This window comes from Coregonus lavaretus (assembly GCF_964263955.1).
Source record: "Coregonus lavaretus genome assembly, chromosome: 7".
Classification (NCBI taxonomy): Eukaryota; Metazoa; Chordata; class Actinopteri; order Salmoniformes; family Salmonidae; genus Coregonus; species Coregonus lavaretus.
The window spans coordinates 25,597,311-25,669,399 of NC_139994.1; the positions used below are offsets into that span (position 1 = coordinate 25,597,311).

The 72,089-nt window shown below is 44.3% G+C and overlaps 1 protein-coding gene across 1 annotated transcript; it reads left to right on the forward strand.

The window, feature by feature from the left end:
• Positions 1 to 4,083: 4,083 nt before the first annotated feature.
• LOC311132469 (phosphatidylinositol 4-kinase beta-like) lies at positions 4,084 to 24,920 on the forward strand (the record flags this gene model as incomplete). Its single annotated transcript, XM_084165756.1, has 11 exons — positions 4,084 to 4,536; positions 19,988 to 20,215; positions 20,481 to 20,714; positions 20,849 to 20,958; positions 21,079 to 21,183; positions 23,039 to 23,162; positions 23,276 to 23,389; positions 23,635 to 23,786; positions 24,074 to 24,206; positions 24,466 to 24,586; positions 24,739 to 24,920. The coding sequence occupies 11 exons, from the start codon at positions 4,084 to 4,086 to the stop codon at positions 24,918 to 24,920; spliced, it is 1,956 nt and encodes a 651-aa protein (XP_084021882.1).
• Positions 24,921 to 72,089: the final 47,169 nt, after the last annotated feature.

Consider the following 72,089-nt stretch of genomic DNA (forward strand, 5'->3'; position numbering starts at 1 on the left):
CTGAGCACGCCCCCATTCTCATCGACGGGGCTGTAGTGGAACAGGTTGAGAGCTTCAAGTTCCTTGGTGTCCACATCACCAACGAACTATCATGGTCCAAACACACCAAGACAGTCGTGAAGAGGGCACGACAAAGCCTATTCCCCCTCAGGAGACTAAAAAGATTTGGCATGGGTCCTCAGATCCTCAAAAAATTCTACAGCTGCACCATCGAGAGCATCCTGACTGGTTGCATCACCGCCTGGTATGGCAACTGCTTGGCCTCTGACCGCAAGGCACTACAGAGGGTAGTGCGTACGGCCCAGTACATCACTGGGGCAAAGCTCCCTGCCATCCAGGACCTCTATACCAGGCGGTGTCAGAGGAAGGCCCTCAAAATTGTCAAAGACTCCAGCCACCCTAGTCATAGACTGTTCTCTCTGCTACCGCACGGCAAGCGGTACCGGAGTGCCAAGTCTAGGTCCAAAAGACTTCTCAACAGCTTCTACCCCCAAGCCATAAGACTCCTGAACAGCTAATCATGGCTACCCGGAGTATTTGCACTGCCCCCCCCACCCCATCCTTTTTACGCTGCTGCTACTCTGTTAAGTATTTATGCATAGTCACTTTAACTCTACCCACATGTACATATTACCTCAACTACCTCAACTAGCCGGTGCCCCCGCACATTGACTCTGCAACGGTACCCCCCTGTATATATAGCCTCCCTACTGTCACTTTATTTTACTGTATATATAGCCTCCCTACTGTCACTTTATTTTACTTCTGCTCTTTTTTTCTCAACATTTTTTTGTTGTTGTTTTATTTTACTTTTTTGTTTAAAATAAATGCACTGTTGGTTAAGGGCTGTAAGTAAGCATTTCACTGTAATGTCTGCACCTGTTGTATTCGGCGCATGTGACCAATGAAATTTGATTTGATTTGATTTGATTTGATTTTTTTTTACAAACCTTGGCGATACTTTCTTTGTTCTCGATTCGGAAGAAACTTGTCTCTTATGAACATCTGTGTGCAGTTGCAGGTGGAACTCCAAAAAACAGAATATTCAGAAAAATATTAAATCCACTTTTTGTATTGAGCGATAAATACCCCTTGCATATGTGTAGATCTTTCTTTTGGTCGCACTGTGGGAAGTGCTGTCATTAAGGCTACTTCTACAAGCGGCCGCAGCCGCTTCGCATAGAAACGACTAGTTACTGCAACGGTGTTGGGAAATGTGAGATGTGCACAGCTAAAATGCCGAGGACTTTGCAAAAGGTGGATTTAATATATTTTTTGTCGAATTTTCTCTAGTTTTTGGAGTATGCTACCTGTAACTGCACACAGACGTTTATAAGAGACACATTTCTTCCTAGGTTAGGGGTCTATAATTGTAAAATAAATGTGTTTGATTGAATAACTAGCCTAATCTAACTATCGTGGTCATACATCTGGACTCTTCATCATCATCATCAACACTTTGAATTACTAAGGAATATTCCTATAGCAACTGGTTGCTAGGGGAAACGAGACACTAACATTATCCTCTTGTTGTGAGACTGAGAGGGAGGATTGGAGAAGTGCACGAGGAGGGGTGGGAAGCAGAGAAGACGGAGCATGGTTGAAATTCCACCAAATGGATAAGAAGAGGCAGACAAAGTTTGACACATTTATGTTTTCAGTGGTTGACCGACACGAATGAACGAGTAAACCTTGTTTTAGCCTAGTGAAGTATCACAAATTAATACCTCAGTATTAATTATCCACTGCACGGAATCTCCATGAGGGCACAAGTCTGCATGACGATTTTCGCGTAAAGAGAGGCAGCGCGGGAGAGCTGACTTGTCGCCTGGCAGGTATGTTCTGCTATTTTGAATAAAGCTAGCCATACAGCTAATATACGTTTTAGGCTATTATTAATTTCGTATAGCTAACTAAATAAATGAAGCTATCTAACAGCAATGCTGTTGTGGGCTTACACATGTAATAATTACAACCAGGAGCCTATAATGGAGGAAGTCAGCTTTTCAGTCAGTCCTATCATTTAAATTGAAAATAGGTTATTATAACACAAGGTAAACACACATTTACAATAATTGTTAGGTCTATGTTATTAGCCAAAAATGTACTGATACAAGTACAGAAACATTCATAGCCAGAGGCAACCTAGGCTACACTGCAATTAACACTATACTTATTATACACGCTATGTTCTACAGTGCTGATTCTAAGAACAGGGTTAATTCCCATAAAGTATTAGTATCTCTGTCTCTATCACATACATGCATGGCCAAGGAAGATAGGTTGCATAAACAGATACAAATATAGAGCGATAAGGCGCAAGGGGAAGATAATAAACAGTGAGAGGGAAAGAATTGGTGAGTACGCTCTGTCCTGGAAATGCCAGAGCACATCAGCGCCGGAGCTACATCTAGTTTGATGTAAGGAAGTAGCCTACTCGATTACCTATCCAGGGGCCTTGTATGTGATCAGACCTGTTGAAGGTGGGGTTCATGTGTGAATGTGAGTATGAAAGTGTGAGTATGTATAGCTGTAAGTATGAGAACGTATCAGTGTACCATACCCCGTTCAAAGGCACTTAAATATTTTGTCTTGCCCATTGACCCTCTGAATGGCACACATACACAATCCATGTCTCCAGGCTTTAACCTCTCCTCCCCTTCATCTACGCTGATTTGAAGTGGATTTAACAAGTGACATCAATAGGATAATAGCTTTCCCCTGGTCTGTCATGGAAAGAGCCATCAAAGATGGAGCAGAAAAAGATGGAAAATGAGAGACAGAAGTAGGAGAAGAACAAGAAGTTGGGACAAAAGAGGCATCACAAAGATATGAAGTTTAAGAAGGCCCAGAAGGATTTCATAAAGGAGAAATGGGTCAAGGTAGTCAGAAACAAGTATCTGGCTGCTTTTAAGAGTGAGAACGAGTGGGACAAACTTACACAGAAACGGATTAAAGCTGACTAGAAGAAACAGGAGGACCTCAAGACAAAGGAAGATATGAGAAAGGTGGAAACCAAAGAACACAAAGGCAGCCAGAAGAGAAGAGGCTGCAAGGGAAGAAAAACCTATGATTGGTTTTGGAAAAACTGCAATGGTCCTGCAACAAGTGGAAAATAAATATGTGTGTTTGTATGCGTGAGTAACTTCCATTTTAGTGTCCGGTTCCACTGTAACCCTTTAAGAACATTCAAAAACGTTTCCACAAGAATTAGAAAATGGAGCTTGGCAGGTAAAAACAACAGATATAAAACCAGCTGTGTACAGTATCATTACATATTGGTTGAATGAGTCAATTGTGAAATAATGAATGACATTCACCAGACAAATTAGTCATTGGACACCATGAGTTTGTTTAGATTTTCCTTTACTGACATGACAAATTAAATACAAAGCAAGAAGTGGCGACGATTAAGACTTCAAGGTGTGGTCTAGTACTGTAGTGTGTTGCTGAAATTCCCTCCCCCTGAAGCTACTTCAAAAGGGCCTGTATATCCGACCTTCGCAAAACTGCAGTAACCGCCTGAACTGACCTTTGTTCGTAAGTACTGTAAATCAAATGCCGACTTCTCATAGTTGGTTCAAGTCCCAGGTTTGCTTAAAAACCTTAGTGTAGTCAACATGATTTTCCTGTGTTTTATATATATTCCACACTGAGGTTGGAATAACAGTGAAATTCTGAAAGATTACAATGCCGTTTTTAGTGTAAGAGCCATTTTAAAAGACGCCTGAAATGTCATTCTATGGTGGTGAGACGAAATGTTGGCCTGCCTGGTGACATCACACCTCCAAACCGCTGTCAATAACAGCTAGTTTTCCCCTCCCCACTCACACCACTCCCAGACAGTCCTATCAAAATTCTTGCTTGAGAAATGTCTCTTTGCTAAGAAGCTATTAGTTTCTTTTTGACCATTTTAATTTAAAATAAATCACAGTAAGGTACTTAATTGTTACCCAGAAACTATTTTAAATTGAGATAAAACAGCTGCATTGGACCTTTAAATGGGACTCTTCTTCTCTTACTCCCATATAGTCATCTTTAACTTTAGCTCAAATTTTAACCAAACTTTTTTGCATCTCCTATATGGACGAGGATATGGGCGACGCCATCCGGCCCTACGTGGTGCACCGCTGCCGCCAGAGCATTGCCTTCTCCCTGCAGACGGCATGGCTGCTCGGCGCCTACTCCTCCGACATGCACATCTCTACCCAGCGCCACTCGCGCGGCACCAAGCTGCGCAAGCTAATCCTCTCAGACGAACTAAAGCCCCACTCAGCTTCTAAAGGTGTGGGTCCCGCCGGTGCTGCGGACGCCAGCCCTGGGCTGCGGGACGTTGCCCACATTCGACACCACCAGCGGCACACCGTGGAGCCGCCCCCGGCCCCCGACAGCCAAATCATCCCTGCCGATGCCTACCTCTCGCCTTCCAAGCGGACACATCAGCGATCCAAGTCGGACGCCACGCATTGCACAAGCCTGGGGAGTAGCCTCAGGAGAACAGCCAGCAACCCCAAGGTGGAAAGCGGCTACGATGAGGTGAGTACCTTTTTTAACATATTTTGTCATACAAAAAGAGGGAAGGGAGAGTGGGATCAGAGTTGTAGAGTATAGAATGTCTTTGTACGTTTTTAATCTTTAATAGTAGGCCTGTTGCATACATGTTCTCTTTTATAGTCCCTATGGATGATAAAGCACAGGAAACCCTGAGTAACCTGAATACCAAGTTTTTCTCCATCTGTGTGTCAGTAGTAAATGGTTGTCCTACATAACACTGTGGGATTCAGCAAGGGAAACTTGGATCAGCCATGCTGGAGTGTGCTGAGTCAGCAATACTTTTTATTATTCGCAGGTGCAGCATTTGCTTGCGACTTGCAGGCTCATCTTCCATGTCTCACAATAATATTACTTGTGCAAAAACTGTTCTGTCAAAATTGAACATTCTTTGGGAGCCCAGGAGTACGAGTTTTGGACATTGAAGAGCGTTATTCCAGCTCTTTCTATGGTCTAGCCAGACTACCCTCAGTCTAACTAATAAAGAAGGGGGTGGGGTTAGGTAGCATCTGTCCCACATCTCCAGAGTTCCCTCCCTATTGTTTTGGGCGTGCAGTGTCCTCCCTCTCCTTTTTGGCTGGACTTCTCAGCCAGTTCTATATCGTGGAGCTCCGCCCCATAGGGGAGCTCTGCTCCTAGTGGTTTACCCTCTGCCCTACGGCAGAAACAGCCTGAAGCAAAATTATGCACACACCTGCAGCCAATGGGAGCACAGGTGCCCCCTATAAGAAGGGACCCGTTCCCTCAATCTGCCTCCCATTTATCTTCAGCGACTGGACTAGAACTGAAGAAGCCAAGAAGTATTGAAGACTCAGGAAGAACTCGCCGTCGATATCCAGCCATCGACGTCTTCCAGCATGAGCACACCGGGAAATTTTCCACCCCCAAAAGCCCTTTTCAGGGCTCTATGTCGATGTACTGACATGGCGCCTACGGACCCCCACGACCTTTGCTTCGTGTGTTTGGGACCGCAGCACGCCAAGGAAGGTCTCAACGACCCCCCTAACTGCGCCTCCTGCGCCCTCCTTCCTATGAAGGGGAGGAAGCAGCGTTGGGCGTTTTTTAGGGAGGACATCCCCCTAGAGGATGTATTGTCCATTCTCGCCTCTGCTTCAGAGGCGTCTTCGGACAGTGCTGGTTCAGGGGACGACAAGGAGGAGGGCACAGAGATGGATATCCCAGTGGGACAATCCGGAGCTCTGGCGCCAACGTTCAAGACCCCCTTTCCTTTGGAGAGCGCGAGGTCTGAGGGCTCCTTGGGCGATGACGACACGGGCTCTGTTAGGTCAGAAGCCCTGTCCTTCGCGGCGGCCTCTCTGCGTTCGGACTTTCCCGAACTCATTGAGAAGGCTGCCAATCGACTGGAGATAGCGCTGCCCCCAGTTCCCCTCCCTGTGGAAGTGGATCTGATGGAGGGCGGCCCCTACTCCAAGCCAAGGAAGGCGGCTGAGCCGATGGCTCCAGCCATGCCTTCCCTTGGCAAATATGTCGAGGGCTCATGGGACTCACCTCTGGCGGCGCGTTCGCCGGCCAGAGCGTACACCCCATTCACCAGAGTGGCCGGTCATGAGTGGGCAGCGAAGGGAATCCCCAGGCTCGAAGGCGCCATGACGGCGTATCTAGTGCCGGGTTCGAGTCCCTGGGCAGCCTCCAAGAAGGCCACCCTACCGGCGCAAAAGGACAGGCTTACAGCACAGCTGGCCGAGAAGTCCTTCACGCTAGGAGCCCAGAGCGTGTCAGCGGCGAACAATATCGCCCTCCTCGCGGCCTCCCTATCCCGTCTCACAACGGGTAGGTCAGAGTTGACCGGCGAGGAAATTGAGGAGGCGTCCAGGATTTCCGGAGCCATCCTTCACCTGACACAGGCCGTGGCAATATGCGCAGGCAGAACCATGGCCACCTCGGTGGTCACAGAGCGTCACCTATGGCTATCCATGACGGCCATGAAGGAGACTGACAGGGCCTCGCTACTCAACGCTCCTGTCTCCAGCGAGGGCCTATTTGGGGTCGCTGTTAAATGGACGAGGAGAGGAAGCACCTAGCCAAGCATCTGCCGTTGGCGATGAAGGCTAGCAGAGCCCCAACTATTCCGTCCACCTCCAACGCCCCCAGTAGATCTACAGGGAGGCGACGGGCCAGGCGACAGGCGTCCACCACAGGCGGCAAGCGAGCGGGCTCGGCCCCTCCGGCGGCGACAGTGGTAGCGACGGCTCCGCCGGCGAGGGAGGTCACCGTCAAGCCGACCTGGCAGCACCAGAAGGTCTCCCAGAAGAGGCGGCACCAATGACGAGGCGAGGGGGAGAGGACGGATGACGGCTCGGCGCAAGACGCAATTGAGCCTACTCTTCCCCCCCACCCCACTGTTCAGGGCGTGGAGGGAGTGTTTTGTGATTATGTGAATAAAGAGCTGGTTCTCACTGACATTGTCAAAGAAGGACATTTCTTCCATAACACACTACAGAACACTTCACGTTCTATAATTTTCTCTCACCATCCTGAGTGTAGCTCAACCCACCAAGAGTGCGTAGTTGAGCACACTCAGGAGAGGAAAGGGAAAAAGGTAGCAAGGCGCAGCCTTAGCTCACCTGATAAGGACCTTTTACTACAGACTCCTAGGAGCTCTGTAGTAAAGGTCTCACACAGCAGGCAGCAGTCTCTGTCCCAATGTGACATGAAGACGCAGCCGCTAGCTGGGAATGACGCCTTGCTGCAGGCTAATGCCTCAGCCAGCGCAGATCAGACCCATGCGACGTTCAAGGAGGGCGGGAATACTAGAGTTACAAGTGTAACCAATGTATGGACGCCCCCAGTGTATTCAGAACGTAACAATGCCCATGGCTCTGAGTGCAGCTCACCACACATAGAGTGTGCTGCTGAGCAGCCGCATGAGACCAGTGAAGAGGTATTGTGGCACCACCTTGTGGTACCAGTCAGAGATCACACCTTTCAGACTCTGTTGAGTACTGCAGTGGATGGGTCTCATGGCAAGCAGCAGTCTCAGTCAGACAATGACATGATGACGCAATTGCTATCCGGGGAGGGCGCTCTGTCTCAGGTTAATGCCTCAGCCAGTGCAGTTCAGAACCGTGCTGCGTTCACGGAGGGCCGGATTACTGGAGTTACGGTCGTAACTAACGTATCAAGGCCCCCGATTCACTCAGAACGAGCTGATGTTTCCTCTCCCTTTCGAGGGGGGCCCGCCTTGGGCTATTCCACCAACCCAGTGTTGGGGAATAGCGGCGGCGAGGGCCATAGAGGAATACAGGTCCTTCCTACTGGACGCACCACAGCTTCGTGCGCGCCCGCTTTCTCTGCATTGCTGGCAGTGGCAACGAAGCTGTACCCTCTCACGCTGGCTAGAACAGACGTTGCAGAAGGGTTATGCCCTCCAATTCCATCGGACCCCACCCCCGTTCAGGGGAGTGGTGGAGACGGTGATGAAAACGCCGGACAAAGTAGCCGCTCTGATGTCAGAGATTACGGAACTTTTGGCGAAGGAGGCGGTCACAGTAGTTCCCCGAGAGCAAAGGAACAAAGGGCTGTATTCGCCTTATTTCCTAGTGCCCAAAAAGACGGGGGGAGTGAGGCCGATTTTGGATTTACGCATTCTCAACGAGAGCATAACCAAACGGCCCTTCCGAATGCTGACGACAAAACGTCTACTGGAATGTGTCCAGAAAGGGGACTTTTGTACAAGCATAGACCTAAAGGACGCGTACTTCCATGTGCCGATACAATCGCGTCACAGGAAGTTTCTGCGGTTCGCCTTTCAAGGGGTGGCGTACGAGTTCACGAGGATGCCATTCGGGTACGCCCTGGCACCTCGAACGTTTTCCAAATGTGTGGAGGCGGCATTGGAGCCGCTGCGTCGTCAAGGGATAAGGCTATTAGCCTACCTAGACGACCTGCTGGTTCTCGCCCCGTCAGCAGAGCTGGCGTTCACTCACACGACACAGACAGTGATTCATCTCATGCGTCTGGGGTTCGCTGTGAATTGGAAAAAGAGCGCACCCTGGCCCAGTCATCAGATTGTCTACCTGGGACTACAGCTAGACACTGTATTGATGAGGGCTCGAATATCGGACCCTCGAAGGGCAGCATTGTTGCTAGCCCTGAGGAGGTGTCGTCCGAATCACACAGTAACGGCGCTATCGATCATGTCACTTTTGGGTCTCATGTCATCAGCCCACTCTGTGGTCCCGCTGGGACTTCTGCACATGCGCAGAATACAGCGGTGGTTCGCCCAACTAAGACTAGACCCAGTGCGTCAACGTCATCGGTTGGTGGTGGTTCCTCTCTCGCTAAGAGCAGACCTGGACTATTGGAGAAACTCGAGCGTTCTCACGCACGGAGTTCCGATGGGCAAGGTGTCATCCTACATTCCAGTGTTCACAGATGCCTCTCTGACTGGATGGGGAGGGACATGTCAGTCTCAAGCGATAGGAGGTGCATGGCCTCAATCAGGTCGTCACATCAACCTCCTGGAGTTGGAAACGGTTCGACTGGTTCTGACCCACTTCGCGTCTACCCTTCGGGGTCGCGATGTGTTGGTCTGGTCAGACAACCGGACCACAGTGGCTCACATAAATCGCCAGGGAGGGGTCAGGTCTCCTGCCCTCCATCGGGCGGCAGAGGAATTGTGGCTGTGGGCTCACAAGCACCTTCGCTCGTTGAGAGCAGCACACATTCCGGCCTACTTGAACGTAGGGGCAGACCTCATGTCAAGAGGGGGTCCTCGAGACGACGAGTGGTGTCTGCACCCGAACATTGTTCTACGAATTTGGGAACAATTCGGGAGAGCCGAGGTGGATCTGTTCGCGTCACGCGTGAACGCGCAGTGTCCCCTATGGTTCTCTCTGAGGGAACAGGACGAGCCACCACTGGGAAGAGACGCATTCGCGCACTACCCGTGGCCGAAAGTTCTCCTGTATGCATTCCCTCCACTGTCTTGCATTCTCCCACTGCTAGCCAGGGTGAGGTCAGAGGAGCTGTCAGTGATACTGATAGCGCCCGATCGCCCGGGGGCTCCGTGGTTTGCGGAGATGAGTCAGATGTTGATTGCGCCACCTTGGCCAATTCCACATCGACGAGACGCGTTGACCCAGGCGGGAGGCTCGATAGGGCAGTGGCCCATAATCGGCCAACCACTGAAGGCTTGGTTCCTGAATTGGACAGGTTGAGGCGCCGTGGGTTATCTGATGCAGTGATCAGAACCATACAAGGCGCACGAGCCAGTTCCACTTCTAGGATGTATACCAGCAGATGGAACGTTTTCTCACGATGGTGTGACACACAGGATGTAGACCCCATGAACTGTCAGGTGGAGAGTGTGCTCTCATTCCTGCAGTTTATGTTTGATAAGCAGAAATCGCCCTCCACCATTCGGGTGTTTGCAGCGGCAATTTCAGCTGGTCATGAAGGGTTTAATGGAAAAAACGTGTTCAGTCACCCATTAGTGAAACGTTTCTTATTGGGGACAAAGCGGCTTAGGCCAATGCCTAGAGCTACGCTGCCCCAGTGGGATTTGGCTTTGGTTCTCGAAGCGTTATGTAAGTCGCCGTTCGAGCCACTGAATCAAATACCCCTCAAGATGCTGTCTATCAAGACGGCGCTGTTGCTCGCCTTGACTACCGCTAAGCGAGTCAGTGATTTGTGTGCACTGTCGACGAGACCCGACTGCCTTGCCATCAATGGCGATCTGAGCAGAGCGGTGTTACGTCCTAACCCGGCATTTGTGCCGAAGGTTATTAACAGTGCATATAGATCACAGATCGTGGAATTGTGGGCTTTTTATCCCCCTCCCCATGGGGAGAGGAGTGAGGAAAAGCTTCATTGTCTGTGCCCAGTACGCGCTTTGGCGTGTTACGTTGAGCGCACAGCAGCGGTTAGGTCATCGCCTCAGCTGTTTGTGTGTCACGGTGCGGCTGCATTAGGTAGACCACTTTCAAAACAGCGATTGTCTCATTGGCTTTGTGAAGGTATTGAGACAGCGTACGAGGTGGCGGGGCGACAACCACCTCAGGGTATCAGAGCTCATTCCACTCGTGGAGTAGCAGCTTCTACTGCCCTCTTCAGAGGAACAGAGGTAGAGGATATTTGTAGAGCAGCGTCATGGTCGACGCCGTCTCCTTTTATCCGTTTCTATCTGTTAGATATGTCTTCTAACTCTTTGGCTCGATCTGTACTCAGTGTGGCTGAGGGAAGATCTTGAGCAAAATAGAGAGGAAAAAGCAGGATTGTGACCATGTTCATAGGGGCCGCTTTTGTTAGAAGGACATATTATGGACAGACATGTTTTTTAACTCTTTGGCTCGGTCGGCTTTCAGCAGAGCTGAAAGGCGATTTTGAGCTAGGAAGAGAGGACAAAGCAGGACCATGGACTGGTTCCAATCAGGTCCGCTTTGGTTAGGAAAACATGGTTGTTGAGGATAGGCTTTTTAACTCTCAAGGCTCGATTGCACTCAGCATAGCTGAAGGAGAATCTTGAGCGGGAGGAGAGAGAAGCAGGACGATGGACAGGTCTCTATCAGGTCCGCTTTGGATGGAAAGCATATCTTGTGGCATGTCTCCTGACTGACAGGGTCAGTATGGTAGAGACATGTATTGAATTGACAGAATGTGAGGTCATCTATCTGAGGTTCAGTTTAGTATGACTGGTATATTTTGTTCCTGCCTACTAATCTCTGGGTTCCATTGAGTGAGTAAGGCGGTTTATTGGACACATAATGTAGAATGACATTTTATGTCATTCCATTAGTGGACGATAGTGTTGTCACAGAATATTGAGGCACGGCTATCTGCTAGTACAGATTAGCATGGCTTCTATTCTGATGATCTGCCCACTAGTCATTGGCATTGCCATTGAGCTAGATGGGGCGGGTCTATAACCGATGACGCGGTATATTGTGACGCCCGGATGGGTTTTTAGTTGCAGTACTGCGGGAATTGGTTGCAGCCATTGCTAGGCTTGACCTTTTTTCATTTTTTTATGGGAAGTGTCAGGCTCGGCAGGGAGTACATTTTGGAGCGTTTCGCTCCGCCTTAAACCACTAGGAGCAGAGCTCCCCTATGGGGCGGAGCTCCACGATATAGAACGATTAGTTACCGGAGTGTAACTCCAGTTCTATGAGTGGAGCGGAGCCCCATAGGACTTAAGGCCCTGCCGACCCTCTCTAGTCTCGCTGAAGATAAATATCTCGGAAGGCAGATTGAGGGAACGGGTCCCTTCTTATAGGGGGCACCTGTGCTCCCATTGGCTGCAGGTGTGTGCATAATTTTGCTTCAGGCTGTTTCTGCCGTAGGGCAGAGGGTAAACCACTAGGAGCAGAGCTCCCCTATGGGGCTCCGCTCCACTCATAGAACTGGAGTTACACTCCGGTAACTAATCGATTGCTCTGCAGCTGGTGTCAGAGTGAGGTTGAGGGTGGGTCCCTCTCGAATGGAGAGCTTGGTGAAAAAATTGGTCACTTTCTATCATTGCAGACATTAGATTGTTTAGCAGATGCTATTGTGAGCATGTTTGTGTTGGGGCAGGATTTGTGTCAGTGTTGACGAGCGATATGGTTCTGGTGGAAGTTTTCTGCTTCCTCTTGTCTGGCCTTTCTCTCGGTCTCACTGATTGTCTGGCTTGCAACCTTCTGTCAGCCCTCTCTCTCTCTCATCAGGGGATCAGTTATTTTATGAGAAATCAAATTGGGTAGTTTTAGATGGGACAAGGTCCTGAACTATAGCAGAAAGATGGTCCCTCTCCCCTCGTTCAGCGCTTTCTTGGACTCTCCCAGGCATCTTGCTGTGTTATGCATTTTCTCCCTACTACCAATGTTTCCTCTCACCTCTAGTCTCTCTCTCACCTCTCTCTATTCTGTTTTTTTGTGCCTGTTTTTGTCATCCTTTTTAAAAATCCTCTACCCATCCCTCTCTCAGCTAATCTCCTCTCCTTCTCTTTCGCTCTCCCTCACTCTGTTTTCCTCCCCTCCCTTCCCCACGTATGCCTGCATCAAACCTCCCTGCTGATGTTGTTGTGGCCAGTGATCCCTGTTTAATCTGTGTCTGTGCTGCAAAGAATCCTGTAGGGCAGGTGGAGCACATTAACAATCCACAGAATGCAACCAACAGCCCAAAGGAGTTCAAGGGCACTTTGCTTTATTGACTTTGCTCTTTAGGATGTATTAGCAAAGATGGGCAGAAACTGCTTCTCCAATAGAAATCCCCGATCACGCTTGTAGGTGATGTTTTGGCAACGTTAGCTAGCTAAGCTCATGTGCAGAAACACATCGTCGGGTTTAACGGTCGTGCAGGCCGTCAAATCAAAGGCACATAGATTCAAGCTAGGCTTAAGTAGCGGAAACTGTCATTACTACAACCTCATGAAAGTGACAGGTTTTTATTTTCAACAAAAACAACTTTATATCAACGTTTTTGTCAAATAAAAACCTGTCACTTTCATGAGGTTGTAGTAATGACAGTTTCCGCTACTTTAGCCTAGCTTGAATCTGTGTTGCATTTAGATTTCGAGAAACTTAACAACTAAGAATACATTTTTCACTTCTCCCATTAACTTACCAAACCCTGGTCTGGTCTGCTGAGTCTGCTTCGCAAGCATTATGGGAAGTCTCGCGTGTTGCGCCTCTGGGTTTAGAAACTCTGTGGTATTAGTACACAGTGATCACTAGTTGGATGCCAAGCAGTCCATTTTGCTTTGATAATAAATACTGTACTGATAGTCCTTATTGATAAGGCTTCACACGCCATCTTGTTAGTCCTGGTTATTGGCCTAAGGACTGACCTGACTAATTTTGTTTTGATCTTTTTACTTGGCCTCTGGCTGGATTGCAACAGTGAGGAAAAACCAAGAGGCACCAATCACAGTGAAGAGGAAGAAGAATGCTGTGAAATATGTCCACAATTTTGAGCCGCGCTGTAATGTGAGTGGGACCACCCCCGCAGTGCAGATTGGGTGGGTGTTGCATTACAGCCCTTTTTTGTTTACAGTCTGGGCTCAGCTGTCAGTGCCCAGGTATGCCCTCTCCGCCACAATACTTCCCTCTTCCTGCCCACCTCGCGTCGTCTTGGCAACATAGCCGCCGGGCTGGGGCACTGTGGTGGATTCAGATAGTACCATTTCCCCCCCAGAGTGGGATTCAATGTAAACATACATGAGGGGTTTAACTACAGATGCAGCTGTCGCTTTACACAAATTATTTCTGTTTCTATATACACTACCGTTCAAAAGTTTGGGGTCACTTAGAAATGTCCTTGTTTTTGAAAGAAAAGCATTTTCTTTGTCCATTTTTAAAATAACATCAAATTGATCAGAAATACAGTGTAGACATTGTTAATGTTGTAGCTGGAAATGGCAGATTTTTAATGGAATATCTACATAGGCGTACAGAGGCCAATTATCAGCAACCATCTGTCCTGTGTTCCAATGGCACGTTGTGTTTGCTAATCCAAGTTTATCATTTTAAAAGGCTAATTGATCATTAGAAAACCCTTTTGCAATTATGTTAGCACAGCTGAAAACTGTTGTGCTGATTTTAAAGGAGCAATAAAACTGGCCTTCTTGAGACTAGTTGAGTATCTGGAGCATCAGCAATTGTGGGTTCGATTACAGGCTCAAAATGGCCAGAAACAAACAACTTTCTTCTGAAACTCGTCAGTCTATTCTTGTTCTGAGAACTGAAGGCTATTCCATGCGAGAAATGCCAAGAAACTGAAGATCTTGTACAACGCTGTGTACTACTCCCTTCACAGAACAGCGCTCTAACCAGAATAGAAAGCGCGTATTACACTGTATTTCTGATCAATTTGATGTTATTTTAATGGACGAAAAATTGCTTTTCTTTTGAAAACAAGGACATTTCTAAGTGACCCCAAACTTTTGAACAGTAGTGTGTGTGTGTGTGTATATATATGTGTGTGTATATATATGTCAGAATTACATGGCCAGTATTGAATAGAGGAGAATCCTAGCAAATTCTGAGCGTTTGAGAGACTGTTTTACAACCGGAGTATGCAATATTGGTTTCATCAACACACCTGTATCAACTGCATGTCGGCCATTTGCGGTTATACGTGAGTGCCGGTGGAAAGTTTATCTGGATATAGGACATCTGACATGACAATGACATTAATACATGCTAATAGTTAACTAGCGAGAACCAGCCACTCACTATGTTTTGAAATGGCTATCTAGTTAGTCTATAGGCGATATCATTATTTTACCTGCTGCGCAATGTCTCTCAACCCCTCTCTCCTCTGGCAACTACCCACTTGAACACATGCAGGTGATGGACACACCATGACTTTTCCAAGATTTTCATTGCTGACCAAAAATTGGCTATAACTGGGTAAATAGCTCACTAACTAGCAATCAATATCAACATGTTCACGTGGAGCTAGTCTCGCTTTGATCTCAAAAACACATATTGCGACTGCATGATTGAAAGACCACTCGTGCCTGTAGGCCTACAATAACAGAGGACACTTTGATCAAATTCTGATTGGGGTAGCATAATTGTTTGATTTTTAGCGTGATTTATTATTTTTTACTTATCCGTTCGGTCAAGCATCAATGTCGGGCCCAGCATTATTCACTTGAACATAAAGACGTTCGGTGGCAGGCAAATGCCTCAACATTGATTTGACTGCTGTAAAATCAGTTGTAGGTCTTTAGACTGACTTCCTCATCAGATAGGCTAGTACAGAGGAGCTATGCGTTGTCACCCGATTTTAGCTCCGCCCTTACAAAATGGTATTCTAACACGTCGCCCTGTGTTCAACAATCACCTGGACAACAAGTGCAAAGGACGTCTGCTCTACTGCTGACGTACATGCACACAGAGAAAATGCATTTCTGCCACACCTTGTTGTGTTCTGCAGGTAACCCAAGCCTCAGGCTCGGTCTCCCTGTCGACTCTATCCCCAAGGCAGTTGTCATCAGCAACGTGTACTTTGGTTACATGTCTATTGGGTGAGCAGTTACTGTCTATACAGGTACATTCCGGAAAGTATCCTACAGCTAATTGCTCATTTTAGGCTAGACTCCTGAAATGCATTACATATTTGAAAATCTAATCAGCATGAGAATTACATTTTCAGTTATTTGGATCCAGTTGCGGTCAAATACACAATATAGACAAAAGTATGTGGACACCCCTTCAAATTAGTGGATTTGGCTATTTCAGCCACACCTGTTGCTGACAGGTGTATAAAATCGAGCACAGCCATGTGATCTCCATAGACAAACCATGGCAGTAGAATGACCTTACTGAAGAGCTCAGTGACTTTCAACGTGGCACCGTCATAGGATGCCACCTTTCCAACAAGTCAGTTTGTCAAATTCCTGCCCTGCTAGAGCTTCCCCGGTAAACTGTAAGTACTGTTATTGTGAAGTGGAAACGTCTAGGAGCAACAACGGCTCAGCCGCAAAGTGGTAGGCCACACAAGCTCACTGAACGAGACCGGCGAGTGCTGAAGCGCATGGCGCATAAAAATAGTCTGTCTTCGGGTTCCAAACTGCCTCTGGAAGCAACGTGAAGTGGGTTCCCATGGCCGAGCAGCTGCACACAAGCCTAAGATCACCATCCGCAATGCCAAGTGTCGGCTGGAGTGGTGTAAAGCTCACCGCCATTGGACTCTGGAGCAGTGGAAACGCGTTCTCTGGAGTGATGAATCATGCTTCACCATTTGGCAGTCCGACGGACTAATCTAGGTTTGGCGGATGCCAGGAGAACGCTACCTGCCCAAATGCATAGTGCCAACTGTAAAGTTTGGTGGAGGATGAATAATGGTCTGGGGCTGTTTTTCAATGTTCGGGCTAAGCCCTTAAGTTCCAGTGAAGGGAAATCTTAACGCTACAGCATACAATGACATTCTAGACGATTCTGTGCTTCCAACTTTGTGGCAACAGTTTGGGGAAGGCCCTTTCCTGTTTCAGCATGACAATGCCCCTGTGCACAAAGCGAGGTCTGTACAGAAATGGTTTGTTGAGATCGGTGTGGAAGAACTTGACTGGCCTGCACAGAGCCCTGTCCTCAACCCCATCGAACACCTTTGGGATGAATTGGAACGCTGACTGCGAGCCAGGCCTAATCGCCCAACATCAGTGCCCGACCTCACGAATGCTCTTGTGGTTGAGTAGAAGCAAGTACCCGCAGCAATGTTCCAACATCTTCCAACATGCCCACGATTTTGTAATGAGATATTTGACAAGCAGGTGTCTACATACTTTTGGTAATGTAGTGTATATTGTCACCCTTGCACTTTACAATGGAGTGCAATAGAGCAGAAGACTCGTTTGCTACAACACCTTGCTTGTTTCAGCAAGGAGCAAAGTTTCATCATGTTGTTGAGTCCATGAACAGTTGTTCCACAAAAAAAAAGATGGGTTATTTTATTCTTGTGCCGGCTTCATCCATAACCGAGTGGCGCAGTGGTCTAAGGCACTGCATCTCAGTGCTTGAGGCGTCACTACAGACCCCCTGGTTCGATTCCAGGCTGTATCACAACTTGCTGTGATTGGGAGTCCCATAGGGCGGCGCAGAATTGGCCCAGCGTCATCTGGGTTTGGCTGGTGTAGGCTGTCCATTGTAAATAAGAATATGTTCTTAACTGACTTGCCTAGTTAAATAAAGGTAAAAAAAATGTGTATACGGTAAATGTGCCAGCCCTAACAGGACTCGACTCTATATGATAGAGCAGATATCCACTCTACCTTTTCAAATCTATGAATTACATTTTGGGAAGTGTTACCCAGCCACTTTATTTGATTGGAACACCAATTATTTTGCCTCGTTAAGCATGGGTCCAGAATCAGTTGTTTTGAATAGGGAAATCCAATCCCAGTAACACTCGGGGACCCTTCCTCAACAGAACGTCCTGTCCACTCTGGAAGTAATGTCAGGAAGTCATGACGTTTGGTCATGATCCAGAAAATACACTTCTTCACAGGAAAGGCATTTTGACATTTGACTACAAAAGTAGAATGCTAAGGAAGCTGCTTGGTTTGCCTGTCAACACAAAAAGACCAAGGAAATGCTATGAAATACAGGTTCCTCGTCCTGGAAAATCTGTGGTTTTGAATAGGCCTAACTAGGGCTGTGGCGGTCATGAAATTTTGGCAGGCGGTAATTGTCATGCAAATGACTGCCGGTCTCACGGTAATTGACCGTTAATTATACATAAACATGTTTAGCGCGCTTTTGGAACATCTACATTTTAAAAAGTCAAAGTACATTTTTAATATAGCCATCACAATAAAATCCATTATTGATTTAGTTGTGATAGGCTTATAAACCAGGGAATGTCTTAGAAATCAAAACATAAAGGGCTGCATGATGCAACTCTATATATTGATGATTTGGAGAGGGGGAGATCTAATCAATGGAAGATGGAATTAAAAGTGAAATGAGAGGCTACAACGACCAAAAGCCAACGGGTATGCTGCTATTTACGCTATAGTCTGAGTGGAGTTATGTGTAGGCTAACGGTAGGACGGTGAAAAGCGCAGTAATGTTATGGCTAGGCTCAATTAGCCGAGTTAGCTAGCTTCTCTCAGTTTGATACAGTCAAGACAGGTACTGAATAATCGGATTGGATGATAAATAACTAGCAAGAAGTTAACAGTGGTTGCGGTCTCTCTCTCAGGCTCATGGTGCTTACTCATACATTCACACACACACCGAACGGCCTCCACTCCCTAACAGCCTCGCTCTCGCTCTCTCCCCTCCCATGGGTCCGGTTGAATAAAGTAGCAAAACAATTGGCTTTTCTGCTGCTTCCCTCACTCGGATCAGACCAGTTGTCCTTTCGGGAGAGGTTTTAAAAATGTATGCATATTGGGTCCGGGGCTTTCCCGTGTCCATTTCGGAACAGGAACTGTAACTCCCATAATTATTTGTCCTCATCATTCAGATTATTCAAATTAAATCATGATGTGATTAGAGGGACAATAGAGCACTGAGTTCCAGGCCATTAGCAAGTTTGGTAGGCTATCCATCAGCACCGTTCATTTGCGCAGTTTTGGATTGGGAGTACCTTTACCAACGGGAATTTAACTGCGGTCACGACTCGTGACTGGCGGTAATAAGGTCACCGCAACAGCCCTAGCCCTAATCTGTGTGTCAACGCCACCTCTAGGCTCTGTTTCAATGTCCACACCAACTAGCACATGTATGCATTGGGCATGATTTCTTTGTGGTATAAAAGTATGGACATTGGCATGTAGTGCAATGGTCTCAACCCCTTGGGTTGTTTTTCTCTCTGTAATCGGATAACTTGCTTCATGTTTTTGAAAAATGCTTCTGGGAGTTTTGGAATGGGGAGACTCAGCTAAATGTAAAGACACCTGGAGTAACCTTTACTGAAGGAGAGTCAGTCAAAGTCAGTCATAATTACACACGTTTACACATTTTACATGGTAGTCCTAAGCAACATACGCCACTGGCAGTAGTTCATGTGGCAAAAATTGGCCTACCTGGTATTAAAGGTAGACTCAGTGGGATGACGTAGATGCAGAAAGTAAACAGCATAGTGGGTCAATTTCCACAACAACTAAGAGCGTTGAAGTGCGAGGCTCAACTTCTCCGCTGTTTTGGTCCCTTGGCTACCATGCTGTAACAGTGCGACTGTGTGAGCAAAGTATTTTATCTCGCTCATCTCAATATCTGCGGTGCTGCTCGTGGCAACATACATTTCACTGAGTCTACCTTTAACTAAGAACTAACAAATTAACCTTTTTTTCTTTTTTAAGTATTTTAACAAAAATGTTAACTGTCCCATATGTTAGCCTACTTAATTGGAACTTGTTTCCATAACAAAACAAAATGTAAGTACTTTTTTTATATAGTAACCTTATGATTGAGATGTTATCTAATTTCAAAGTAGCCTTAATGGTGGACTGTAGAACAAAGGACTTCCTAGATTTGTACTTTGACCTACTATAATGGTATTGAATATTGCTCATACTTTAAATATGAAGATATTGGACACCATAAGTTGACTAAACATCTCCAAGGCCCAAGAGCTTGTCTGGTATCTGGGTTTCGCTCAAGTCTCTCATTTTAACCATTGTGGTACTGATCTCTGGTGCTGGAATGTGGTACTGCAATGGGTTGACAGAATTTAATTTATTTGCTTCTTTCTCCCTGTGCCCATGCATTCTTAGTCTTATACCTCCCCTTGGTTTTCTCTTCAGATTCCGCTCCTAAAACATCCTTCTTTCAATTCCCATCATACCCATCTTCCTCCCTCCTTTCTCAGCCTCTTTTTTTTTTGTGTGTGTGTAGTCATTCATGGAAGGACCCTAAAAAAAAGATGTGCCACTTGTTATTTGCTGTAGCTTGTTGTAAATGTCTTCAGAACACAAAAATACATCTGTCTTGATCTAGATTCTAACCAGCTCTCCTCCTCCTAACCTCGCTCCTCCTCTCTGTAGCCGTTGCGCCTGACGCTGCAGAGGGAGTTCATCAAGTCTCTGATGGGCATCGGAAAGCGGCTGGCCACGCTGCCCACCAAGGAGCAGAAGACCTGGCAGCTCATCTCAGAGCTGTCACAGCTCAACCACAAGCTGCCAGCCCGCGTCTGGCTGCCCACTGCAGCCTTCGACCACCACGTGGTGCGCGTGCCCCACACACAGGCCGTGGTGCTCAACTCCAAAGATAAGGTGAGGCAACTTGTTGTAATACACATGTATAAGGAGGTACACACACACACACAACAGGCTCCAAAAACAAGGTGACCAGAATGCCTAGTAGTTTGACACGATTAATTAGTTAACTCATTTGTTAGTTTATTCATTTCCTGAGGAGCCTGGAGTTTAGATGGAGTGGGCCCCAATGCTCTTTGTCAATGGGACTTCCTGCATAAATGTACCTTACAAAAATAGGTCTAGAACTCCAGTGACCTCTTCATTCTCCCCTTCCTCTCAGGCCCCGTACATCATCTACGTGGAGGTGCTGGAGTGCGAGAGGTTCGAGACGTCCGGCATTCCCCTGCGCATCCCGGAGACATGCATCCGCAGCGCCCGCTCTGTGGACAACCTCCTCCCGGAGTGCGTTGGCATCACAGCCGAGCAGCGCGCCGACAGTTTCTCCACCGTGCCCAACTACGACAACGACGACGAGGCCTGGGCCGTGGATGACATCGGCAAGTTGGAAGTGGAGGTGGGTACCCATGGCAACCACATGGTGGCACCGTCTGACTTTAAGTCACATTTTGATGACTAGGTTGTTGGGGAAGGAGGAGGTGAATCAGATTTGAATGTACTTTTAACTCTGGGGTCCTTCTATGGTTCCAGCTCCCAGAAGGCCACACCAGTAGCAGTGACAACATCTCCCAGTTCTCTGTGGACAGCATCACCAGCACGGAGAGCAAGGAGCCTGTCTTCATCGCCGCTGGCGACATCAGGTACAGGGTCACTGCCTGACAGAATTGCCCTGCTAGCTTGTAGTTTGTCTTTAAGACTTTCTTGTTATAGAGTTTTGGTCTGGATAGCTGTTTTACAACCGCATGTTTCTTTTGTCTTAGGCGACGTCTATCAGAGAACCTGGCCCACACCCCCACAACGTTCCGGAAAGATCCGGAGGACCCGTCCACTGTGGCGCTCAAGGAGCCCTGGCAGGAGAAAGTCAGGTGGGTGATTGGTACATAGAAATATACACTGCTCAAAAAAATTAAAATAACACATCCTAGATCTGAATGAATGAAATAATCTTATTCAATACTTTTTTCTTTACATAGTTGAATGTGCTGACATCAAAATCACACAAAAATTATCAATGGAAATCAAATGTATCAACCCATGGAGGTCTGGATTTTGAGTCACCACACTAAAATAACACATCCTAGATCTGAATGAATGAAATAATCTTATTAAATACTTTTTTCTTTACATAGTTGAATGTGCTGACAACAAAATCACACAAAAATGATCAATGGAAATCAAATGTATCAACCCATGGAGGTCTGGATTTGGAGTCAAAATTAAAGTGGAAAACCACACTACAGGCTGATCCATCTTTGATGTCATGTCCTTAAAACAAGTCAAAATGAGGCTCAGTAGTGTGTGTGTGTGGCCTCCACGTGCCTGTATGTCCTCCCTACAACGCCTGGGCATGCTCCTGATGAGGTGGCGGATGGTCTCCTGAGGGATCTCCTCCCAGACCTGGACTAAAGCATCCGCCAACTCCTGGACAGTCTGTGGTACAACGTGGTGTTGGTGGATGGAGCGAGACATGATGTCCCAGATGTGCTCAATTGGATTCAGGTCTGGGGAACGGGCGGGCCAGTCCATAGCATCAATGCCTTCCTCTTGCAGGAACTGCTGACACACTCCAGCCACATGAGGTCCTAGCATTGTCTTGCATTAGGAGGAACCCAGGGCCAGCATTTGGTCTCACAAGGGGTCTGAGGATCTCATCTCGGTACCTAATGGCAGTCAGGCTACCTCTGGCGAGCACATGGAGGGCTGTGCGGCCCCCCAAAGAAATGCCACCCCACACCATGACTGACCCACCGCCAAACCGGTCATGCTGGAGGATGTTGCAGACAGCAGAACGTTCTCCACGGCGTCTCCAGACTCTGTCACGTGCTCAGTGTGAACCTGCTTTCATCTGTGAAGAGCACAGGGCGCCAGTGGCGAATTTGCCAATCTTGGTGTTCTCTGGCAAATGCCAAACGTCCTGCACGGTGTTGGGCTGTAAGCACAACCCCCACCTGTGGACGTCGGGCCCTCATACCACCCTCATGGAGTCTGTTTCTGACCGTTTGAGCAGAGACATGCACATTTGTGGCTTGCTGGAGGTCATTTTGCAGGGCTCTGGCAGTGCTCCTCCTGCTCCTCCTTGCACAAAGGCAAAGGTAGCGGTCCTGCTGCTGGGTTGTTGCCCTCCTACAGCCTCCTCCACGTCTCCTGATGTACTGGCCTGTCTCCTGGTAGCGCCTCCATGCTCTGGACACTACGTTGACAGACACAGCAAACCTTCTTGCCACAGCTCGCATTGATGTGCCATCCTGGATGAGCTGCACTACCTGAGCCACTTGTGTGGGTTGTAGACTCCGTCTCATGCTACCACTACCAAAACATCAGCCAGGAAGCATAGGAACTGAGAAGTGGTCTGTGGTCACCACCTGCAGAACCACTCCTTTATTGGGGGTGTCTTGCTAATTGCCTATAATTTCCACCTGTTGTCTATTCCATTTGCACAACAGCATGTGAAATATATTGTCAATCAGTGTTGCTTCCTAAGTGGACAGTTTGATTTCACAGAAGTGTGATTGACTTGGAGTTACATTGTGTTGTTTAAGTGTTCCCTTTTATTTTTTTGAGCAGTGTAATTACTAGAAGAGACAAAATGGATGGGCATACACAATCCCCCACCCGAGGATACATGTCTGTCCCACTTAGTGCAGCGAAGACAACACATTGTGGCATTGTAAAGTCATTTGCTGTGTCTCACTATTTCTTTCCGCTCTCTCCATCCCTCAGGCGGATAAGGGAGGGCTCCCCTTACGGTCACCTGCCAAACTGGCGGCTGCTGTCGGTCATCGTGAAGTGTGGGGACGACCTGAGGCAAGAGCTACTGGCCTTCCAGGTGCTCAGCCAGCTACAGGTACTTGACTCTCCACAGTAGAGTCCCATTCCACAGAAATGCTCTGAATTATTTATTCTTATTAGCATTCATTCAATCACTAATTCGCTCCACTACTCCCCATTCCTCTCCAGTCCATCTGGGAGCAGGAGCACGTCCCCCTGTGGATCAAGCCCTATAAGATCCTGGTGATGTCATCGGACAGCGGGATGATCGAGCCCGTGCTGAACGCTGTCTCTCTGCACCAGGTGAGCAGAGAAAATGAGATGGACCCAATTGTGCACTTGAAATCTCATTACAAAGTTGCCTAACAATAACTTCAAGCCGAGTTGTTTAGCTATGTAATCCAGTAACTCTTGGGATGAAAGATTTTGATAATCTAAGTAATTTCGTGTCAGTTGCTAATTCTAATGGAATGCCGTGTCGGTAGCTTTTTCTAATGGAATACTGTGTCTGTTGCTATTTCATACAAAATGCTGTTTCTGTGCTCCAGGTGAGGAAGCAGAGCCAGCTGTCTCTGCTGGACTACTTCCTGCAGGAGCACGGCAGCTACACCACCGAGGCCTTCCTCACCGCCCAGTGCAACTTTGTGGAGAGCTGCGCCGGCTACAGTCTCATCTGCTACCTGCTGCAGGTTAAAGACAGGTGGGCAGCCCTCCCTTTTCACCCCTCTTCAGTGTCACTCGTTACATTACTCACATGTTCCATTTCCCCTCTTAGCTTCCTTTGTCTTTGAGCCTGTTTGGCTACATTTACACAGGCTGCACAATTCTGATCTTTTGCCAATAATTGGGCAGAAGGTCAGAATTGGCCTGCCTGTGTAAACACAGTTTTTGTGGTCTGATATCAACTACCACATCCCACCCTCTCCTCTATTCCTATACCCTTTACTCAGTTCCCCTATCCCTCATCTCCTTTCTGTCTTTCTCCAGACACAATGGAAACATCCTCCTGGACTCAGAGGGCCACATAATCCACATTGACTTTGGCTTCATCCTGTCCAGCTCGCCCAGGAACCTGGGCTTTGAGACCTCCGCTTTTAAGCTCTCCAGCGAATTTGTGGATGTGAGTCAAATGAATTATACTGCATGCGAATTTGCATTGTCATATAAGTGTAAACTGGAGAACACTGTGGAATTGATCATACAACTAGCTGCCTAACAATCTAGCTAGAAACCTCACAAAATGTTCACTGCATAAATGCATACATTTGTTAGTGTTCAAAGATGCTATTAGCGAGTTTGCTGGTTAGCTGCAGTAGCCTGCATAACCTGTTGGTTTTTTATGTGTAAAGACTAACCTCTGTTGTCTGTGGTTCTCTCAGGTGATGGGAGGCCTGGATGGAGACATGTTCAACTACTACAAGATGCTGATGCTCCAGGGCCTGATAGCTGCTCGCAAACACATGGAGAAGGTGGTCCAAATAGTGGAGATCATGCAGCAAGGTACTGTTAGCTAAAACGGTATATTAGCATGACCAGTGTGTTGTGGTGTTTTTCCATAAACATTATCTATCTGCCCAGTTTCTCTGTTGTCTTGGGATTGCAACTCCTCTGACTCCCTCTCCCTGGGTCTCCCCTCTCTCCTCCCCCACCAGGCTCTCACCTACCCTGCTTCCATGGCTCCAGCACCATCCGCTACCTGAAGGAACGTTTCCACATGAGCCTGACGGAGGAGCAGCTACAGGTGCTGGTGGAGCAGATGGTGGATGGCTCCATGCGCTCCATCACCACCAAGCTTTACGACGGCTTCCAGTACTTCACCAACGGCATCATGTGAACAGTTCGACACCAAACTCTACTACATGGGACAACCACATGGGAGAGCAAGCAAACATACATATAAAGATGGTGGTGAACATGTGCATATGGACTCACGCATGTGTGCTTGCCATAGCAGCACATTTAGGAAAATGGACTTGTGTATAGACTAGTGCTACAGGACCTGTTTGCAAACTCGGTATGTTCTTTGTCTTAGACGGACCACTGTTTACCCCCTCCTTGTTTTGGCCTTGTGGAGGGGGAGTCCGCACCTCCTCTCCCTCTTGTCCTCCTATCCATAGGACATTTACCGCATTGACTGTTCTAAAACGAGGCATAACGCACAGTTCAAATCACACACGAAAAGGATAAGTATCAATATCGGAGAAGGTACTTCATTGAAAAGGGGGAGGGGCAATGTGGGAGTGGTCTATATTCAGAGGAGCCAAGAAGACTTTTCTCAGAATGGATGAAAAATGAATAACTGTAGATCAATTGTGCAAGAGCATCACAAAGCAGTACATATAGAATATATGTACTTATTTTTGTTCTTAGAGCAAAATTGACTTTGAGAAGTTGAGAAACCACTATGTAACGACAACGAAAGCACAAGACATATCAATTGCTGAGGTTTTCTAATGGACATTTTCTTTGTTCTCTGAAAGTTCTGTGGTTATCAAGAATGAGCCAACCCGAAGAGAGGGGAAAAAGGACTATAACAACCATTGGTGTATGAGTGTTATCTGTCTGGAAAACAACTCCTTAATCCAAGGTTTTTATGTGTTTTGAACGATGTTTAAACTTGAACTGGAAAATTTAACTAGGACCAACTAATCTCTTATTAGGGGTCCAAGCATGCAGCAAAGCTGCTGGTTGTATGTGTTTTTGTTCCCATCCTTAATAGCAGGTGCAGTTTCATTTCAATCTGGGTTTTGGACAACTGGGGCTCATTCAGTAGAGCACATCTGTAACGCACTTAGTGTTATAGATAGAAAACGCAATGAATAGAAAAGAGACTGTTCTCTATCGTCACAGTTCAATTCTCTAGGGACTCTTGTCCTTACTGAATAAGCACCATGCAACAGTCTGTCTAGTATGTGAAACCATCAGGAAAGGGCAGGACATTTTACCATTTGAATATGCCGACTGTGTCATACCAACATGCATCATGTAGATATTTTCTAGTTTCACTCTGTAAACCACCATACTTGAAGGAACATTAATGTAGTAATGAGCCTCATGCACTTGATGACAGTTATGTTGAACCAAAATGGCTACCTGTGGTTAAATTTACAAAACCATTACAATGGATTTATGCAAAAACTCAACATTGCTGTTCCACTAATGTTAGTCTTTAATCTCTAACAAAATGTGTATATTAACACATTATTATTGTATGTTATGTTAACTTAGGTTGCATATTTAAAGAATTCTCAAACGTTCCTCTGGTTGGCTCTCGGATGCATTCCTGTGAATAACTCGGGCCAATCCAGAGAGAGGGTTGTCCTTGAGCAGATTATGTAAATAATGGGAGTGTTTCTCTCATTCCTCTGTCTGTTGGACTGTTTTATTTCTCCTTGTTTTGAACAGTATGAGCTCGCTATCACAAGTCAACTTCCTTGATTTATGTGAATTTTTTAAATATTACTTCTTTTTTTTTTCAGTCTCAAACACAAGCATGTATTCAGTATTGAAGAGAGCGGTTTCAAGAGCTACATGCTTGGATAACTTATTATCTGCTCATGTCTTATGTTTGAAAGCTAAGTCGTTGGTGGGGGGCTTTTGTGTGTAGAAAAACGGACAACTTGTCTCTCCAAAATGCAGTCATTCCTGTGAGCAAACAGATGCCTTGATGTACGGGAGGTACAACTTTTATCAATGCAACAGTTGGGACAAGGGTGTACAGGTCATGTACCCAGGAAGTGCTTTTATCAGTTTAACACTCCTGCTTACTTTTCTCTAAATACTACTTCATTGCCTTTCCCTTCATTCATTCCAACCCAAACATTATTCTGTAAGATTATATAAATAACCAAAGTGCATTTATCTTTGCTGGAGCGGGTTCTGTCAGTCAAACCTGGGTGTTGATTTTGATGCCTCCCCATTCAGAACCATGGAGAAGCAGAATTTTTGTCTTCGTCCAGTGTCACACCAGATAAATGCTTGTCCATTCAGATGGCCCTGAGGCCAAGGGGTATATTCAGTGCAGAACAATGTTCAGACTGCTCCAGATAGAAATGTATTGTATAGATCACACTTGTTTCAAATCGAAAGTGATGTCTGCTCTATATGTATGATTTTTGCCTTCAAAGTTCTGAACATTGTGCCTTCCTGAAAGAGACATGGTTTTAGACGGAATTGGTTCACACCAAGCAAAGCATTTATTCCAGTAAATTAACTATGGTTGATATGGAGTGCCTTGACCTTGATACTAAAGACATTTAGAATGTACAGGGGAAGAAATATTGTCCACTTTACATTGTATCAAAACACTAACACTTAAGAAGCGTTCTAATTCTGTTTCACTTTTCATTCACGTGGTACAGAGACTGACCTTTTATCATGTCGAGACTAAATGCATGACTCATTCAATAAATCGGAAATTGTTTAGTTTTTAACTTTTCTTGGTTTTTAACATTTTGATAAATATGACATATATAGACATTCATTCAGACTAGTAGTTTGTGTTGCAGTAGATTTATACAGTTTCCCATAAAGGATAGACTAGCCTCGACTATTGTTAGTTCAGCAGTTTAATATGGAATGACGCTCAACGTGCTATGGTAGGCTATTGTAATCAACTGGCGATTTTAAATAAATATTATGAATACTAATAATTTGCAGCGCTGATGCCACTATGGCTGTGTTGAGACGGGCAGCCCAATTCTAGTATTTTCACTAGTTGGTCTTTTGACTGATCAGCTCTGATGTGATTGGTCAAAAGACCAATTAGTGAAAAAATATCAGAATTGGGCTGCCTGTGTGAATGCAGCCAATAACTTCTAATGCTAGGGTTATAGCTACTTTGTCTGGGCATGGACTCTACAAGGTGTCGAAAGCGTTCCACAGGGATGCTGGCCCATGTTGACTCCAATGCGTCCCACAGTTGTCTCAAGTTGGCTGGATGTCCTTGGGCCATTCTTGATACACACGGGAAACAGTTGAGGGTGAACAACCCAGCAGCGTTGCAGTCCTTGACACACTCAAACCGCATGTGCCTGGCACCTACTACTAGGGGTGTAACGATTCGTTTTAACAACGATTCGATTTTATCACGATTCGTGGTTGTCGATACGATTCAAGGACGATATTGGTTCATTTACACCGATCACTGCACCTGTACACAGCCCATCTGAAATTAGCCCGCCCAACTACCTCATCCCTATATTGTTATCTATTTTGCTCATTTGTACCCCAGTATCTCTATTTGCACATCATCTCTTGCACATCTATCATTCCAGTGTTAATACTAATTGTAATTATTTTGCACTATAGCCTATTTTATTGCCTACCTCCATAACTTGCTAAATTTGCACACTGTATATTATATGTATTTCTGTTGTATTTTTGACTTTGTTTTGTTTTACCCCATATGTAACTCTGTTTGTTTTTATCGCACTGCTATGCTTTATCTTGGCCAGGTCGCAGTTGTAAATGAGAACTTGTTCTCAACTGGTTTACCTGGTTAAATAAAGGTGAAAAAAAAAAAAAAAAAAAGTAGAACGATACGATCCGAAACGATTCAGTGACTTGAAATCGATTCAGTAACCTTTTAGCCAAAAATTCAACCAGTGTGACTGAAATAAATACCTGGATACTGGACAGTGCAGGTGAAGTTTCCTAGATTCCTGTTTCTTGTAAGGACCGCAATGGTGGCTTGATAATTTCTCGCTCGTCGGCTTCTCCTCTGTCATCCACCATGCTATGCTTTGTTTTCTTGGCGCCTTTGCGCTGCTGCTGGCGCGATGACGTCACGGATAGGCAGAGTGAATCGAGTAATGTTTAAAGCCTTTATCATTAAAAGTGCTAAGAAAAAACATCCATATAAAGTCTGACGTGCTTAAATCCAATGGGTTATTTCCTAGTATCGATACAATCGATTTATTACATTTTAAAACGATGTTAGATCGATATATGTTGTCCAAAAGGCCAACTCGCCGAGCACAGATCGATGTAGTTGGATCATAGGAATATAAATCGATACATCGATGTAGTAGATGGATCGTTACACCCCTAGTAAAAACACTCCAGTGCGCAAAACAGGGGCACTGGAAAATACAAGGCACACAGGGAATATTCCCGGCGATACAAAATACATGGAGCTCCACCGAGCTTCTCTCTCCTCCACAATAAACAATCACACACAAAGACAAGGGGGCAGAGGGAACACTTATACAGGTACTAATGAGGGGATATGAACCAGGTGTGTGTAATAAACAAGACAAAACAAATGGAATGATGAGATGAGGAGCGGCAGTGGCTAGAAGGCCGGTGACGACAAACGCCGAAGCCTGCCCGAACAAGGAGAGGGGCAGCCTCGGAGGAAGTCGTGACAGATACTGTATATTTTTGAAAGAATACTATATTTCCCTTGACAGAGTAATGCTGAATGTAAAAAATGGCTCAACTTACCCCACTCTCCCCTACACATGATGTAACATTTGTTTACGATTGACAGATAATGTTTGAATGCAAAACACTTTATTTTGTGATGGGGCCCTCAGCTCAGTTTGGGAACCTTAATCCAGGCTGGACAGCAGGAACTCAACCTGTATTTCTAGATTCCGCATCACCTCCCCCGAGAGCCTCTCTGGGCTTTCATAGATTGACTCATTGAGGTTGAAGATGGATTGTAGCCATGCCTTCATCTGGTCCTGTTGACAACAGACACATCATCAACTACTATTGAGAGAGAGAGAGAGAGAGAGAGAGAGAGAGAGAGAGAGAGAGAGACAAATGTACCTTAACGAGGAGGTAGAAGTTCTCAGCAGCCTCTGTCCAGGCTCCTCCAGGAGGGTCAATCCTCATTATGACTTGCAGGAGCAGATTAAGGAAGCTACCAGGCTCCTGGAGAAGGAACAGGGGACATGAGTGAGTGTCTACAGATCTGATATGACAACAGTGTGTATAGCATAGATAAACAACAGGATGTTCCATTCTTAGGGCCACTTACAGATATAGGAAGAGATGTCTTTCCTTCTAGAAGGCTTAGTAGAACGAATTCATAAAAAACATCTGCGAAGTTGATGCGGTCGATCTGAAGTCAAACAAATAGGATAATTACATAATCTTCATTGGCAAGCACTTTAGAAAGTCTCATTGAGTAGATGTTAGATGAGAAGACGGTGCCTGCAGCTAACGCTCAAGCTTGCATGTAGACCTACTCCTACGAGAGCCATCTCCTGCTCTAGTCGCTCCCTGTTTGCTGGCTCATTAATGAAGTTCACCAGTAGGTCGTAGGCCTGCTGAAACTGCCTCACATCCTCAAAACAAAACAATCATAAAATTCCTTAAAACTTAGATCATAAACTCAAAGATTCAGGTCTGTAATTCAAAGGGCCTCCGATTGTTTGGCTAGTATGACGTTGAAACTTTTCAACTAAACCCTATGAATCACTGTTGCCTAAAGGTAACCCACTGTGCAAGAACTGGTTGAATCAATGTTGTATCAATAAAAAATGTCAATGTGATGATGTTGAATCAAAGTGGGAAACTGATTGGATTTGAAAGAAGTCATCAACGTAAGGGAATTTCGTCTTTTAACCTAAATCCAATTACGTTAATTTTTGGGGGGATTTCACATTGAATTCACATTAGTTGACAACTCAACCAAATGTAAATCAAAACGAGACGTTGAAATGACATCTGTGCCCAGTGGGAACTATATATCTGGTCTGATGAACGTTGCACAATTATGTAATTGGTTACCTGCTGGTTGAGCTCGGATAGTCCACTCAACACCATCCTCCCAGCGTGGGTGAGGTAATTGAGGGAGGTACTGTCTGAGGATGTCAGAGCCTGTGAGAACAAGACAGTACATTTACAAATAGTCCAGAAATGTTCATGAAGTGAAATACAAAAGGTGCTAAATTCACATTTTCTCACCTCCATAGCACGTCTGATAGCAGCCAGCCTCAGAGAGAAGTTGGTTGTCCCTTGGTATTCAAAGTAACGCCTGTAAATAGAAATGTTCAATAACAAATGTTCAACCTAAGAAGCTAAAACATCAGTGCCATGAAATTAAGAAATCATTTTATGTTAGCCTATATTATAACTGCAGGACTCAGAAAGACCATACCAATGTAGGATCTTAATTTGATCACTCTTTTGTTGCTGAGAATTTTCCTGCACGGCAGGAAATGCAAACTTGTAGCGTATTTGGAATTTTCAAGTTTGTAATTTCCACTTTGAAATTTTAGACTCGATTTGCCCTAACGAAAAATGTATCCTGTTGCTGCAGGATTATTTTCCTGCTGTAGCAAACTGTCTCAAATTAAGATCCTACATCTGTATAACTACAATATTGGGCAGATTATTTCAAAGCAAAGGTTTTTACTATAGATGAACACATGAAAGCGAACCCACCGCAACTGGGGCACATCTGCAGCATTATTTTGCTCCTCCACAAACTCCTCCTCAAACTCCTAAAACAGACATCACATTAACTTAAACTCTACTAAACTGCATTTCACCTGCAACATCAACTGAAGCAGACAAAACATTCAGTGACATCATAACAATACTTTCATCTTGACCTAACAACTTGACCCTTGACAGACAACACAAACCTATCGATACCAAAACAATGACACACACCTGTACACACAAGTACAAATGAAATAAGAATTATTGACTGTAGAAAGAGTTTTACCTGAGGAGTGCTGTCAGGGGTCTGGTCCTGGTCCTGGGTGGAGTGGTAAGGTGGAGGGGGACTGGGAGGGGAATCGGAAGGGAAAGGGGGAGGCGGAGAATTCTGGGGGAACTGGTGAGAGGAGCCAGAGGACGGCTCATGAGGGGTGGTGATGATGTCAGAGGTGGAGAACTGATATGCCATCATCTCATCCCCCCTCTCCTGGTACCCCTCCACTGTGGTGGAGATATCCACCTGCTGTTTAACACACAACATGTGACACTGTCAGCCCAACACTGAAAACCACCATATTGAAAACCCCTCAACCAAACACTGAAATAAATCATAACACAGAGAAACAACGGGGTGTACCTGGGCATCCTCATAATAGGTGAACTCAGACCTCCTCTTGACAAGGCCGGACATGAGTCCATGGATCCTTCTACCAAGGAACTAAAAATGAGGCAAGAGATTAGAATGTGTAATTTCATTTTCTGTCAACATGTATTTATTCAAATAGGTAAATGGACATTTGCCACTTTACATTTTTTCTGTGAAAAATTGCCTGACTGTACCTTAATACCAATCAGCTTCTTGTTGGTGAGGACCACCTGGACGAGACCCTTTAAAAGAGACAGAGAAACATTACATTTCATCCAGGAAATATAAGTAGACCTATAGCATGTGCGTCATTTGACACAAATCAGGTGCATTTGAGACGAAAGACCAGTTGAGAATCTCTCACCCATGGGTCCAGGATTTTTTCCTGGATGACTCTGCTCCACCACAGCTGCTTCTCCACTCCCCTCACAATGCACAGGTGATGCATGTCCTCTTCATTTTGCTATAAAGAAAAAACTCCTTCAGTCTCCAGACCTCTCTCTATATGTTAGCTGTAGATGTCTATAACATTTGGCAGGCGATTTCAGTTCTGAGTATAATCCCTGGCAGTGATATAGAGCCCACATGATGTTCGTACGACAAGTTTCCCCTAGGTTTCAATTAGGGACAGACATACAAAAGAAAACCCAGAGACAATTGGGAGTTCAAATACACAGGTGTGTTCATAAATGTTAAGAATATGTCTGAAGTACCTGCACTCGTCCATAATGGATATTCTAGTAATGGAAATGAAACGAACCCCAGTTCCCAACCAGCTGCAACTTCTCATAGGGAAAACCAGAGTCTTCCCTATTTGGCTGAAAAACAAAGACATCCCCTAATTATAGAGATTGCTCTGTGATTAATAAGACACACAATTGTGGAGATAGAGGACATGGTAATGTGTACTATTACTAATCAGCTATGACTGTCTAATAATGTGATTGACTACCTGTGAATGGCTATCTGAAGGTGCTGACAGTTCGTCAAGCACTAGCCTCCCAGCTTCAGTGAGGTGAATGGTAGGCTCCTCAATAACCAATTTGGAAGTCTGTGAAAAAAAAGGGAACAGGGTAAAGTAAATTCTCCCTATAAGATCAGATGAGCTTTGGTTAATAATGTGTTTGGTTACCTGTGTGTTTAACACTGCAAGCTCTGTTACCAGCATTCTCCCAGCACGAGTGAGGTAGTAGACTGGTTTGGCCTTGGAGAAGACAGGCTATAAAAACAAGGGAATATGTTTTTTCATTATGTGGTTTTATAGAAAACTAGTGACTTGATGTTAATCTTTAATATCCTCTAAAGACCAGAGAGTATCAGAATGGATAGACTCACAAAGATAGGAGCACACAAGGGTCCAGACCAAGGGATTAAAGCCAGACAGGACCGGTGCCCAACCTCCTCATCCACATACTAAGGAACAAGACAGGATTAAATTAAGAGTCAGTTTGAATGTTAGACAGGTAGCCTATAGGACTGACAGACTGGAATAGGGAAGATCGCAAGAGGAGGCCACTGCACATGATAGATTCTAAGACAATTGGCAGTTGAAATACACATGTCTGTGTTCAAAGGTTAAGGAAACATCTGAGGTACCTGCCTATGAATGGTTACCTGTTCATTTTGAGAGGACAGTTCCTCCCATACCATCCTCCTAGCAGGAGTGAAACTGATGATAATGGGCTGCTCCATTGTGAAAATCTGAGAAAATGAGGGAACAGCTTTAAAGATATCAAAGTATTCTACTAGTGGATACTGAAGGTAATTATCCCTATTAGATCAGATAAGTAATTGTTAATAATCTGAATGGTTACCTGTGTGTTTAACATTGCCATCTCTCTCACCAGCATCCTCCCAGCGTGGGTAAGATAATAAATTGGCTGCAGTTTGACAGGCTATTAAAAAAGGGAATATGTTTACAGAAATGTATTTCCAGAAGTTTCTTTTAGAAAAAGTTATGTTTATGTTTAAGCCCCCCTAAAGACCAGAGAGTATCAGAATGGATGGACTTACAGCGTTTGAAACCCACAGAGGTCCAGACCAAGGGATTAAAGCCAGACAGGGCTGCTGCCGAACCTCCTCATCCACGTACTAAGGAACAAGACAGGATCAACTTAAGAGTCAGTTTGAATGATAGACTGGTACTGTATAGGAGTAAAATATTGGCATAGGGAAGATTGCAAGAGGAGGCCACTGCAATGATAATAGTTGAAATACACAGGTCTGAGATATAAATGTTAAGAACATGTCTGAAGTACCTGCAGATGAATGGCTACCTCTTCAAGCTGAGAGGACAGTTCATCCAATACCATCATGCCAGCACGAGAGATGGAAATGTGCTGCTCAATCTTGCAAATCTGTAAGAAAATGAGGGAACAGTTTTAAGGGCATCAAAGTATCCCACTACCATAGTAGATACTGAAGGTAATCCTGCCAATTAGATAAAATGAGCTTTGTCCAATAATCTGCATGGTTACCTGTGTGTTTAACACTGCCAGCTCTCTCACCAGCATCCGTCCAGCATGGGTAAGGTAATAAATTGGCTGCAGTGTTACAGACTATTACAAAAATAGGGAATATGTTTACAGAAATGTATTTTCATATTGTTCTACAGAAAGCATCATGTTTATGTTTAAGTTACATAAACCAGTCTAAAGACCAAAGAGTATCAGAATGGATGGACTTACAGAGCTGGGAACCCACAGAGGACCAGACCAAGGGATTAAAGCCAGACAGGTCCGCTGCCCAACCTCCTCATCCACATACTAAGGAACAAGACAGGATCAAATTAAAAGTCAGTTTGAATGATAGACAGGTAGCCTATAGGTCTGACAGACTGCTATAGGGAGGATCACAAGAGGAGGCTACTGCATGATAGATTCTGAGACACTACACAGGTCTGTGTTGAAAGGTTAAAGAAACATCTGAGGTCCCTGCCTATGAATGGTTACCTGTTCATTTTGAGAGGACAGTTCCTCCCATACCATCCTCCTAGCAGGAGTGAAACTGATGATAATGGGCTGCTCCATTGTGAAAATCGGAGAAAATGAGGGAACAGCTTTAAAGATATCAAAGTATTCTACTAGTGGATACTGAAGGTAATTATCCCTATTAGATCAGATAAGTAATTGTTAATAATCTGAATGGTTACCTGTGTGTTTAACATTGCCATCTCTCTCACCAGCATCCTCCCAGCGTGGGTAAGATAATAAATTGGCTGCAGTTTGACAGGCTATAAAAAAAGGGAATATGTTTACAGAAATGTATTTCCAGAAGTTTCTTTTAGAAAAAGTTATGTTTATGTTTAAGCCCCCCTAAAGACCAGAGAGTATCAGAATGGATGGACTTACAGCGTTTGAAACCCACAGAGGTCCAGACCAAGGGATTAAAGCCAGACAGGGCTGCTGCCGAACCTCCTCATCCACGTACTAAGGAACAAGACAGGATCAATTTAAGAGTCAGTTTGAATGATAGACTGGTACTGTATAGGAGTAAAATATTGGCATAGGGAAGATTGCAAGAGGAGGCCACTGCAATGATAATAGTTGAAATACACAGGTCTGAGATATAAATGTTAAGAACATGTCTGAAGTACCTGCAGATGAATGGCTACCTCTTCAAGCTGAGAGGACAGTTCATCCAATACCATCATGCCAGCACGAGAGATGGAAATGTGCTGCTCAATCTTGCAAATCTGTAAGAAAATGAGGGAACAGTTTTAAGGGCATCAAAGTATCCCACTACCATAGTAGATACTGAAGGTAATCCTGCCAATTAGATAAAATGAGCTTTGTCCAATAATCTGCATGGTTACCTGTGTGTTTAACACTGCCAGCTCTCTCACCAGCATCCGTCCAGCATGGGTAAGGTAATAAGTTGGCTGCAGTGTTACAGACTATTACAAAAATAGGGAATATGTTTACAGAAATGTATTTTCATATTGTTCTACAGAAAGCATCATGTTTATGTTTAAGTTACATAAACCAGTCTAAAGACCAAAGAGTATCAGAATGGATGGACTTACAGAGCTGGGAACCCACAGAGGACCAGACCAAGGGATTAAAGCCAGACAGGTCCGCTGCCCAACCTCCTCATCCACATACTAAGGAACAAGACAGGATCAAATTAAAAGTCAGTTTGAATGATAGACAGGTAGCCTATAGGTCTGACAGACTGCTATAGGGAGGATCACAAGAGGAGGCTACTGCATGATAGATTCTGAGACACTACACAGGTCTGTGTTGAAAGGTTAAAGAAACATCTGAGGTCCCTGCCTATGAATGGTTACCTGTTCATTTTGAGAGGACAGTTCCTCCCATACCATCCTCCTAGCAGGAGTGAAACTGATGATAATGGGCTGCTCCATTGTGAAAATCTGAGAAAATGAGGGAACAGCTTTAAAGATATCAAAGTATTCTACTAGTGGATACTGAAGGTAATTATCCCTATTAGATCAGATAAGTAATTGTTAATAATCTGAATGGTTACCTGTGTGTTTAACATTGCCATCTCTCTCACCAGCATCCTCCCAGCGTGGGTAAGATAATAAATTGGCTGCAGTTTGACAGGCTATAAAAAAAGGGAATATGTTTACAGAAATGTATTTCCAGAAGTTTCTTTTAGAAAAAGTTATGTTTATGTTTAAGCCCCCCTAAAGACCAGAGAGTATCAGAATGGATGGACTTACAGCGTTTGAAACCCACAGAGGTCCAGACCAAGGGATTAAAGCCAGACAGGGCTGCTGCCGAACCTCCTCATCCACGTACTAAGGAACAAGACAGGATCAATTTAAGAGTCAGTTTGAATGATAGACTGGTACTGTATAGGAGTAAAGTATTGGCATAGGGAAGATTGCAAGAGGAGGCCACTGCAATGATAATAGTTGAAATACACAGGTCTGAGATATAAATGTTAAGAACATGTCTGAAGTACCTGCAGATGAATGGCTACCTCTTCAAGCTGAGAGGACAGTTCATCCAATACCATCATGCCAGCACGAGAGATGGAAATGTGCTGCTCAATCTTGCAAATCTGTAAGAAAATGAGGGAACAGTTTTAAGGGCATCAAAGTATCCCACTACCATAGTAGATACTGAAGGTAATCCTGCCAATTAGATAAAATGAGCTTTGTCCAATAATCTGCATGGTTACCTGTGTGTTTAACACTGCCAGCTCTCTCACCAGCATCCGTCCAGCATGGGTAAGGTAATAAGTTGGCTGCAGTGTTACAGACTATTACAAAAATAGGGAATATGTTTACAGAAATGTATTTTCATATTGTTCTACAGAAAGTATCATGTTTATGTTTAAGTTACATAAACCAGTCTAAAGACCAAAGAGTATCAGAATGGATGGACTTACAGAGCTGGGAACCCACAGAGGACCAGACCAAGGGATTAAAGCCAGACAGGTCCGCTGCCCAACCTCCTCATCCACATACTAAGGAACAAGACAGGATCAAATTAAAAGTCAGTTTGAATGATAGACAGGTAGCCTATAGGTCTGACAGACTGCTATAGGGAGGATCACAAGAGGAGGCTACTGCATGATAGATTCTGAGACACTACACAGGTCTGTGTTGAAAGGTTAAAGAAACATCTGAGGTCCCTGCCTATGAATGGTTACCTGTTCATTTTGAGAGGACAGTTCCTCCCATACCATCCTCCTAGCAGGAGTGAAACTGATGATAATGGGCTGCTCCATTGTGAAAATCTGAGAAAATGAGGGAACAGCTTTAAAGATATCAAAGTATTCTACTAGTGGATACTGAAGGTAATTATCCCTATTAGATCAGATAAGTAATTGTTAATAATCTGAATGGTTACCTGTGTGTTTAACATTGCCATCTCTCTCACCAGCATCCTCCCAGCGTGGGTAAGATAATAAATTGGCTGCAGTTTGACAGGCTATAAAAAAAGGGAATATGTTTACAGAAATGTATTTCCAGAAGTTTCTTTTAGAAAAAGTTATGTTTATGTTTAAGCCCCCCTAAAGACCAGAGAGTATCAGAATGGATGGACTTACAGCGTTTGAAACCCACAGAGGTCCAGACCAAGGGATTAAAGCCAGACAGGGCTGCTGCCGAACCTCCTCATCCACGTACTAAGGAACAAGACAGGATCAATTTAAGAGTCAGTTTGAATGATAGACTGGTACTGTATAGGAGTAAAATATTGGCATAGGGAAGATTGCAAGAGGAGGCCACTGCAATGATAATAGTTGAAATACACAGGTCTGAGATATAAATGTTAAGAACATGTCTGAAGTACCTGCAGATGAATGGCTACCTCTTCAAGCTGAGAGGACAGTTCATCCAATACCATCATGCCAGCACGAGAGATGGAAATGTGCTGCTCAATCTTGCAAATCTGTAAGAAAATGAGGGAACAGTTTTAAGGGCATCAAAGTATCCCACTACCATAGTAGATACTGAAGGTAATCCTGCCAATTAGATAAAATGAGCTTTGTCCAATAATCTGCATGGTTACCTGTGTGTTTAACACTGCCAGCTCTCTCACCAGCATCCGTCCAGCATGGGTAAGGTAATAAGTTGGCTGCAGTGTTACAGACTATTACAAAAATAGGGAATATGTTTACAGAAATGTATTTTCATATTGTTCTACAGAAAGCATCATGTTTATGTTTAAGTTACATAAACCAGTCTAAAGACCAAAGAGTATCAGAATGGATGGACTTACAGAGCTGGGAACCCACAGAGGACCAGACCAAGGGATTAAAGCCAGACAGGTCCGCTGCCCAACCTCCTCATCCACATACTAAGGAACAAGACAGGATCAAATTAAAAGTCAGTTTGAATGATAGACAGGTAGCCTATAGGTCTGACAGACTGCTATAGGGAGGATCACAAGAGGAGGCTACTGCATGATAGATTCTGAGACATTACACAGGTCTGGGTTGAAAGGTTAAAGAAACATCTGAGGTCCCTGCCTATGAATGGTTACCTGTTCATTTTGAGAGGACAGTTCCTCCCATACCATCCTCCTAGCAGGAGTGAAACTGATGATAATGGGCTGCTCCATTGTGAAAATCTGAGAAAATGAGGGAACAGCTTTAAAGATATCAAAGTATTCTACTAGTGGATACTGAAGGTAATTATCCCTATTAGATCAGATAAGTAATTGTTAATAATCTGAATGGTTACCTGTGTGTTTAACATTGCCATCTCTCTCACCAGCATCCTCCCAGCGTGGGTAAGATAATAAATTGGCTGCAGTTTGACAGGCTATAAAAAAAGGGAATATGTTTACAGAAATGTATTTCCAGAAGTTTCTTTTAGAAAAAGTTATGTTTATGTTTAAGCCCCCCTAAAGACCAGAGAGTATCAGAATGGATGGACTTACAGCGTTTGAAACCCACAGAGGTCCAGACCAAGGGATTAAAGCCAGACAGGGCTGCTGCCGAACCTCCTCATCCACGTACTAAGGAACAAGACAGGATCAATTTAAGACTCAGTTTGAATGATAGACTGGTACTGTATAGGAGTAAAATATTGGCATAGGGAAGATTGCAAGAGGAGGCCACTGCAATGATAATAGTTGAAATACACAGGTCTGAGATATAAATGTTAAGAACATGTCTGAAGTACCTGCAGATGAATGGCTACCTCTTCAAGCTGAGAGGACAGTTCATCCAATACCATCATGCCAGCACGAGAGATGGAAATGTGCTGCTCAATCTTGCAAATCTGTAAGAAAATGAGGGAACAGTTTTAAGGGCATCAAAGTATCCCACTACCATAGTAGATACTGAAGGTAATCCTGCCAATTAGATAAAATGAGCTTTGTCCAATAATCTGCATGGTTACCTGTGTGTTTAACACTGCCAGCTCTCTCACCAGCATCCGTCCAGCATGGGTAAGGTAATAAGTTGGCTGCAGTGTTACAGACTATTACAAAAATAGGGAATATGTTTACAGAAATGTATTTTCATATTGTTCTACAGAAAGCATCATGTTTATGTTTAAGTTACATAAACCAGTCTAAAGACCAAAGAGTATCAGAATGGATGGACTTACAGAGCTGGGAACCCACAGAGGACCAGACCAAGGGATTAAAGCCAGACAGGTCCGCTGCCCAACCTCCTCATCCACATACTAAGGAACAAGACAGGATCAAATTAAAAGTCAGTTTGAATGATAGACAGGTAGCCTATAGGTCTGACAGACTGCTATAGGGAGGATCACAAGAGGAGGCTACTGCATGATAGATTCTGAGACACTACACAGGTCTGTGTTGAAAGGTTAAAGAAACATCTGAGGTCCCTGCCTATGAATGGTTACCTGTTCATTTTGAGAGGACAGTTCCTCCCATACCATCCTCCTAGCAGGAGTGAAACTGATGATAATGGGCTGCTCCATTGTGAAAATCTGAGAAAATGAGGGAACAGCTTTAAAGATATCAAAGTATTCTACTAGTGGATACTGAAGGTAATTATCCCTATTAGATCAGATAAGTAATTGTTAATAATCTGAATGGTTACCTGTGTGTTTAACATTGCCATCTCTCTCACCAGCATCCTCCCAGCGTGGGTAAGATAATAAATTGGCTGCAGTTTGACAGGCTATAAAAAAAGGGAATATGTTTACAGAAATGTATTTCCAGAAGTTTCTTTTAGAAAAAGTTATGTTTATGTTTAAGCCCCCCTAAAGACCAGAGAGTATCAGAATGGATGGACTTACAGCGTTTGAAACCCACAGAGGTCCAGACCAAGGGATTAAAGCCAGACAGGGCTGCTGCCGAACCTCCTCATCCACGTACTAAGGAACAAGACAGGATCAATTTAAGACTCAGTTTGAATGATAGACTGGTACTGTATAGGAGTAAAATATTGGCATAGGGAAGATTGCAAGAGGAGGCCACTGCAATGATAATAGTTGAAATACACAGGTCTGAGATATAAATGTTAAGAACATGTCTGAAGTACCTGCAGATGAATGGCTACCTCTTCAAGCTAAGAGGACAGTTCATCCAATACCATCATGCCAGCACGAGAGATGGAAATGTGCTGCTCAATCTTGCAAATCTGTAAGAAAATGAGGGAACAGTTTTAAGGGCATCAAAGTATCCCACTACCATAGTAGATACTGAAGGTAATCCTGCCAATTAGATAAAATGAGCTTTGTCCAATAATCTGCATGGTTACCTGTGTGTTTAACACTGCCAGCTCTCTCACCAGCATCCGTCCAGCATGGGTAAGGTAATACGTTGGCTGCAGTGTTACAGACTATTACAAAAATAGGGAATATGTTTACAGAAATGTATTTTCATATTGTTCTACAGAAAGCATCATGTTTATGTTTAAGTTACATAAACCAGTCTAAAGACCAAAGAGTATCAGAATGGATGGACTTACAGAGCTGGGAACCCACAGAGGACCAGACCAAGGGATTAAAGCCAGACAGGTCCGCTGCCCAACCTCCTCATCCACATACTAAGGAACAAGACAGGATCAAATTAAAAGTCAGTTTGAATGATAGACAGGTAGCCTATAGGTCTGACAGACTGCTATAGGGAGGATCACAAGAGGAGCCTACTGCATGATAGATTCTGAGACACTACACAGGTCTGTGTTGAAAGGTTAAAGAAACATCTGAGGTCCCTGCCTATGAATGGTTACCTGTTCATTTTGAGAGGACAGTTCCTCCCATACCATCCTCCTAGCAGGAGTGAAACTGATGATAATGGGCTGCTCCATTGTGAAAATCTGAGAAAATGAGGGAACAGCTTTAAAGATATCAAAGTATTCTACTAGTGGATACTGAAGGTAATTATCCCTATTAGATCAGATAAGTAATTGTTAATAATCTGAATGGTTACCTGTGTGTTTAACATTGCCATCTCTCTCACCAGCATCCTCCCAGCGTGGGTAAGATAATAAATTGGCTGCAGTTTGACAGGCTATAAAAAAAGGGAATATGTTTACAGAAATGTATTTCCAGAAGTTTCTTTTAGAAAAAGTTATGTTTATGTTTAAGCCCCCCTAAAGACCAGAGAGTATCAGAATGGATGGACTTACAGCGTTTGAAACCCACAGAGGTCCAGACCAAGGGATTAAAGCCAGACAGGGCTGCTGCCGAACCTCCTCATCCACGTACTAAGGAACAAGACAGGATCAATTTAAGAGTCAGTTTGAATGATAGACTGGTACTGTATAGGAGTAAAATATTGGCATAGGGAAGATTGCAAGAGGAGGCCACTGCAATGATAATAGTTGAAATACACAGGTCTGAGATATAAATGTTAAGAACATGTCTGAAGTACCTGCAGATGAATGGCTACCTCTTCAAGCTGAGAGGACAGTTCATCCAATACCATCATGCCAGCACGAGAGATGGAAATGTGCTGCTCAATCTTGCAAATCTGTAAGAAAATGAGGGAACAGTTTTAAGGGCATCAAAGTATCCCACTACCATAGTAGATACTGAAGGTAATCCTGCCAATTAGATAAAATGAGCTTTGTCCAATAATCTGCATGGTTACCTGTGTGTTTAACACTGCCAGCTCTCTCACCAGCATCCGTCCAGCATGGGTAAGGTAATAAGTTGGCTGCAGTGTTACAGACTATTACAAAAATAGGGAATATGTTTACAGAAATGTATTTTCATATTGTTCTACAGAAAGCATCATGTTTATGTTTAAGTTACATAAACCAGTCTAAAGACCAAAGAGTATCAGAATGGATGGACTTACAGAGCTGGGAACCCACAGAGGACCAGACCAAGGGATTAAAGCCAGACAGGTCCGCTGCCCAACCTCCTCATCCACATACTAAGGAACAAGACAGGATCAAATTAAAAGTCAGTTTGAATGATAGACAGGTAGCCTATAGGTCTGACAGACTGCTATAGGGAGGATCACAAGAGGAGGCTACTGCATGATAGATTCTGAGACACTACACAGGTCTGTGTTGAAAGGTTAAAGAAACATCTGAGGTCCCTGCCTATGAATGGTTACCTGTTCATTTTGAGAGGACAGTTCCTCCCATACCATCCTCCTAGCAGGAGTGAAACTGATGATAATGGGCTGCTCCATTGTGAAAATCTGAGAAAATGAGGGAACAGCTTTAAAGATATCAAAGTATTCTACTAGTGGATACTGAAGGTAATTATCCCTATTAGATCAGATAAGTAATTGTTAATAATCTGAATGGTTACCTGTGTGTTTAACATTGCCATCTCTCTCACCAGCATCCTCCCAGCGTGGGTAAGATAATAAATTGGCTGCAGTTTGACAGGCTATAAAAAAAGGGAATATGTTTACAGAAATGTATTTCCAGAAGTTTCTTTTAGAAAAAGTTATGTTTATGTTTAAGCCCCCCTAAAGACCAGAGAGTATCAGAATGGATGGACTTACAGCGTTTGAAACCCACAGAGGTCCAGACCAAGGGATTAAAGCCAGACAGGGCTGCTGCCGAACCTCCTCATCCACGTACTAAGGAACAAGACAGGATCAATTTAAGAGTCAGTTTGAATGATAGACTGGTACTGTATAGGAGTAAAATATTGGCATAGGGAAGATTGCAAGAGGAGGCCACTGCAATGATAATAGTTGAAATACACAGGTCTGAGATATAAATGTTAAGAACATGTCTGAAGTACCTGCAGATGAATGGCTACCTCTTCAAGCTGAGAGGACAGTTCATCCAATACCATCATGCCAGCACGAGAGATGGAAATGTGCTGCTCAATCTTGCAAATCTGTAAGAAAATGAGGGAACAGTTTTAAGGGCATCAAAGTATCCCACTACCATAGTAGATACTGAAGGTAATCCTGCCAATTAGATAAAATGAGCTTTGTCCAATAATCTGCATGGTTACCTGTGTGTTTAACACTGCCAGCTCTCTCACCAGCATCCGTCCAGCATGGGTAAGGTAATAAGTTGGCTGCAGTGTTACAGACTATTACAAAAATAGGGAATATGTTTACAGAAATGTATTTTCATATTGTTCTACAGAAAGCATCATGTTTATGTTTAAGTTACATAAACCAGTCTAAAGACCAAAGAGTATCAGAATGGATGGACTTACAGAGCTGGGAACCCACAGAGGACCAGACCAAGGGATTAAAGCCAGACAGGTCCGCTGCCCAACCTCCTCATCCACATACTAAGGAACAAGACAGGATCAAATTAAAAGTCAGTTTGAATGATAGACAGGTAGCCTATAGGTCTGACAGACTGCTATAGGGAGGATCACAAGAGGAGGCTACTGCATGATAGATTCTGAGACACTACACAGGTCTGTGTTGAAAGGTTAAAGAAACATCTGAGGTCCCTGCCTATGAATGGTTACCTGTTCATTTTGAGAGGACAGTTCCTCCCATACCATCCTCCTAGCAGGAGTGAAACTGATGATAATGGGCTGCTCCATTGTGAAAATCTGAGAAAATGAGGGAACAGCTTTAAAGATATCAAAGTATTCTACTAGTGGATACTGAAGGTAATTATCCCTATTAGATCAGATAAGTAATTGTTAATAATCTGAATGGTTACCTGTGTGTTTAACATTGCCATCTCTCTCACCAGCATCCTCCCAGCGTGGGTAAGATAATACATTGGCTGCAGTTTGACAGGCTATAAAAAAAGGGAATATGTTTACAGAAATGTATTTCCAGAAGTTTCTTTTAGAAAAAGTTATGTTTATGTTTAAGCCCCCCTAAAGACCAGAGAGTATCAGAATGGATGGACTTACAGCGTTTGAAACCCACAGAGGTCCAGACCAAGGGATTAAAGCCAGACAGGGCTGCTGCCGAACCTCCTCATCCACGTACTAAGGAACAAGACAGGATCAATTTAAGAGTCAGTTTGAATGATAGACTGGTACTGTATAGGAGTAAAATATTGGCATAGGGAATATTGCAAGAGGAGGCCACTGCAATGATAATAGTTGAAATACACAGGTCTGAGATATAAATGTTAAGAACATGTCTGAAGTACCTGCAGATGAATGGCTACCTCTTCAAGCTGAGAGGACAGTTCATCCAATACCATCATGCCAGCACGAGAGATGGAAATGTGCTGCTCAATCTTGCAAATCTGTAAGAAAATGAGGGAACAGTTTTAAGGGCATCAAAGTATCCCACTACCATAGTAGATACTGAAGGTAATCCTGCCAATTAGATAAAATGAGCTTTGTCCAATAATCTGCATGGTTACCTGTGTGTTTAACACTGCCAGCTCTCTCACCAGCATCCGTCCAGCATGGGTAAGGTAATAAGTTGGCTGCAGTGTTACAGACTATTACAAAAATAGGGAATATGTTTACAGAAATGTATTTTCATATTGTTCTACAGAAAGCATCATGTTTATGTTTAAGTTACATAAACCAGTCTAAAGACCAAAGAGTATCAGAATGGATGGACTTACAGAGCTGGGAACCCACAGAGGACCAGACCAAGGGATTAAAGCCAGACAGGTCCGCTGCCCAACCTCCTCATCCACATACTAAGGAACAAGACAGGATCAAATTAAAAGTCAGTTTGAATGATAGACAGGTAGCCTATAGGTCTGACAGACTGCTATAGGGAGGATCACAAGAGGAGGCTACTGCATGATAGATTCTGAGACACTACACAGGTCTGTGTTGAAAGGTTAAAGAAACATCTGAGGTCCCTGCCTATGAATGGTTACCTGTTCATTTTGAGAGGACAGTTCCTCCCATACCATCCTCCTAGCAGGAGTGAAACTGATGATAATGGGCTGCTCCATTGTGAAAATCTGAGAAAATGAGGGAACAGCTTTAAAGATATCAAAGTATTCTACTAGTGGATACTGAAGGTAATTATCCCTATTAGATCAGATAAGTAATTGTTAATAATCTGAATGGTTACCTGTGTGTTTAACATTGCCATCTCTCTCACCAGCATCCTCCCAGCGTGGGTAAGATAATAAATTGGCTGCAGTTTGACAGGCTATAAAAAAAGGGAATATGTTTACAGAAATGTATTTCCAGAAGTTTCTTTTAGAAAAAGTTATGTTTATGTTTAAGCCCCCCTAAAGACCAGAGAGTATCAGAATGGATGGACTTACAGCGTTTGAAACCCACAGAGGTCCAGACCAAGGGATTAAAGCCAGACAGGGCTGCTGCCGAACCTCCTCATCCACGTACTAAGGAACAAGACAGGATCAATTTAAGAGTCAGTTTGAATGATAGACTGGTACTGTATAGGAGTAAAATATTGGCATAGGGAATATTGCAAGAGGAGGCCACTGCAATGATAATAGTTGAAATACACAGGTCTGAGATATAAATGTTAAGAACATGTCTGAAGTACCTGCAGATGAATGGCTACCTCTTCAAGCTGAGAGGACAGTTCATCCAATACCATCATGCCAGCACGAGAGATGGAAATGTGCTGCTCAATCTTGCAAATCTGTAAGAAAATGAGGGAACAGTTTTAAGGGCATCAAAGTATCCCACTACCATAGTAGATACTGAAGGTAATCCTGCCAATTAGATAAAATGAGCTTTGTCCAATAATCTGCATGGTTACCTGTGTGTTTAACACTGCCAGCTCTCTCACCAGCATCCGTCCAGCATGGGTAAGGTAATAAGTTGGCTGCAGTGTTACAGACTATTACAAAAATAGGGAATATGTTTACAGAAATATATTTTCATATTGTTCTACAGAAAGCATCATGTTTATGTTTAAGTTACATAAACCAGTCTAAAGACCAAAGAGTATCAGAATGGATGGACTTACAGAGCTGGGAACCCACAGAGGACCAGACCAAGGGATTAAAGCCAGACAGGTCCGCTGCCCAACCTCCTCATCCACATACTAAGGAACAAGACAGGATCAAATTAAAAGTCAGTTTGAATGATAGACAGGTAGCCTATAGGTCTGACAGACTGCTATAGGGAGGATCACAAGAGGAGGCTACTGCATGATAGATTCTGAGACACTACACAGGTCTGTGTTGAAAGGTTAAAGAAACATCTGAGGTCCCTGCCTATGAATGGTTACCTGTTCATTTTGAGAGGACAGTTCCTCCCATACCATCCTCCTAGCAGGAGTGAAACTGATGATAATGGGCTGCTCCATTGTGAAAATCTGAGAAAATGAGGGAACAGCTTTAAAGATATCAAAGTATTCTACTAGTGGATACTGAAGGTAATTATCCCTATTAGATCAGATAAGTAATTGTTAATAATCTGAATGGTTACCTGTGTGTTTAACATTGCCATCTCTCTCACCAGCATCCTCCCAGCGTGGGTAAGATAATAAATTGGCTGCAGTTTGACAGGCTATAAAAAAAGGGAATATGTTTACAGAAATGTATTTCCAGAAGTTTCTTTTAGAAAAAGTTATGTTTATGTTTAAGCCCCCCTAAAGACCAGAGAGTATCAGAATGGATGGACTTACAGCGTTTGAAACCCACAGAGGTCCAGACCAAGGGATTAAAGCCAGACAGGGCTGCTGCCGAACCTCCTCATCCACGTACTAAGGAACAAGACAGGATCAATTTAAGAGTCAGTTTGAATGATAGACTGGTACTGTATAGGAGTAAAATATTGGCATAGGGAAGATTGCAAGAGGAGGCCACTGCAATGATAATAGTTGAAATACACAGGTCTGAGATATAAATGTTAAGAACATGTCTGAAGTACCTGCAGATGAATGGCTACCTCTTCAAGCTGAGAGGACAGTTCATCCAATACCATCATGCCAGCACGAGAGATGGAAATGTGCTGCTCAATCTTGCAAATCTGTAAGAAAATGAGGGAACAGTTTTAAGGGCATCAAAGTATCCCACTACCATAGTAGATACTGAAGGTAATCCTGCCAATTAGATAAAATGAGCTTTGTCCAATAATCTGCATGGTTACCTGTGTGTTTAACACTGCCAGCTCTCTCACCAGCATCCGTCCAGCATGGGTAAGGTAATAAGTTGGCTGCAGTGTTACAGACTATTACAAAAATAGGGAATATGTTTACAGAAATGTATTTTCATATTGTTCTACAGAAAGCATCATGTTTATGTTTAAGTTACATAAACCAGTCTAAAGACCAAAGAGTATCAGAATGGATGGACTTACAGAGCTGGGAACCCACAGAGGACCAGACCAAGGGATTAAAGCCAGACAGGTCCGCTGCCCAACCTCCTCATCCACATACTAAGGAACAAGACAGGATCAAATTAAAAGTCAGTTTGAATGATAGACAGGTAGCCTATAGGTCTGACAGACTGCTATAGGGAGGATCACAAGAGGAGGCTACTGCATGATAGATTCTGAGACACTACACAGGTCTGTGTTGAAAGGTTAAAGAAACATCTGAGGTCCCTGCCTATGAATGGTTACCTGTTCATTTTGAGAGGACAGTTCCTCCCATACCATCCTCCTAGCAGGAGTGAAACTGATGATAATGGGCTGCTCCATTGTGAAAATCTGAGAAAATGAGGGAACAGCTTTAAAGATATCAAAGTATTCTACTAGTGGATACTGAAGGTAATTATCCCTATTAGATCAGATAAGTAATTGTTAATAATCTGAATGGTTACCTGTGTGTTTAACATTGCCATCTCTCTCACCAGCATCCTCCCAGCGTGGGTAAGATAATACATTGGCTGCAGTTTGACAGGCTATAAAAAAAGGGAATATGTTTACAGAAATGTATTTCCAGAAGTTTCTTTTAGAAAAAGTTATGTTTATGTTTAAGCCCCCCTAAAGACCAGAGAGTATCAGAATGGATGGACTTACAGCGTTTGAAACCCACAGAGGTCCAGACCAAGGGATTAAAGCCAGACAGGGCTGCTGCCGAACCTCCTCATCCACGTACTAAGGAACAAGACAGGATCAATTTAAGACTCAGTTTGAATGATAGACTGGTACTGTATAGGAGTAAAATATTGGCATAGGGAAGATTGCAAGAGGAGGCCACTGCAATGATAATAGTTGAAATACACAGGTCTGAGATATAAATGTTAAGAACATGTCTGAAGTACCTGCAGATGAATGGCTACCTCTTCAAGCTAAGAGGACAGTTCATCCAATACCATCATGCCAGCACGAGAGATGGAAATGTGCTGCTCAATCTTGCAAATCTGTAAGAAAATGAGGGAACAGTTTTAAGGGCATCAAAGTATCCCACTACCATAGTAGATACTGAAGGTAATCCTGCCAATTAGATAAAATGAGCTTTGTCCAATAATCTGCATGGTTACCTGTGTGTTTAACACTGCCAGCTCTCTCACCAGCATCCGTCCAGCATGGGTAAGGTAATACGTTGGCTGCAGTGTTACAGACTATTACAAAAATAGGGAATATGTTTACAGAAATGTATTTTCATATTGTTCTACAGAAAGCATCATGTTTATGTTTAAGTTACATAAACCAGTCTAAAGACCAAAGAGTATCAGAATGGATGGACTTACAGAGCTGGGAACCCACAGAGGACCAGACCAAGGGATTAAAGCCAGACAGGTCCGCTGCCCAACCTCCTCATCCACATACTAAGGAACAAGACAGGATCAAATTAAAAGTCAGTTTGAATGATAGACAGGTAGCCTATAGGTCTGACAGACTGCTATAGGGAGGATCACAAGAGGAGCCTACTGCATGATAGATTCTGAGACACTACACAGGTCTGTGTTGAAAGGTTAAAGAAACATCTGAGGTCCCTGCCTATGAATGGTTACCTGTTCATTTTGAGAGGACAGTTCCTCCCATACCATCCTCCTAGCAGGAGTGAAACTGATGATAATGGGCTGCTCCATTGTGAAAATCTGAGAAAATGAGGGAACAGCTTTAAAGATATCAAAGTATTCTACTAGTGGATACTGAAGGTAATTATCCCTATTAGATCAGATAAGTAATTGTTAATAATCTGAATGGTTACCTGTGTGTTTAACATTGCCATCTCTCTCACCAGCATCCTCCCAGCGTGGGTAAGATAATAAATTGGCTGCAGTTTGACAGGCTATAAAAAAAGGGAATATGTTTACAGAAATGTATTTCCAGAAGTTTCTTTTAGAAAAAGTTATGTTTATGTTTAAGCCCCCCTAAAGACCAGAGAGTATCAGAATGGATGGACTTACAGCGTTTGAAACCCACAGAGGTCCAGACCAAGGGATTAAAGCCAGACAGGGCTGCTGCCGAACCTCCTCATCCACGTACTAAGGAACAAGACAGGATCAATTTAAGAGTCAGTTTGAATGATAGACTGGTACTGTATAGGAGTAAAATATTGGCATAGGGAAGATTGCAAGAGGAGGCCACTGCAATGATAATAGTTGAAATACACAGGTCTGAGATATAAATGTTAAGAACATGTCTGAAGTACCTGCAGATGAATGGCTACCTCTTCAAGCTGAGAGGACAGTTCATCCAATACCATCATGCCAGCACGAGAGATGGAAATGTGCTGCTCAATCTTGCAAATCTGTAAGAAAATGAGGGAACAGTTTTAAGGGCATCAAAGTATCCCACTACCATAGTAGATACTGAAGGTAATCCTGCCAATTAGATAAAATGAGCTTTGTCCAATAATCTGCATGGTTACCTGTGTGTTTAACACTGCCAGCTCTCTCACCAGCATCCGTCCAGCATGGGTAAGGTAATAAGTTGGCTGCAGTGTTACAGACTATTACAAAAATAGGGAATATGTTTACAGAAATGTATTTTCATATTGTTCTACAGAAAGCATCATGTTTATGTTTAAGTTACATAAACCAGTCTAAAGACCAAAGAGTATCAGAATGGATGGACTTACAGAGCTGGGAACCCACAGAGGACCAGACCAAGGGATTAAAGCCAGACAGGTCCGCTGCCCAACCTCCTCATCCACATACTAAGGAACAAGACAGGATCAAATTAAAAGTCAGTTTGAATGATAGACAGGTAGCCTATAGGTCTGACAGACTGCTATAGGGAGGATCACAAGAGGAGGCTACTGCATGATAGATTCTGAGACACTACACAGGTCTGTGTTGAAAGGTTAAAGAAACATCTGAGGTCCCTGCCTATGAATGGTTACCTGTTCATTTTGAGAGGACAGTTCCTCCCATACCATCCTCCTAGCAGGAGTGAAACTGATGATAATGGGCTGCTCCATTGTGAAAATCTGAGAAAATGAGGGAACAGCTTTAAAGATATCAAAGTATTCTACTAGTGGATACTGAAGGTAATTATCCCTATTAGATCAGATAAGTAATTGTTAATAATCTGAATGGTTACCTGTGTGTTTAACATTGCCATCTCTCTCACCAGCATCCTCCCAGCGTGGGTAAGATAATACATTGGCTGCAGTTTGACAGGCTATAAAAAAAGGGAATATGTTTACAGAAATGTATTTCCAGAAGTTTCTTTTAGAAAAAGTTATGTTTATGTTTAAGCCCCCCTAAAGACCAGAGAGTATCAGAATGGATGGACTTACAGCGTTTGAAACCCACAGAGGTCCAGACCAAGGGATTAAAGCCAGACAGGGCTGCTGCCGAACCTCCTCATCCACGTACTAAGGAACAAGACAGGATCAATTTAAGAGTCAGTTTGAATGATAGACTGGTACTGTATAGGAGTAAAATATTGGCATAGGGAATATTGCAAGAGGAGGCCACTGCAATGATAATAGTTGAAATACACAGGTCTGAGATATAAATGTTAAGAACATGTCTGAAGTACCTGCAGATGAATGGCTACCTCTTCAAGCTGAGAGGACAGTTCATCCAATACCATCATGCCAGCACGAGAGATGGAAATGTGCTGCTCAATCTTGCAAATCTGTAAGAAAATGAGGGAACAGTTTTAAGGGCATCAAAGTATCCCACTACCATAGTAGATACTGAAGGTAATCCTGCCAATTAGATAAAATGAGCTTTGTCCAATAATCTGCATGGTTACCTGTGTGTTTAACACTGCCAGCTCTCTCACCAGCATCCGTCCAGCATGGGTAAGGTAATAAGTTGGCTGCAGTGTTACAGACTATTACAAAAATAGGGAATATGTTTACAGAAATGTATTTTCATATTGTTCTACAGAAAGCATCATGTTTATGTTTAAGTTACATAAACCAGTCTAAAGACCAAAGAGTATCAGAATGGATGGACTTACAGAGCTGGGAACCCACAGAGGACCAGACCAAGGGATTAAAGCCAGACAGGTCCGCTGCCCAACCTCCTCATCCACATACTAAGGAACAAGACAGGATCAAATTAAAAGTCAGTTTGAATGATAGACAGGTAGCCTATAGGTCTGACAGACTGCTATAGGGAGGATCACAAGAGGAGGCTACTGCATGATAGATTCTGAGACACTACACAGGTCTGTGTTGAAAGGTTAAAGAAACATCTGAGGTCCCTGCCTATGAATGGTTACCTGTTCATTTTGAGAGGACAGTTCCTCCCATACCATCCTCCTAGCAGGAGTGAAACTGATGATAATGGGCTGCTCCATTGTGAAAATCTGAGAAAATGAGGGAACAGCTTTAAAGATATCAAAGTATTCTACTAGTGGATACTGAAGGTAATTATCCCTATTAGATCAGATAAGTAATTGTTAATAATCTGAATGGTTACCTGTGTGTTTAACATTGCCATCTCTCTCACCAGCATCCTCCCAGCGTGGGTAAGATAATAAATTGGCTGCAGTTTGACAGGCTATAAAAAAAGGGAATATGTTTACAGAAATGTATTTCCAGAAGTTTCTTTTAGAAAAAGTTATGTTTATGTTTAAGCCCCCCTAAAGACCAGAGAGTATCAGAATGGATGGACTTACAGCGTTTGAAACCCACAGAGGTCCAGACCAAGGGATTAAAGCCAGACAGGGCTGCTGCCGAACCTCCTCATCCACGTACTAAGGAACAAGACAGGATCAATTTAAGAGTCAGTTTGAATGATAGACTGGTACTGTATAGGAGTAAAATATTGGCATAGGGAATATTGCAAGAGGAGGCCACTGCAATGATAATAGTTGAAATACACAGGTCTGAGATATAAATGTTAAGAACATGTCTGAAGTACCTGCAGATGAATGGCTACCTCTTCAAGCTGAGAGGACAGTTCATCCAATACCATCATGCCAGCACGAGAGATGGAAATGTGCTGCTCAATCTTGCAAATCTGTAAGAAAATGAGGGAACAGTTTTAAGGGCATCAAAGTATCCCACTACCATAGTAGATACTGAAGGTAATCCTGCCAATTAGATAAAATGAGCTTTGTCCAATAATCTGCATGGTTACCTGTGTGTTTAACACTGCCAGCTCTCTCACCAGCATCCGTCCAGCATGGGTAAGGTAATAAGTTGGCTGCAGTGTTACAGACTATTACAAAAATAGGGAATATGTTTACAGAAATATATTTTCATATTGTTCTACAGAAAGCATCATGTTTATGTTTAAGTTACATAAACCAGTCTAAAGACCAAAGAGTATCAGAATGGATGGACTTACAGAGCTGGGAACCCACAGAGGACCAGACCAAGGGATTAAAGCCAGACAGGTCCGCTGCCCAACCTCCTCATCCACATACTAAGGAACAAGACAGGATCAAATTAAAAGTCAGTTTGAATGATAGACAGGTAGCCTATAGGTCTGACAGACTGCTATAGGGAGGATCACAAGAGGAGGCTACTGCATGATAGATTCTGAGACACTACACAGGTCTGTGTTGAAAGGTTAAAGAAACATCTGAGGTCCCTGCCTATGAATGGTTACCTGTTCATTTTGAGAGGACAGTTCCTCCCATACCATCCTCCTAGCAGGAGTGAAACTGATGATAATGGGCTGCTCCATTGTGAAAATCTGAGAAAATGAGGGAACAGCTTTAAAGATATCAAAGTATTCTACTAGTGGATACTGAAGGTAATTATCCCTATTAGATCAGATAAGTAATTGTTAATAATCTGAATGGTTACCTGTGTGTTTAACATTGCCATCTCTCTCACCAGCATCCTCCCAGCGTGGGTAAGATAATACATTGGCTGCAGTTTGACAGGCTATAAAAAAAGGGAATATGTTTACAGAAATGTATTTCCAGAAGTTTCTTTTAGAAAAAGTTATGTTTATGTTTAAGCCCCCCTAAAGACCAGAGAGTATCAGAATGGATGGACTTACAGCGTTTGAAACCCACAGAGGTCCAGACCAAGGGATTAAAGCCAGACAGGGCTGCTGCCGAACCTCCTCATCCACGTACTAAGGAACAAGACAGGATCAATTTAAGAGTCAGTTTGAATGATAGACTGGTACTGTATAGGAGTAAAATATTGGCATAGGGAATATTGCAAGAGGAGGCCACTGCAATGATAATAGTTGAAATACACAGGTCTGAGATATAAATGTTAAGAACATGTCTGAAGTACCTGCAGATGAATGGCTACCTCTTCAAGCTGAGAGGACAGTTCATCCAATACCATCATGCCAGCACGAGAGATGGAAATGTGCTGCTCAATCTTGCAAATCTGTAAGAAAATGAGGGAACAGTTTTAAGGGCATCAAAGTATCCCACTACCATAGTAGATACTGAAGGTAATCCTGCCAATTAGATAAAATGAGCTTTGTCCAATAATCTGCATGGTTACCTGTGTGTTTAACACTGCCAGCTCTCTCACCAGCATCCGTCCAGCATGGGTAAGGTAATAAGTTGGCTGCAGTGTTACAGACTATTACAAAAATAGGGAATATGTTTACAGAAATGTATTTTCATATTGTTCTACAGAAAGCATCATGTTTATGTTTAAGTTACATAAACCAGTCTAAAGACCAAAGAGTATCAGAATGGATGGACTTACAGAGCTGGGAACCCACAGAGGACCAGACCAAGGGATTAAAGCCAGACAGGTCCGCTGCCCAACCTCCTCATCCACATACTAAGGAACAAGACAGGATCAAATTAAAAGTCAGTTTGAATGATAGACAGGTAGCCTATAGGTCTGACAGACTGCTATAGGGAGGATCACAAGAGGAGGCTACTGCATGATAGATTCTGAGACACTACACAGGTCTGTGTTGAAAGGTTAAAGAAACATCTGAGGTCCCTGCCTATGAATGGTTACCTGTTCATTTTGAGAGGACAGTTCCTCCCATACCATCCTCCTAGCAGGAGTGAAACTGATGATAATGGGCTGCTCCATTGTGAAAATCTGAGAAAATGAGGGAACAGCTTTAAAGATATCAAAGTATTCTACTAGTGGATACTGAAGGTAATTATCCCTATTAGATCAGATAAGTAATTGTTAATAATCTGAATGGTTACCTGTGTGTTTAACATTGCCATCTCTCTCACCAGCATCCTCCCAGCGTGGGTAAGATAATAAATTGGCTGCAGTTTGACAGGCTATAAAAAAAGGGAATATGTTTACAGAAATGTATTTCCAGAAGTTTCTTTTAGAAAAAGTTATGTTTATGTTTAAGCCCCCCTAAAGACCAGAGAGTATCAGAATGGATGGACTTACAGCGTTTGAAACCCACAGAGGTCCAGACCAAGGGATTAAAGCCAGACAGGGCTGCTGCCGAACCTCCTCATCCACGTACTAAGGAACAAGACAGGATCAATTTAAGAGTCAGTTTGAATGATAGACTGGTACTGTATAGGAGTAAAATATTGGCATAGGGAATATTGCAAGAGGAGGCCACTGCAATGATAATAGTTGAAATACACAGGTCTGAGATATAAATGTTAAGAACATGTCTGAAGTACCTGCAGATGAATGGCTACCTCTTCAAGCTGAGAGGACAGTTCATCCAATACCATCATGCCAGCACGAGAGATGGAAATGTGCTGCTCAATCTTGCAAATCTGTAAGAAAATGAGGGAACAGTTTTAAGGGCATCAAAGTATCCCACTACCATAGTAGATACTGAAGGTAATCCTGCCAATTAGATAAAATGAGCTTTGTCCAATAATCTGCATGGTTACCTGTGTGTTTAACACTGCCAGCTCTCTCACCAGCATCCGTCCAGCATGGGTAAGGTAATAAGTTGGCTGCAGTGTTACAGACTATTACAAAAATAGGGAATATGTTTACAGAAATATATTTTCATATTGTTCTACAGAAAGCATCATGTTTATGTTTAAGTTACATAAACCAGTCTAAAGACCAAAGAGTATCAGAATGGATGGACTTACAGAGCTGGGAACCCACAGAGGACCAGACCAAGGGATTAAAGCCAGACAGGTCCGCTGCCCAACCTCCTCATCCACATACTAAGGAACAAGACAGGATCAAATTAAAAGTCAGTTTGAATGATAGACAGGTAGCCTATAGGTCTGACAGACTGCTATAGGGAGGATAACAAGAGGAGGCTACTGCATGATAGATTCTGAGACACTACACAGGTCTGTGTTGAAAGGTTAAGGAAACATCTGAGGTACCTGCATATGAATGGCTACCTGTTCATTTTGAGAGGACAGTTCATTCCATACCATCCTCCTAGCAGGAGTGAAACAGATGAAAATGGGCTGCTCCACTGTGAATATCTGTGAGAAAATGAGGGAACGAACATCAATATATTTCACTACCGTAGTGGATACTGAAGGTAATCCTGCCTATTAGATCAGATGAGCTTTGTCCAATAATCTGCATGGTTACCTGCGTGTTTAACACTGCCAGCTCTCTCAGCAGCATCCTCCCAGCATGGGTAAGGTAATATGTTGGCTGCAGTTATAAAAAATAGGGAATATGTTTACAGAAATGTATTTCCATATTGTTCTTCAGAAAACGTCATGTTTATGTTTAAAGTACATAAACCAGTTTTAAGACCAGAGAGAAGACCAAAGAGTATCAGAATGGATGGACTTACAGAGCTGGGAACCCACAGAGGTCCAGACCAAGGGATTAAAGCCAGACAGGGCCGGTGCCCAACCTCCTCAACCACATACTAAGGAAGAAAATCAGGATCAATTTATGAGTCAGTAAAATGACAGTTTGAATGACAGATTGTTATTGAACCAATCCTGCTAATTAAGCAGTATTGTTATAGCCTGGGTGCCAGTCTGTTTCAGCTCTCTGTCCACTCCTTATGGGATTGTGATGCCAATATCATATTGCCACGATGGAATTAGCAAGAGAGCAGAAAGACTGGCACCCAAGCTATTGATAGGCCTGCAGCATTCTTACCTAAACAAGGACTGGGTCCTCCTGGTCCAGGGTGGGCTCATTATCTTTATGAAAAACAATAAAGGATTGTTTTCTCTAAGTTTAAGAAATACTAGCTACAAGACACCAGACATCTGTCCATGTAGTTAGGCTGATCATATATTTACTTGTGTTTTATATTGTATGACATCAAATGTATTTATGTGTCTGCATAATGTACCAACATGTTCAATTAAACCTAAAGCAAAGGTTTGGTTTCAAAGGAGCAAGTTTGTTTGTTGTTGTTAATCTAGGGCTACACTGTAAAAAATGTCATCACCATGATTGCTACCTAAATGACACCCTATTCCCTATTTAGTGCACTACTTTTGACCAGCGCCTTTTAACCATAGAACTATGGGTCCTGGTCAAAATAAGAAATAGGGTATTGGGTGGCATTTGGGACTATTACTATTTAGACATTGTCAAATATGTAAACTTACCCTCCTCAACCGTGACAACACGGTCCACGCTCTCCACGGTGGCCAGTGCATCCTCACCGATACCGTAATATTTGCTATAAAAGTAGACTGCCGAACCGGACGCAAACAACAGGCCAGCTGCACTCAGAAGCGGCCTCTCGCGGAGGAATCTCAGCGGGGTCGCTGTCAACAAACGACTGAACATAGACCTACTCATTATCGCTCTACATACTGCAGTGATTTTGACTGAGTTCAAAACCATCTGACAATTATTTCTTAGAATTACAGGGTTTTATAGGGACCATTAATACGTCAAATTCTTCCATAAGTCATGGTTGGCTATGTCACAATGGGACAAACATGTTTATCAAACTGATTAAAAAACACTCAACAGTGACATCAATTAAATTGAATTTTGAGCATGATTTGGGAGTTTATACAATTGTAAACTATGAAACCATTGTTTAGAGAACAGTAGGAGTATAACCATTTAGAAAATACTGTATCAATGGCTCTGAGTAGGAGTAGAAGGGACAGCGTCACAATGCGCTCGCCATGGTTCTGAAAAAGAACGTTAATGCGTTCATCAGCTCTGTGATGTTCTAGGCGGAGACACTCACTGAACAACTCACTTTCACGTTCAAGGTGTCAAAGCGTTCAACCAACATGCATTGGACTAAAACATCATTCAAATAGTTACTAAAAAGCCTACAGATATGTTTTACATTATTATTTTAAATCTCCTGCATAAATCAGCTGAGAAAGCCTACTCTTCTCATCTCTTCGCCCTCCTGCCCTGGTGGTTATATCTGAGCGTTTTGATAACTGATTGATAATTTGGATTATTCATATCCAAAGTGAAATGCTGATTGTGTCATATTTATAATGTAGGCCTAGTAGCCCACGTTTCATGACATAACCCTAATCCTAAAATAGACTAAAATTGAAACCCTGGGCGAGCACACAAGCTCTGGCTGTACAGCCGGCAACAATAATACAGTGGGGGGAAAAAGTATTTAGTCAGCCACCAATTGTGCAAGTTCTCCCACTTAAAAAGATGAGAGAGGCCTGTAATTTTCATCATAGGTACACGTCAACTATGACAGACAAGTTGAGAATTTTTTTTCCAGAAAATCGCATTGTAGGATTTTTTATGAATTTATTTGCAAATTATGGTGGAAAATAAGTATTTGGTCACCTACAAACAAGCAAGATTTCTGGCTCTCACAGACCTGTAACTTCTTCTTTAAGAGGCTCCTCTGTCCTCCACTCGTTACCTGTATTAATGGCACCTGTTTGAACTTGTTATCAGTATAAAAGACACCTGTCCACAACCTCAAACAGTCACACTCCAAACTCCACAATGGCCAAGACCAAAGAGCTGTCAAAGGACAGCAAAAACAAAATTGTAGACCTGCACCAGGCTGGGAAGACTGAATCTGCAATAGGTAAGCAGCTTGGTTTGAAGAAATCAACTGTGGGAGCAATTATTAGGAAATGGAAGACATACAAGACCACTGATAATCTCCCTCGATCTGGGGCTCCACGCAAGATCTCACACAGTGGGGTCAAAATGATCACAAGAACGGTGAGCAAAAATCCCAGAACCACACGGGGGGACCTAGTGAATGACCTGCAGAGAGCTGGGACCAAAGTAACAAAGCCTACCATCAGTAACACACTACGCCGCCAGGGACTCAAATCCTGCAGTGCGAGACGTGTCCCCCTGCTTAAGCCAGTACATGTCCAGGCCCGTCTGAAGTGCATTTGGATGATCCAGAAGAGGATTGGGAGAATGTCATATGGTCAGATGAAACCAAAATATAACTTTTTGGTAAAAACTCAACTCGTCATGTTTGGAGGACAAAGAATGCTGAGTTGCATCCAAAGAACACCATACCTACTGTGAAGCATGGGGTTGGAAACATCATGCTTTGGGGCTGTTTTTCTGCAAAGGGACCAGGACGACTGATCCGTGTAAAGGAAAGAATGAATGGGGCCATGTATCGTGAGATTTTGAGTGAAACCCTCCTTTCATCAGCAAGGGCATTGAAGATGAAACGTGGCTGGGTCTTTCAGCATGACAATGATCCCAAACACACCGCCCGGGCAACGAAGGAGTGGCTTCGTAAGAAGCATTTCAAGGTCCTGGAGTGGCCTAGTGTCAAGGCTACCGATGTGGATGTGGTGGAGGAGTCAGGCGCAGGACACAGAGGTAAAGTCCAACAGACTTTAATAGTCATAAAATGTAAGAGGAACACCTCCGACCTCAAAATAAAACAACGAGGCGAGGGAAATTACGCACACGCGTAAACACTAAATACACGAAACAAAACGGGAGCAAAAGCACAAAGCTCCGACACAAAGGCAGGAAGCAACAACACACAAAATACTTAGAACAAAACCAGGAACTTATAGGACACGTAATAATTACACAATTGGACACAGGTGATACAGACAGACAAACATAATCAACTGCAGACACATAGAACGGTGGCAGCTAATACTCCGGGGACGGCGAACGCCGAAGCCTTCCCGAACCAGGAGGAGGAGCAGCCTCGGCCGAAACCGTGACAGTACCCCCCCCTTGACGCGCGGCTCCAGCCGTGCGCCGACCCCGGCCTCGGGGACGGCCAGGAGGACGCGGACCCGGGCGCGTGGGATGCCCATGGTGAAACTCAGTCAGGAGGGATGGATCTAGTATGTCCCTCCTGGGCACCCAGCACCGTTCCTCCGGACCGTACCCCTCCCACTCCACGAGATACTGGAGACCACTCCTCCGGCGCCTCGAGTCCAAGATGTTCCGGACTCTGTACGCCGGGGCCCCCTCGATGTCCAAAGGGGGCGGAGGGGTCTCTCCTATCTCATCTTCTTGGAGTGGGCCAGCTACCACCGGCCTGAGAAGAGACACATGGAACGAGGGGTTAATATTTTTATACTCAATTGGCAGTTGTAACCTGTAACACACCTCGTTCAATCTTCTCAGGACTTTGAAGGGCCCCACAAACCGCCGACCCAGCTTCCGGCAGGGCAGGCGGAGGGGCAGGTTTCGAGTCGAGAGCCAGACTCGATCTCCCGGTGTGTACACCGGCCCCTCGCTGCGGTGGCGATCGGCGCTCGCTTTTTGTTGACGTATGGCACGCTGCAGATGGACATGGGCAGCGTTCCACGTCTCCTCCGAGCGCCGAATCCACTCGTCCACCGCAGGGGCCTCGATCTGGCTCTCGTGCCACGGTGCCAGGACCGGCTGATAACCTAAAACACACTGGAAAGGTGTTAAGTTGGTGGAGGAGTGGCGGAGAGAGTTCTGGGCCATCTCTGCCCAGGGGATGAACCTCGACCACTCCTCCGGCCGGTCCCGGCAATAGGACCTCAAAAACCTACCCACATCCTGGTTGACACGTTCCACCTGCCCATTACTCTCTGGGTGGTACCCCGAGGTAAGGCTTACCGAGACCCCCAACCGTTCCATGAACGCTCCCCAAACTCTGGAAGTGAACTGGGGACCTCGGTCAGACACAATATCCTCGGGGACCCCATAGTGCCGGAAAACATGGGTGAATAGGGCCTCAGCGGTTTGTAGGGCAGTAGGGAGACCCGGCATGGGAAGGAGACGACAGGCCTTGGAAAACCGATCCACAACGACCAAAATGGTGGTATTCCCCTGGGAGGGGGGAAGGTCGGTTACGAAATCCACCGATAGGTGTGACCATGGTCGTTGCGGAACGGGCAGGGGATGTAGCTTACCCCTGGGCAAATGTCTAGGCGCCTTACACTGGGCACACACCGAGCAGGAGGAGACATAAACCCGCACATCCCTGGCTAACGTTGGCCACCAGTATTTCATGCTAAGACAGTGCAATGTCCGGCCAATACCAGGATGTCCAGAGGAGGGTGATGTATGAGCCCAATAAATAAGTCTATCCCGAATCTCGAGCGGAACGTACGTCCGCCCCACAGGACACTCGGGGGGAGTAGGGTCGGTACGCAGTGCCCGCTCGATTTCTGAATCGACCTCCCACACCACCGGAGCCACCAAACAAGACACCGGCAGTATGGAAGTAGGCTCGTTGGACCTCTCCTCTGTGTCATATCGCCGGGACAGGGCGTCTGCCTTACCATTCTGGGACCCAGGGATGTATGTGATCTTAAAAACGAACCGGGTTAGGAACATGTTCCACCTAGCCTGACGAGGGTTCAATCTCCTAGCTGCCCGGATGTACTCCAGGTTACGGTGATCCGTCAGAATGAGAAAAGGGTGTTGAGCCCCCTCAAGCCAATGCCTCCACACCTTTAGGGCCTGGACTACGGCTAACAGCTCCCTGTCCCCGACATCATAGTTACTCTCCGCCGCACTGAGCTTCTTGGAGTAGAACGCACAGGGGCGGAGTTTAGGTGGCGTGCCGGACCGTTGTGATAGAACTGCCCCAATACCAGTCTCGGACGCGTCTACCTCAACCTGGAATGGTAAAGAGGGATCCGGATGCGCCAGCACAGGAGCCGAGGTGAACAGGTTCTTAAGTTTGACAAATGCCCTGTCCGCCTCAGCCGACCACTGCAAACGAACCGGACCCCCCTTTAGCAGGGACGTAATGGGAGCTGCAACCTGTCCAAAACCCCGAATAAACCTCCGGTAGTAATTAGCAAAACCCAAGAACTGTTGCACCTCTTTTACAGTGGTTGGAGTTTGCCAATTACGCACGGCCGATACCCGGTCTACCTCTATCTCCACACCAGACGCGGACAACCGATAACCCAAAAAGGAGACGGACTCCTGGAAGAACAGGCATTTCTCTGCCTTGACATACAAGTCATGCTCCAACAGTCGTCTCAACACTCGGCGTACCTGGGCTACATGCTCGGCTCGAGTAGCAGAGTACACTAGGATGTCGTCTATGTACACTACTACTCCCTGCCCATGCATGTCCCGGAAAATCTTGTCAACAAAGGATTGGAAGACTGAAGGAGCATTCATTAAACCGTATGGCATGACGAGATACTCGTAATGACCCGAGGTGGTGCTAAATGCTGTCTTCCATTCATCCCCCTCCCTAATGCGCACCAGATTGTACGCGCTCCTGAGATCCAACTTTGTGAAGAACCGCGCTCCGCGTAATGACTCCGTCATCGTCGCAATCAGTGGAAGTGGGTAGCTGTATTTAACTGTGATCTGATTGAGACTACGATAATCAATACACGGGCGCAATCCCCCGTCCTTCTTCTTCACAAAGAAGAAACTCGAGGAGACTGGGGAAGTAGAGAACCGTATGTATCCCTGTGCCAAGGACTCGGCTATGTAGGTCTCCATAGCCGCAGTCTCCTCTTGAGACAGGGGATACACATGACTCCGGGGAAGAGCCGCTCCGGTCTGGAGATTTATTGCACAGTCCCCCTGTCTATGAGGAGGTAGCCGTGCTGCCCTCGATTTGCTAAACACGAGTGCTAAATCCTCATACTCGGGGGGAATGCGCAGTGCGGGCCCTTGGTTCGGACTCTCTACCGAGGTCGCCCCTATGGAAACACCTAGACATCTCCCTACACACTTGGCAGACCACTCCATAAGAGCCCTCTGTTGCCACGCTATGGTAGGATCATGGGTACTTAACCAGGGAAGGCCCAACACCACTGGGTACGCAGGAGAGTCAATCAGATAGAACTGAATGATTTCCTCATGACCCCCCTGCGTCGTCATAGTCAGTGGTGCTGTGACATCCCTGATCAGACCCGACCCCAACGGCCGGCTGTCTAATGCGTGGACAGGGAATGGAACTTCTACCGGCCGAAGGGGAATTCCTAACCTAGCACAAAATGCTCGATCAATAAAGTTCCCAGCTGCGCCTGAATCTACTAGCGCCTTATGCTGGGAATGAGGTGCCACCTGTGGAAACCTCACAGGAATACTCATGTGACCAACAGAGAGCTCTGGGTGAGTGGGGCGCCTACTCACCTGAAATGACTCCCCAGTGCGTGGCCTGTTGTCACCTCTCCCAGGAGACCCTCCCCAGCACCTGGCCGCAGTGTGTCCTCCACGACCGCAGGTGGTGCAGTGGATGGCCCCCCTCGGGTTCCCTCTCATCCTCTCTCTAGCGCCAGCACCCCCTAGCTCCATGGGAATCGGCTCGGGGGTGCTAGAGGGTGGATTGGACGACCCCCACTCGGGACGTCCGCGGGTAGCCAGCAGGGTATCCAGACGGATGGAAATGTCCACCAACTGGTCAAACGACAGGTTGGTGTCCCTGCAGGCCAGCTCCCTACGAACGTCCTCTCGTAGACTACATCGGTACTGGTCGATGAGGGCCCTCTCATTCCACCCCGCATCCGCCGCTAGTGTCCGGAACTCCAGTGCGAACTCCTGTGCGCTCCTCTTCCCCTGTCGGAGGTGGAATAGACGCTCTCCCGCCGCTTTCCCCTCAGGTGGATGATCGAAGACAGTTCTGAAGCGGCGGGAAAACTCCGCGTAGGTGATGGTTGCGGCGTCTATTCCCCTCCATTCGGCGTTGGCCCACTCCAACGCCTTGCCGGAGAGACAGGAGATGAGGGCGGAGACGCTCTCGTATCCCGAGGGCGCCGGGTGTATAGTGGCAAGGTAAAGTTCTACCTGCAGGAGGAAGCCCTGACACCCGGCTGCAGAACCGTCATATGCCCTCGGGAGCGAGAGCCGAATGCCACTGGGTTCCGGTGCTGAGAGAGGAGGGCTGGCCGTTGGTGCTGGGATGGTGTGGGAAGGCGTGGGCACCTCCCGATACACCAAACGGCGCAGTTTGTTGGACACCTCGTCCACGGCGGCCCCGAGTTGCCGGATCATGATGTCCTGGTAATTGATCCGGTCCTCCAGGAATTCGGGTACCGCCGCTGTTCCTGCTGACTCCATAAATGGTGTGTTGTTCTGTCAAGGCTACCGATGTGGATGTGGTGGAGGAGTCAGGCGCAGGACACAGAGGTAAAGTCCAACAGACTTTAATAGTCATAAAATGTAAGAGGAACACCTCCGACCTTAAAATAAAACAACGAGGCGAGGGAAATTACGCACACGCGTAAACACTAAATACACTAAACAAAACGGGAGCAAAAGCACAAAGCTCCGACACAAAGGCAGGAAGCAACAACACACAAAATACTTAGAACAAAACCAGGAACTTATAGGACACGTAATAATTACACAATTGGACACAGGTGATACAGACAGACAAACATAATCAACTGCAGACACATAGAACGGTGGCAGCTAATACTCCGGGGACGGCGAACGCCGAAGCCTGCCCGAACCAGGAGGAGGAGCAGCCTCGGCCGAAACCGTGACACCTAGCCAGTCTCCAGATCTCAACCCCATAGAAAATCTTTGGAGGGAGTTGAAAGTCTGTGTTGCCCAGCGACAGCCCCAAAACATCACTGCTCTAGAGGAGATCTGCATGGAGGAATGGGCCAAAATACCAGCAACAGTGTGTGAAAACCTTGTGAAGACTTACAGAAAACGTTTGACCTGTGTCATTGCCAACAAAGGGTATATAACAAAGTATTGAGAAACTTTTGTTATTGACCAAATACTTATTTTCCACCATCATATGCCAATAAATTCATTAAAAATCCTACAATGTGATTTTCTTGATTTTTTTTTCTCATTTTGTCTGTCATAGTTGATGTGTACCTATGATGAAAATTACAGGCCTCTCTCATCTTTTTATAATAATAATAATATGCCATTTAGCAGACGCTTTTATCCAAAGCGACTTACAGTCATGCGTGCATACATTTTTGTGTATTGGTGGCCCCGGGGATCGAACCCACTACCTTGGCGTTACAAGCGCCGTGCTCTACCAGCTGAGCTACAGTGGGAGAACTTGCACAATTGGTGGCTGACTAAATACTTTTTTTCCCCACTGTACATCCAAAGAGGGTGGCTGTTGAGGAAAACCAGTACACCAACACAAATCTTCATTAGGAGATAAAAGTAATCAGAGGCTAAAAGAAAATGGCAGACAATAGAAATCGAATGCGTATGTTACGGCTGGTTAGTGTTTTAATTACGAAGGACTCCCACAAATCTATTGTCTCTCTAAAAAACTGTAGGCTGCATATTGGTGGTCAAAGTGGTCGAAACGGTGTAGTGATCCTCGCTAATACAGTGAGCCACATTACAATTCTGACCAAGTGGGTTAAATCTGTTGGAGCTATGCGTAGGGTGTGTGCCTTTCACGCATGTAACCTGGGTTCGCTTCCCCGCCCCTTGTTTGCTACAATATTTTAGGAAAGGGACATCTTCATGACCAACAATCTTACTCTAAAAACGTTTGTGAAAAAAGTTTGGTCAGTCTGTGAAAGTTAGAAAAGGTTGGTTAGTCTGTGAAAGTTAGAAACTTCCAGCAGGAATTGACAGTCATCAGTCAAGGTGGTTGGATTATATAGCTACAGTGGTGCTATGCTTCCAAAAGTGCTGGTGATAAAATTAACATTACTGGCATACACATTTCAAAACAAAAGCCTATGATCAGGTATGGAGTTTTGGAAATGTTGTTAAACCCAACAGTCTATACTCTATAGCACAAAGTGTGATGTCCCCGATGATAAAATTGCATGTTACTCTAATTGTGAGATGTGTTACAGTTTACAATAGGCTACTTGGGTCTACTATACCTTCATCCTTTATTAAAGCATTCGGTTGCTAGCATTATCTCCACAAGCAAGGGTATCCTGGGGAAAGACAAATCTTCTCCTCCCAGTAGACTAACTGAATCAAAGCCTCTAACATTACTGCTAGATAGCCATGTAAACACGAACCTCAGTGGCAGAGCTAAAGCTCATCTGAGATCTTGCATAGGCTGCTGTTTACCATAATCAGGATATTTTTTTACAAACCTTGGCGATACTTTCTTTGTTCTCGATTCGGAAGAAACTTGTCTCTTATGAACATCTGTGTGCAGTTGCAGGTGGAACTCCAAAAAACTGAGAATATTCAGAAAAATATTAAATCCACTTTTTGTATTGAGCGATAAATACCGCTTGCATATGTGTAGATCTTTCTTTTGGTCGCACTGTGGGAAGTGCTGTCATTAAGGCTACTTCTACAAGCGGCCGCAGCCGCTTCGCATAGAAACGACTAGTTACTGCAACGGTGTTGGGAAATGTGAGATGTGCACAGCTAAAATGCCGAGGACTGTGCAAAAGGTGGATTTAATATATTTTTTGTCGAATTTTCTCTAGTTTTTGGAGTATGCTACCTGTAACTGCACACAGACGTTTATAAGAGACACATTTCTTCCTAGGTTAGGGGTCTATAATTGTAAAATAAATGTGTTTGATTGAATAACTAGCCTAATCTAACTATCGTGGTCATACATCTGGACTCTTCATCATCATCATCAACACTTTGAATTACTAAGGAATATTCCTATAGCAACTGGTTGCTAGGGGAAACGAGACACTAGCATTATCCTCTTGTTGTGAGACTGAGAGGAAGGATTGGAGAAGTGCACGAGGAGGGGTGGGAAGCAGAGAAGACGGAGCATGGTTGAAATTCCACCAAATGGATAAGAAGAGGCAGACAAAGTTTGACACATTTATGTTTTCAGTGGTTGACCGACACGAATGAACGAGTAAACCTTATTTTAGCCTAGTGAAGTATCACAAATTAATACCTCAGTATTAATTATCCACTGCACGGAATCTCCATGAGGGCACAAGTCTGCATGACGATTTTCGCGTAAAGAGAGGCAGCGCGGGAGAGCTGACTTGTCGCCTGGCAGGTATGTTCTGCTATTTTGAATAAAGCTAGCCATACAGCTAATATAAGTTTTAGGCTATTATTAATTTCGTATAGCTAACTAAATAAATGAAGCTATCTAACAGCAATGCTGTTGTGGGCTTACACATGTAATAATTACAACCAGGAGCCTATAATGGAGGAAGTCAGCTTTTCAGTCAGTCCTATCATTTATATTGAAAATAGGTTATTATAACACAAGGTAAACACACATTTACAATAATTGTTAGGTCTATGTTATTAGCCAAAAATGTACTGATACAAGTACAGAAACATTAATAGCCAGAGGCAACCTAGGCTACACTGCAATTAACACTATACTTATTATACACGCTATGTTCTACAGTGCTGATTCTAAGAACAGGGTTAATTCCCATAAAGTATTAGTATCTCTGTCTCTATCACATACATGCATGGCCAAGGAAGATAGGTTGCATAAACAGATACAAATATAGAGCGATAAGGCGCAAGGGGGACAGGGGAAGAGAATAAACAGTGAGAGGGAAAGAATTGGTGAGTACGCTCTGTCCTGTAAATGCCAGAGCACATCAGCGCCGGAGCTACATCTAGTTTGATGTAAGGAAGTAGCCTACTCGATTGCCTATCCAGGGGCCTTGTATGTGATCAGACCTGTTGAAGGTGGGGTTCGTGTGTGAATGTGAGTATGAAAGTGTGAGTATGTATAGCTGTAAGTATGAGAACGTATCAGTGTACCATACCCCGTTCAAAGGCACTTAAATATTGTGTCTTGCCCATTGACCCTCTGAATGGCACGCATACACAATCCATGTCTCCAGGCTTTAACCTCTCCTCCCCTTCATCTACGCTGATTTGAAGTGGATTTAACAAGTGACATCAATAGGATAATAGCTTTCCCCTGGTCTGTCATGGAAAGAGCCATCAAAGATGGAGCAGAAAAAGATGGAAAATGAGAGACAGAAGTAGGAGAAGAACAAGAAGTTGGGACAAAAGAGGCATCACAAAGATATGAAGTTTAAGAAGGCCCAGAAGGATTTCATAAAGGAGAAATGGGTCAAGGTAGTCAGAAACAAGTATCTGGCTGCTTTTAAGAGTGAGAACGAGTGGGACAAACTTACACAGAAACGGATTAAAGCTGACTAGAAGAAACAGGAGGACCTCAAGACAAAGGAAGATATGAGAAAGGTGGAAACCAAAGAACACAAAGGCAGCCAGAAGAGAAGAGGCTGCAAGGGAAGAAAAACCTATGATTGGTTTTGGAAAAACTGCAATGGTCCTGCAACAAGTGGAAAATAAATCTGTGTGTTTGTATGCGTGAGTAACTTCCATTTTAGTGTCCGGTTCCACTGTAACCCTTTAAGAACATTCAAAAACGTTTCCACAAGAATTAGAAAATGGAGCTTGGCAGGTAAAAACAACAGATATCGGCGCCTACTCCTCCGACATGCACATCTCTACCCAGCGCCACTCGCGCGGCACCAAGCTGCGCAAGCTAATCCTCTCAGACGAACTAAAGCCCCACTCAGCTTCTAAAGGTGTGGGTCCCGCCGGTAAATGGTTGTCCTACAGAACACTGTGAGATTCAGCAAGGGAAACTTAGATCAGCCATGCTGGAGTGTGCTGAGTCAGCAATACTTTTTATTATTCGCAGGTGCAGCGTTTGCTTGCGACTTGCAGGCTCATCTTCCATGTCTCACAATAATATTACTTGTGCAAAAACTGTTCTGTCAAAATTGAACATTCTTTGGGAGCCCAGGAGTACGAGTTTTGGACATTGAAGAGTGTTATTCCAGCTCTTTCTATGGTCTAGCCAGACTACCCTCAGTCTAACTAATAAAGAAGGGGGTGGGGTTAGGTAGCATCTGTCCCACATCTCCAGAGTTCCCTCCCTATTGTTTTGGGCGTGCAGTGTCCTCCCTCTCCTTTTTGGCTGGACTTCTCAGCCAGATTGCTCTGCAGCTGGTGTCAGAGTGAGGTTGAGGGTGGGTCCCTCTCGAATGGAGAGCTTGGTGAAAAAATTGGTCACTTTCTATCATTGCAGACATTAGATTGTTTAGCAGATGCTATTGTGAGCATGTTTGTGTTGGGGCAGGATTTGTGTCAGTGTTGACGAGCGATATGGTTCTGGTGGAAGTTTTCTGCTTCCTCTTGTCTGGCCTTTCTCTCGGTCTCACTGATTGTCTGGCTTGCAACCTTCAGTCAGCCCTCTCTCTCTCTCATCAGGGGATCAGTTATTTTATGAGAAATCAAATTGGGTAGTTTTAGATGGGACAAGGTCCTGAACTATAGCAGAAAGATGGTCCCTCTCCCCTCGTTCAACGCTTTCTTGGACTCTCCCAGGCATCTTGCTGTGTTATGCATTTTCTCCCTACTACCAATGTTTCCTCTCACCTCTAGTCTCTCTCTCACCTCTCTCTATTCTGTTTTTTTGTGCCTGTTTTTGTCATCGTTTTTAAAAATCCTCTACCCATCCCTCTCTCAGCTAATCTCCTCTCCTTCTCTTTCGCTCTCCCTCACTCTGTTTTCCTCCCCTCCCTTCCCCACGTATGCCTGCATCAAACCTCCCTGCTGATGTTGTTGTGGCCAGTGATCCCTGTTTAATCTGTGTCTGTGCTGCGAAGAATCCTGTAGGGCAGGTGGAGCACATTAACAATCCACAGAATGCAACCAACAGCCCAAAGGAGTTCAAGGGCACTTTGCTTTATTGACTTTGCTCTTTAGGATGTATTAGCAAAGATGGGCAGAAACTGCTTCTCCAATAGAAATCCCCGATCACGCTTGTAGGTGATGTTTTGGCAACGTTAGCTAGCTAAGCTCATGTGCAGAAACACATCGTCGGGTTTAACGGTCGTGCAGGCCGTCAAATCAAAGGCACATAGATTCAAGCTAGGCTTAAGTAGCGGAAACTGTCATTACTACAACCTCATGAAAGTGACAGGTTTTTATTTTCAACAAAAACAACTTTATATCAAAGTTTTTGTCAAATAAAAACCTGTCACTTTCATGAGGTTGTAGTAATGACAGTTTCCGCTACTTAAGCCTAGCTTGAATCTGTGTTGCATTTAGATTTCGAGAAACTTAACAACTAAGAATACATTTTTCACTTCTCCCATTAATTTACCAAACCCTGGTCTGGTCTGCTGAGTCTGCTTCGCAAGCATTATGGGAAGTCTCGCGTGTTGCGCCTCTGGGTTTAGAAACTCTGTGGTATTAGTACACAGTGATCACTAGTTGGATGCCAAGCAGTCCATTTTGCTTTGATAATAAATACTGTACTGATAGTCCTTATTGATAAGGCTTCACACGCCATCTTGTTAGTCCTGTTTATTGGCCTAAGGACTGACCTGACTAATTTTGATTTGATCTTTTTACTTGGCCTCTGGCTGGATTGCAACAGTGAGGAAAAACCAAGATGCAGCAATCACAGTGAAGAGGAAGAAGAATGCTGTGAAATATGTCCACAATTTTGAGCCGCGCTGTAATGTGAGTGGGACCACCCCCGCAGTGCAGATTGGGTGGGTGTTGCATTACAGCCCTTTTTTGTTTACAGTCTGGGCTCAGCTGTCAGTGCCCAGGTATGCCCTCTCCGCCTCACTACTTCCCTCTTCCTGCCCACCTCGTGTCGTCTTGGCAACATAGCCGCCGGGCTGGGGCACTGTGGTGGATTCAGATAGCACCATTTCCCCCCCAGAGTGGGATTCAATGTAAACATACATGAGGGGTTTAACTACAGATGCAGCTGTCGCTTTACACAAATTATTTCTGTTTCTATATACACTACCGTTCAAAAGTTTGGGGTCACTTAGAAATGTCCTTATTTTTGAAAGAAAAGCATTTTCTCTGTCCATTTTTAAAATAACATCAAATTGATCAGAAATACAGTGTAGACATTGTTAATGTTGTAGCTGGAAACGGCAGATTTTTAATGGAATATCTACATAGGCGTACAGAGGCCAATTATCAGCAACCATCTGTCCTGTGTTCCAATGGCACGTTGTGTTTGCTAATCCAAGTTTATCATTTTAAAAGGCTAATTGATCATTAGAAAACCCTTTTGCAATTATGTTAGCACAGCTGAAAACTGTTGGGCTGATTAAAGAAGCTATAAAACTGGCCTTCTTGAGACTAGTCGAGTATCTGGAGCATCAGCAATTGTGGGTTCGATTACAGGCTCAAAATGGCCAGAAACAAACAACTTTCTTCTGAAACTCGTCAGTCTATTCTTGTTCTGAGAAATGAAGGCTATTCCATGCGAGAAATGCCAAGAAACTGAAGATCTTGTACAACGCTGTGTACTACTCCCTTCACAGAACAGCGCTCTAACCAGAATTGAAAGCGCGTATTACACTGTATTTCTGATCAATTTTATGTTATTTTAATGGACAAAAAATTTGCTTTTCTTTTGAAAACAAGGACATTTCTAAGTGACCCCAAACTTTTGAACAGTAGTGTGTGTGTGTATATATATGTGTGTGTATATATATATGTCAGAATTACATGGCCAGTATTGAATAGAGGAGAATCCTAGCAAATTCTGAGCGTTTGAGAGACTGTTTTACAACCGGAGTATGCAATATTGGTTTCATCAACACACCTGTATCAACTGCATGTCGGCCATTTGCGGTTATACGTGAGTGCCGGTGGAAAGTTTATCTGGATATAGGACATCTGACATGACAATGACATTAATACATGCTAATAGTTAACTAGC